Source organism: Ipomoea nil, unplaced genomic scaffold (assembly GCF_001879475.1).
Source record: "Ipomoea nil cultivar Tokyo-kokei standard unplaced genomic scaffold, Asagao_1.1 scaffold0642, whole genome shotgun sequence".
Taxonomy (NCBI): Eukaryota; Viridiplantae; Streptophyta; class Magnoliopsida; order Solanales; family Convolvulaceae; genus Ipomoea; species Ipomoea nil.
The window spans coordinates 902,910-969,461 of record NW_017617070.1 but is presented as its reverse complement, the minus strand read 5'-3'; the positions used below and the strand labels follow the sequence as shown (position 1 = coordinate 969,461).

At 37.3% G+C, this 66,552-nt stretch overlaps 2 protein-coding genes, 2 long non-coding RNA genes and 1 pseudogene across 10 annotated transcripts; 3 read left to right on the top strand and 2 right to left on the bottom strand.

The window, feature by feature from the left end:
• Positions 1-8,048: 8,048 nt before the first annotated feature.
• On the bottom strand, positions 8,049-9,500 carry LOC109174362. The gene is made up of 2 exons (XR_002053061.1): positions 8,788-9,500; positions 8,049-8,283 (listed from the first exon to the last, which is right to left on the bottom strand). It is a non-coding gene; the product is annotated as an uncharacterized LOC109174362 (long non-coding RNA).
• Positions 9,501-9,553: 53 nt separating this feature from the next.
• On the bottom strand, positions 9,554-12,817 carry LOC109174361 (annotated as a pseudogene).
• A 16,607-nt stretch (positions 12,818-29,424) lies between these two features.
• LOC109174607 (peptidyl-prolyl cis-trans isomerase CYP95-like) lies at positions 29,425-41,349 on the top strand. Of its 7 annotated transcripts, none has more exons than XM_019323850.1 (15): positions 29,425-29,530; positions 30,248-30,339; positions 30,457-30,511; positions 34,215-34,303; positions 34,621-34,645; positions 35,804-35,842; positions 36,524-36,641; positions 36,762-36,889; positions 37,083-37,455; positions 38,052-38,155; positions 39,319-39,502; positions 39,592-39,842; positions 39,873-40,452; positions 40,550-40,615; positions 40,792-41,349. In XM_019323850.1, exons 2-15 carry the CDS (start codon positions 30,265-30,267, stop codon positions 41,108-41,110), a joined length of 2,406 nt encoding a protein of 801 aa, XP_019179395.1. In that variant the 5' UTR covers positions 29,425-29,530; positions 30,248-30,264; the 3' UTR covers positions 41,111-41,349. The 7 variants fall into 7 exon arrangements, with proteins under 7 accessions (XP_019179395.1, XP_019179390.1, XP_019179392.1 ...); XM_019323849.1 differs by adding an exon at positions 29,794-29,856 and having other exon boundaries at positions 29,434-29,530; positions 30,263-30,339; positions 39,592-40,452; XM_019323845.1 differs by having other exon boundaries at positions 39,592-40,452.
• Positions 41,350-55,146: 13,797 nt separating this feature from the next.
• On the top strand, positions 55,147-57,566 carry LOC109174610. Its single transcript, XR_002053126.1, has 3 exons — positions 55,147-55,471; positions 55,571-55,636; positions 57,345-57,566. It is a non-coding gene; the product is annotated as an uncharacterized LOC109174610 (long non-coding RNA).
• Positions 57,567-62,530: 4,964 nt separating this feature from the next.
• On the top strand, positions 62,531-64,009 carry LOC109174393 (uncharacterized mitochondrial protein AtMg00810-like). The gene is made up of 4 exons (XM_019323631.1): positions 62,531-62,653; positions 62,960-63,070; positions 63,260-63,333; positions 63,469-64,009. The coding sequence occupies exons 1-4, from the start codon at positions 62,531-62,533 to the stop codon at positions 64,007-64,009; spliced, it is 849 nt and encodes a 282-aa protein (XP_019179176.1).
• The last annotated feature ends 2,543 nt before the right edge of the window (positions 64,010-66,552 follow it).

Genomic DNA, 66,552 nt, shown 5'->3' with positions numbered 1-66,552 from the left:
CTTCCCCAACGCCCGTTTTGTGTTGAGGAGTGTAAGCCTCAACGCCCATACATCTATGAATGTGTTAAAAATTTCACCGCTTCGGAGGGTGTGGAAATCTCCTCTTGTCATTGAGAAATCATCAAAGATAAACAGAGTTTCACTACATGAACAAAAAATTTTGATAAATAGGTAAATAAATTAATATATGGTTGTAAATGTGAAATATAAATGAAAATAAAAAGTTTTCTAAATGGTTAGAGTCAAACATACTCCACTGGATGATCTGTAGAAACATCCATGAAGGCGTAGTTTGATACGGCCCTCTCGGTCACACTGGCATTATGGACAAATGGCACATTCTTTGTCCAAAAAGGTGATCTCAAGTTTAACGGGATGTTTTTGTATTTCCGGACTGGTCTCTTTCGCCTGGTGACATCCTCGACATCAGATTCACTGTCCAGAAATGCACTGTAAACACACGAAGATAGTTAATATCATCATAGTTGCACAATTTCAGGTTAGAAAGTTCATAACTGCAGTACATAAAATTCATAAATACAGAACAGAAAATACATAACTGCATATCAGAAAGTTCATAATATCAAAAATGTAATTTAATACTCATAATAGAAAACTCATAATCTCATATGTGAAAATTAATAATATTTCAGAAGAAAAGTCATAATATAATATCAGAAAGTTCATAACACAATTTCATATTCTAATTAGTTTACCTATCAATATCGTCGAGGGTAGCAGGTAGTGTAGCAGCAGGCGTAGAAGTATTAGCAGCATCAGGGACATCTCTGGCGAATGGAACCTTGATCAATGGAGTTATTTCTCGTCTTTCAGAACTTGATGTAGCAGGGGTAGCAGCATATGCTTCAGAAGATGAAGCAGTAGGGGTAGCAGCAGTGGTAGGAACATGCGTAGGAGCAGGGAAAGCAGCAGGGGAAGAAACAGCCGTAGCACCAAGCGTATCAGCAGGGGTTGTAGCAGGGATAGCGGTAGGAGTAGTGGAGAGTGTAGCAGCATCAGCAGCACCGGGAGTGTCTTTCACAATGTTCTCAACAAGGGCATCCAATTCATCTTCATCCATTGCACTTTGCTCACGTGGTTCATCAACCAATGGTGCCGGGGTATAAGAGATCCCTAAATCAAATGAGGGAGGGTCAATCTCCATTTGCCGATTGGTCTTATGGAAGGCTTCAACCAAGGCATCAACAGCCTTTGTGAAAGACTCTTGGCCAAAGAAGATGTCGTCTAGTTGAGAGGAGGTTGGAGTTGGTGGTCTTTCTATTGTGCTTGCAACGCCAATCATGGTGGAAATTCCAGAAAATGCGGCCTTCATAACATCCACCGGTGCGTTTTGTCTGCCAACTTCAGCCATAGCCTCACCGAATTCCAAGACATCAGCAGCAAGGCGTTGTAGAACCCGCGTGACCCTATCAACACTAGACGGCGGCACAGAGATGGTTGGGACTGGTTGGGCGGAAGTAGAAGCGATACAATCAGCAGTAGGCTTTGCAATACGAGGGATAACTTTCCCTTTACCATATCCGCCTGACCTTTTCTCAGCGGAAACCCTTTGCCGTGCAAGTTTACTTGTCCATGCAGTAATGCTTGGATATGTTCTTTGAATGCTCATTCCTTTGAATTGGACCCGATCAAAGTAGAATAGCTACAATGTTGAACAAAAAGGTAAAATAAAAAAGTTATAATCACAGAATTCATAATTACACTACAGAAAATTCATAATATCATAATAGAAAATTCATAATCCATATGAACATTATATTCAACTATCATATTATGGATTTTATGTTATGCAATTATGAACTTTCTATTATGAGATTCATTATTGCATAATACTATAAGAACATTCATAATGATAACAAGGAAAATTCATAATTACATAAAGGAACATTCATAATCACATAAAGGAAGATTCATAATCGGATAAAGGAAGATTCATAATCTGAGACATAGAGGAAAATTCATAATCACATAGAGGAAAATTCATAAACTGGTAAAGGAAAGTTCATAAACTGGTAAATGAAAGTTCATAAACTGGCAAAGGAAAATTCATAATCTGACACATAATTCTCATAAAATCTGAATAGCATAAAATACATAAGCACATACTCTAAATTCATAATCACATATAGGAAAACTCATAATCACATAAAGGAAAATTCATAATCAGATAAAGGAAGATTCATAATCTGAGACATAGAGGAAAGTTCATAATCACATAGAGAAAAATTCATAATCACATAGAGGAAAATTCATAATCTAACACATATAATCTACAATCTGAATATCATAAGATTCATAAGTGGAGCTAGAGCTTACCAATATGAATGTCATTGGTCCAGTAAAGAAGCTATTACTTTTCTTCCTGTACTGCTCGATGGACTTGATCAGAGAGTTGTAGGTGTAGCCACACCAGTTGTACTCCTTTATCTCATCAACATTAATCAAGGAGTTGAGGATTCTGTTGTTGCAGTAGCGGTTCTGAAATCCCCTCATCATGCACGAAACAGTCAAGACCATGAAGTCTCTCTTAAAGTCATCTCCAGAATCTCCCCTCTGAACTATGACATCTCCCATCTGGGTAGTGACTGGGGAACCAAGCTTAATATTCCACCGTTCCCTCCAGCTTTTCAAGAGAGCCCTGTATTCTGGTGTCCCCTGTTCATCATATTTTGGGGCCTCAACAACCTTCTTTTCTCCTCTTGGAATGCCAAGAGTGTACTCAACGTCCTCTTCATCAACTGTGAGCTTGTCGTTCTCCAGCTTGAAATGTGTTTGGAAAACCTCAAAGTTGGCTATCAAATACTGAACTAATTGTGACTCATTTGCGCACAATTGAAGGTCCAACAGGGCTCCAAATCCAATATCACGGACAGCTTGTTTTTGTTCTGGCAGTAGTTGTTGTACAAGCCTAAACATGGTCTTTGGTCCCATCCGTGTGCTGAAGTAGGGAGTAGAACTCCCCTCTGCACAATCACCTCCAATGTCTGTGTTGCCCCTATGTCTGTCATTTATTTGCTTTGACCTCTTTTCTCTAATAACTTCTTGCTCGAGCAGGTCATCAGAGTGCTGCTGGGATGGTTGAGCAGCCTGTGAGTCAAGTACAGCCCGTGTTGTTCGTTTTCTCTTGCTTTTTGTTGTAGGGGTGACTGTAGTGTTGTGTTCAGCCGCCGTCTGTGAGGGTTGTGATGGTTCTGCAGCTTGAGAGCTCAAGACTGCCTTTGTTTGTGAGCGTGTTGTCCTTCGTTGAGCAGTGTCCATTGCTTTTATTAAAAACGTTAGAAAGCAAGTAACTCATATACAACATATAATATAGATTGATGGAAGGAAAATATATTCCTTATTTCAGTAGAGGGGGGATGGGGAGTGCCGAATAAATCCAGCCATGCTCTACCGAAAAGAATATAATGTCCTTCAATAACAGTTACACATAATTGGTAATATAGTAACATAAAATTCATAATTTCACAAAGAAAATTCATAATACCAGAACAGAAAATTCATAACCTTAGAACAGAAAGTTCATAACTGCAATATAGATCAGAATCCATAATCTCATATGAGAAAATCCATAATTCCATATTGTCCATCAATAACAGTCACATATAATTGATAGTATAGTAACATACAATTCATAATATCTCACAAAGAAAATTCATAACCTCAAGACAGAAAATTCATAACTCCAAAACAGAAAGTTCATAACTGCAACATAGAAAATTCATAACTACAGAACATAAAATTGACAACTCACAATACAGAATTCATACTCTCCTACGAGAAAATTCATAATCTCTAACAGAAAATACATAACCACATATAAGAAAGTTCATAACAGCAAAAATGTAATTTCATAGGCACAATAGAAAATTCATAATCTCACACAGAAAATACATATTTGCATGACATAAAATACATATTTGCATGACATAAAATACATAAGTGAATGGACGTTATGGACATTCAAAGCTTGCATAGAAAGTGAATAAACAGCAGTAAAAACCATATACGAATCAATTCATAATGGTTAATCTACACGTATATAATGCTACAGATATACATTCATAAGCTCATAACATTACATTCAAAACCCCATTTCAAAATTTCGAAATATGTACACAGAATACAAATACCCTAAATCATAAACACGAAAATACCTGTAATACAAGTGAAGGAACGTTGAGAATGAGCAATGGAGAGGCTGTATCCTTTGATAGCTACGTGAGAACGTCAAATTTTGTTTTACAAATGCGAGAACGAGGAATCCGAGAGCAGAGGTGAATGGCTGTGGAGCAGAGTGTTTGAGAGTGGTCGAAGGAAATGGCTGGGGAAGATGAAGCGATAGAAGAGAGCTCGAGAGTGGTGTTCCAGAGAGCAGAGCGATGGAGGTTGCATGGAGAGGAAGTGAAATGGCGTAGTGGAGAAGCTGAAACGCTATGGCGCGTTTAATTTAAAAAAAAAAAAAAATGTGAGTGGTGGGAGTTAACGGTGCCACTTACGGGCACCGTTAGTCCCACTCACTCTAAACGGTGTCGTATGGAACCGTGTTCACCAACCATGGTGAACACGGTTCCATGGCATAACAACTGTTCTCTGCCTGCATTATTTTTGCCTTCTGCTTCCTAAGTTTCTTTCTGCTTCAATATGCTTCCACTACTTAGCTCAACCTAGTTTAATTTCAAGGTTATTATATCAATTTTGTGTTTCTTTTAGCTGAGGTAATTTGTATTGAAGAACAAGGAAAATGTTCTTCGGTGTTGGTTTTACAAAACAAGAAAAAAAGAGTATGAGAGTGATGAGTTCAACGTAACTCTTTCACTTGGCCACCGAAAAATGTAATGTATCGACTGACAAATATATATATATATATATATATATATATATATATATATATATATATATATATATATATATATGCCACCATTTCGATGATGAACGCTGATTAGGGGTCCTGTAACTTCCATTTCCTAATCTTACCAAGAATAGGAAGTTTGTCTATCATTGTTATTGTTGTTGTTGTTATATTATTATAGGGAAATCACCATTTTAGTCCCTCAATTGTTCCCAACTGTCAATGTAGTCCGTAGTTTTCAATTTCAACTAATTTGATCATCAAATTGTTTAAAATTACGTCAATTAAATCATTCGATGATCAAATTGACGAAATTTTAAAAATAGAAAAATCACCATTTTGGTCCATTGAAAAGGTTTAATTGACAAAATTTTAAACAATTCGAGAATCAAATTAGTTGAAATTGAAAACCATAGACTACATTGACAATTGAGAAACAATTGAGGGACCAAAATAGTGATTATCCCTATTGTTGTTGTTGTTGTTGTTATCATCTGTAAAAGTAAAATCTTTTCAATCTTTTCAAATATAAGATGCCACATAAGTTGTGATTGTGAATTAAAACCTTCATTCTTCTAGTCGTGGTGTTAATTGTTATTTTTCTAACTAGTAAAAGGGTGTAATCAATTTGATTCTTATTTAAAAAATAAAAAAATAAAAAAAAAAATGATGCATCATTGATATATTGGTAGTTATATAATGACGTGAACCAGAATACACCATCTTATTAAAAGTAGGGAAAAGGATCAAATAGACCCTCAAACTTTAGCTTAAAAGTCAATTAGGCCCCTAAACTTTTTAAAGGTGCAATTACACACATCAACAATTCATTTAAGTGCAATAAAGCCCAAAAACAAATTAATGACCTGTGATTAGGGTTCAGGCCACCTTCCGGCGAATTTTTCAGCAAAAAAAAAAAAAAAAAAAAAAAAAAAAAAAAAAAAAAAAAAAAAAAAAAAAGTGACCGACGAAATTTTCAACAAAAGAAGTGATCAGCGAAATTTTTGGCAAATTTGGGTCGGTTCCTGGTCACCTTTTTTATGTCGGAAAATTCGTCGGAAGGTGGCCTGAACCCTAATGACCTGTGATAGCAGGTCATTAACTTGTTTTTGGGTTTCATTGCACCTAAATGAATTGTTGATGGATGTAATTGAACCTTTAAAAAGTTTAGGGGCCTAATTGACTTTTAAGCTAAAGTTCGAGGGCCTATTTGACCCTTTTCCCTTAAAAGTAAAATCATCATTGATCAAGTCCTTTTATAAAAAGTATAATAATTTCTAAATATATAATCATTATAAGTATTTTATTTTGCTTTCTCTCCAAACAAGTGCTTTCTCTCCAAACAACTGCTTCTCTTTCATCTGTAAAGGCTCTGCGACTCCATCCCCTGACTGCCGGCTGACGCTCTAATGGAGGGTTGAGCCAGCGGTGTCATTAGTAGACTCTATTTTCTGGCTGTTTTAGGAATAAACGTTAGATCTCAAATTATCTCCGATCGTTTTTTCAGAGAAGACGTCAGAGACTCTCTAGATCTTACAGGTTTTCTATCATCTTTTCCATTTATTTTGTTTTCTCTACATTTTCTCTCGTCTCTCTGACGAGTGTTTCCCTCTTGTTTCTTTGGCGAGTTTTCCTCTCGTTTCTTTTACGAGTTCTCCTCATAAGCGTGGAATGATAAGGGTAGTTAGGTCTTTACACAAATATTCCATTTCTATTCCTTAAACCAATCAAACACTGGAATAACATTCCTAAAGTCTATTCCTCCACCAAACCAAACAGTATAATACAATTTCTATTCTATTCATTACCTATTCTATTCCCTATAGAATAGTATTCTTATTCCTTCAAAATTCATTCCGCGAACCAAACGTGCTATTAGTTTATTGCTAGAAAATTCGCCATTTTCTTCTAACAAAAAATACTAGTCAATATTAAAAATAAAAAAAAATAAAAAAAAAATAAAAAATAAAAACCCCACAACTTTCAGTTGACAGAGTTGATTGGATGGTAAGTTGGTCCAAATTACCTTCCAACATATAGTGTTGGTCAGACTAACGCTATATGTTGAAAGGAAATTCCAATAAACATACTATATTAGATATGATGGTAAATTCCACTTGACTGGTAGGTAAAAAATTAAACTAGTAGGTGTAACCATTTACTGACTAATATTATTGGACGGAAATATTACTATATAAATCATTAAATACCCACATGTATATTTTAGCTCAATTTTTGCAACTTTTCTCCATTTTTACTATCCTCTATAGTTTAGGACTTGGTTATTTGTTCCAAGTCGAGTAACAACACTTAGTGTGATTTAAGACAAAGAATATTCTAACTTGAAGTATGAGTTGAAAGTAGTAGCTTTTAATTTTTGTGTATGTGTGTTTTTAGATGCATATATACTTGAAATGATATTATATATCTCTTAATGAGGTTCCATATATCTTTAATAGTTTAATAGTTCAATGATAATTTACATGTTTTGAGATTTTTTTTAATATTAGGTGTATATGGAATATATATCGTAACATCGAAAATGGATATACCGATGAGTTTTTAGTGGGTGTTGAGTAAGTTGTTAATTATGCATGTGCACTTCCAGTTAGGGGTGTGCATCGGATAGGTTCGGATGGCCGGGTGGCTAATTCGAACGGGTTTCGGATGGAAGTTTTAAATATCCAACCCTTTGTTTAATTTTTAGTTACCCAATTGGTTTTGCTATACATCGCACGGCTGGAAATCTACCAATTTCCGACCACCTAAAAATGGTCGGAAATGGCCTTAATTAGGTCGGAAACGCCTGTTCCGACCTCTTTTTCGACCAATTTGGGGGTCCGGAAAATTCCCTCTCGCTGCCAGAGAAAGTTATCGAAAATAGCGACCACTTATTTAAAGCCGTCGAAAAAATTGACCAAAAGAATAGTCAGGCTAGTTTAGATTTTCCGATCACCGGTGGTCGGAAATTTCGACCATTTTGGTGGTCGAAAAACTGGACGTAGTCAATAAAAAAATTCATTTCACTACAGAGGATCCCTCCGTAGTGAAATGAATATATATATATATATATATATATATATATATATATATATATATATATAGTTGCAAGCTGATGAGATATTTGCTGAAAAACATATAGACATTTCATTGGCTTTTACTACTGTGCTGAAAAACATATACAAAACATATAGATATTTCATTGGCTTTTAAATAATATAATCCAATGGTAGCAAAGGTGTGAGAGACTTCCAAACACATAAAGCTATCAACAGAAGTTGAATCAGAAAGATCTACATGATCGGGGGCATATCAAGATTCAAAGAGACCTGCATTAATTCCTTAGATTCAAGATGGAGATCCACAAGGAATTGTTCTAACTTTTCATATTGTTGCACCTTTAAATTCTCAACCTGATAATAAATAACTAAAACATTGATATCAGACAGACAGAAAGTTTAAAGAGTAAAGAGCTTTCTCAGCATACATATATAGAGGAGCAGCATATGGAGAGAAGAAAAAAAAAACATATTTCATTAACAACAGAAATATATAGTCTAAGACATTATATGCGATTATATTTGTATTGATCTTCATGTGCTTGAACTTACAGTAATTCCCTATTAATGCCTAGCAAGTAGCAATATCAGGAGTCATGTTATGATTAACATAAGCATAATATTAGTTTCTATATTATACAAGAGGTACTCCTTTTAGGCACATTCTATAAATTCATTAAAATGATACATATTAGAAGGGCATGATTCTGTTAAACACCTCTTTATGCACTGAAAATAAATTTTTATTGAGACAATATAGCACTGCAAAAGTGCAAATAACATTTTTACTACAACAGTGGTGAATGCTAAGAAAAAATTATTGCATCGTATTTTGCTTTACCATGGAGAAATACATACCGGATAATTTAACTGCTTAAGGAGCATCAAAGCCTAAGCCCTTGCTTGTATGGATTCATTATTGCATCGTATTTTGCTTTACCATGGAGAAATACATACCGGGTAATTTAACTGCTTAAGGAGCATCACAGCCTAAGCCCTTGCTTGTATGGATTCAGAATATGAGAATACCTTTCCCTGAAAGCAATGCATATATTAAGAACTCACCTAGTAAGTTATGGGAATTTCCTATAAAAAAAAAATTAAATTAAAAAAGGAGCAAGTCAGATCCTCTACCCCAAATGGGACAAAGAAAGTTACAAAAGGAGGGATAACGACAAAAACATGTTCATTCTCTAAGAACTTACATAATTCTATTATGCTTAAAGTATCTACCTAGATTTAAAAGCTGGAGACATGCTGAATGATCTTGTTTCTCTATACTAAACACACTATGACATGTAAGCAATACTCGTGGACACATGCCAACTAAAGGTGAAATAAATGATTTCAAATTTGAAGAAAATAATTTGAAACTAGATTTATGAAATTCTCTTCATCTATAAACAGCAAAACTAGATTAGATGCATCTACTTTTTGTTTTGGAAATTTTATCCTATCATGCATCTTTAATGGTCCTTGACTTTATATATGATTGAACATGCATAAGAACAACAAGAATTACAACTGTGAGGACAGGAAATATACAAAAAAAAAAAAGATAAAGTGCAAAAAATAAAATAATAAACCAGGATTCCAACAAGAAGCACAAGCAGAAAAGGAAGTGCCTGCAAGTTTTTCACAATGACAGCCACTGCTTCTTCTGATGCTCACTTGCAGTCCTGGAATGATGAATCCACATATGCCTAATGATAAAGAAGATGTCAATAGATAGTGAGAGATGACAGAAACAATGAACAAATAAATAAATACATAAACAGAGAGAATTAATAATTTCATGCACAAGTAGATGTAATATCATTAGTATGATAAACTGGAGTATATTCCAAAACAATAACTAACCTTAAAAATTGGCATAGCTCCAGTATAGTATTTCACTGCATCAGCATAAGCTTCTCCATGAACTCCAATGAAAAAGATCTGCAAAAGAAGAATGAATTAGAACCACATAGTGCAGAAGGTTGAACAAGCCAGACTATTTGTAAAAACAACTTTAATTGAGGATGTTTAGGTAATGAAAACATATATGGTTCACAAAGAGTTGTCATATAAATTACATACACTTCTATTAGAAACTCCCTATCTGTGCCAGCATAAAGTAATTAACATCTTGTACAATTATTGGAAACAAGAGAAAACAATGCTCAGGTGACAAAGGTATGTTCAGTTTGTACCTTATTTTTTTGAAGTAGTTAACATCTCGAATTTCTTAATGCTCAGTTAAGCTACGAGTACATAAGCTATTTAAGTACCATTTAAGTGCAATCTATGTCTAGAGAAAACTTCTTTTAGGGAAAATTTTATCACCAACAGAAGTTCACTATTTTGACTGGATTCATCTCAGCCTGAAAAAGATACTTTTGTCTCTGCTTCATCAATGTCACTCCTGAAATGCCTATCTTCACTTGGAGAGCCCTGGAAACTGCTAAGGAGCAATGTAAACAGTATATCAGTCTTTAGAAAGGTTTGGCTGTGAAAAGAGAACAGTGGCACACTGGAAATATAGAAAACTTGTAGACTTATGTAATCCGTAGAACTGTACTAAAAACTATTTAAGATATTAGATATCAATATATCATGAGGAAAGGCTTGGCTATTTCTAGGCAAAAGCACAGAGAACTCATTATTTCACTTTATGTGACATTGTAAATTGACCTGTTATATTTGATTACAATATATTTTCTTCCACCCCTCAATTTTCAAGTCCATAGGATATGGGTTCTTCTTCTGAGGCATAATACTGCTTCCAGTGGAAACTGCGTCACTAGGTGTGACAAAGCCAAATTCTTCTGAAGCCTACAATTTCCATTCTTCACCAAGTCGAGAGAGATGAATGGCCGTGATGGAATTTGCTGACAGAAGTTCAATAACAAAATCACGATCTGAAACAGCATCAATACTATTGCACAAAATGATGCGAACATCAGTACTAGATCCTTAAATAATAAATATTGGAGTTCAATGCAATCTTTTAGTTAGATGTCAACGAGTGAGCAAAGAGACACCAAACGGGAGCATACTGTAAGATAACCAAAATTAAGTTCCTTTTGCATTTTTTTTCCGACAACCATTCCATTACCTTTAAAATATGCCTAAATTATTCACAACAAAATAAAGGTACCTAGTTATCACTCAAAACGATTGCATGGCAAGTAAAAACTTCACGGAGAAATGCTCAACTTAAGAATGCATCAGAGTTCACTGTTGTCTAGGTGGAAAAGGAAAAATCTTTAGAAAGATAATGATATTGTTCTAAGAAGATACAGCACGATACCTGTTCCTCATGGGTGCAGTGAATCCCAATGCATCAGAAGTCGTAAATCGATCAATGAGAAGACCAGTACCAGCTAAAGCACATGCTCCTAGAGGACAGGAGTTCATACTCTCTCAACAATCTGCTAAGCGGCCAGCATCACGTTCAAGCTACAAGAAACCATTGATTCATTGATTTAAAAATGAGTTGAAGAACTTTAGCAGCCAAGTCCATTAGAGAAACATAGATGATGACAATACACTAACAGTAGTACAAAAGAAAGCAAAAATAATTGAAAGTAGTGAAAACATGCAAATAGGCCAACCTCAAGTATTAAAGTCTTCATATATAAGGCGCATGTCATTCAATAAAGGATAAAAACACTTTGTACACTGTATAAAAATGGTAAATTTCAAATTTCTAAATTAAAGATATGTTAAATATGGCATGAGCAAATAAATGCGAAACTTGTATAATAAACATGAGAATTAGATAAACCTCAGCAGAAATTCTTTATTATTCAGAAACAACTGACTACTGCCCCTACTAACCTATTAATAAATCTCGTTTCATACCTGCTAAACATATGCTAAGAGAAGATGTTGCAGTAGAACTGGTTGTGCTCTTTGCAAATGGGTATATCCAGGAACGATCAGACCCTCATTTTTTATAGCAAGTTTAATCAAAGCAACCTGTATATATAGCAAGTTTAATCAAAGCAACCTGTATATATAGCAAGTTTAATCATGAGTGAGGTCCATTTCACAACATTAGATTAGGCATCTTCAGTCTCACTAGGGCTATGCAAAATTCCAGCCTATTTGCTGACAAGATTACTCATTTCTCTGATATGAAATCCTATGAAATTTACATATGGTCAGTTGGTAGAAAATCTTTAGAATAACTATAACCTAACACCATATATAGTAGAAAAGCAAATGACCTGAAGATTTTTTATACGTGAAATAATTCTGTCAATAGCTTCACGACACCATAAACGGAAGTCAGTTGCAACTCGATCATTTCAACTCCTAGCAGTATGAAGCTTCTTTGCAGATTCACCCACTAAATCAGTAAGAGCTGCTTCAATGTTCATGTGCACATCCGCTCTGTCAGCCCTCCACAAGAACTTGCCTGCTTCAATCTGCCTTTCTATCTCCTCTAGACCTCGTAGAATTGTATCCTTACGATACACCAAAACAATTGTGCACATTTGAATACTACTCTTTCACATTTCACTTGTTAAGGAAATAGAAGTCATGAACTATAGATTATAAACCAAGAACCCTAACAATAGATTAAGAAATATAGAACCCTAACCATTACATCGTCGATCGAGGAAAAGAGCTAAGGAGGAGAAGGCGTCGTCGATGGAGGAGAAGAGCAAGGGAGGAGAAGAGCAAGGGAGGAGACGTCGTCCTTCGAGGAAAAGAACTGGAGAGGAGAAGGTTTAAATCTGTGATTGAGGAGAAGAGGTAAGGAGGGGAAGGATTGAGTTGAAATCTGCGTTTGAGGTGAAGAGGTAGGGAGGAAAAGGTTTTGCGTTTGAGGAGAAGGTTTAGATCTAGCTGCGAAGGCAATCCCGACGGCTTCATCAGCGTAGATGATTTAGGGCAGTTGCGCAAAAGAGTTAGGAAAAACCGAAAAATAGATATAATGGATATTTATATATTGGCCAGTTGCGCAAAGGGCTAAGTGTTTATTAGGTATGTTTGCGATTTTTTTTAAAAAAAATTCCGACCACCGGATTTTGTGGTCGGAAAATGAGATTAATTTAAATATTTAGCGAAATTTTTTCGGCCACAGTATAAAAAGTGAACGAACTACCGACAACTTCGTAAATATGGTCGAAAATTCTGATCAATTTCCGACTACGCTAACACACGGACGGAAAAACGAAAAAAAAATCAATTTTTGCGATCAAATTTTTAGGTGGTCGGAAAAGAGGTCGGAAAAATGATAATTTCCAGCAGTGTCGGTTTGGTCCGGACCTGTCGGATATCCGACCTTTAATCGGTTTAAAAGAAAACTGAAAATCAATTTAAAAATCAACCTAAAATGCTCAAAAGTAATAACAGTAACTGATTAACATATATTATACTATACTAAGTAAAACTGATACTAAATTAGCAATTAGTAATTTAGTATCTAACTCAATAACTGATAATCTAATACTAAGTACTAACACACACACAACTAACAGTCTAACAAAAGTTATTAACTTATTACAGATTTACAGACCAAAAGGATCAAAAGGATGGATTACAAATTTACAAAATACACAAGTGCCAAGCACTCAAGCAGATCAGGAGATGCTATCAAGGTGATCAAGCATTCAAGCTACATATTACCGAATACAGATTTACTCATTTACAGCAACTGAGCAATAAATGAATTTCTCCACTATATAGCTATACTCCTAAACTGAGTCCTAGTTTCCTAGACCTACTCTTCTTCCTGTGAATTGTGACAAGTTAGTGAAAAGAATTAGTACACAATCAAGCACAAAAATTAATCCCAAAAGGGATTATATATTTATATAGTTGACTCAGTAAGCATTTTTCCATATCAATTTTGGATTAAGGGAAAATTGCTACAATAAGTATAGAGTAACATACCAACTTAATCCTTTTCAGATTATAGGTGGAAGCTTCATCATTGCCACAGAAAAGGGACAACTGGACAAACGTAATAATAAAATAGAAACATTACCAACCAGACAAACAAGGACTATTTGGCATTCTAAGCCAATCCTGGGTACAAACTAAAGTTTCCACAATTTTTGGAGTTAATGAACTCCTAAAAGGATCCAATACTCTCCCAGATGTACTGAAGGCAGATTCAGATGCAACAGTTAAGATTGGTTTGGCTAGGACATCCCTAGCAAGCTTAGACAGTATAGGAAACCTTTCAGAGTTAATCTTCCACCATCTAAGTATATCAAAGGAGTTTTCCTCTTCAACTATTGCCTCATGCAAGTAGATATCCAACTCAATTTTTTCTTACCACCATATTCCGATCTTTGTTTTTTAATTTGGGACTTGAGTAAATGTTGTGGCCTCCCAACAGAGGCAGGTGCAGACAGAGAAGAATCACTACCAACAGAGGCAGATGAAGACTGAGTAGAAGCAGGAACAGAAGGGGCACCAGTATGGTTACAACTGACAGAATAATCATCAAATAACTCAGTCAAAGCAGCAAACACTTTATCATAGTATGGTTTACCTTTTTCCTCACAATACATATGATTAATTTGAGTAGGCATATACTCTAATTTGTCCCTGGGGTCTAGAATGTTTGCAAAGAAAATCATTAGATTCATTTTGTCTACATCACCCCAATACTTTTCAATTTTTTCCTTCATATTTTTTCCCATAACAGTCACTGCCCCATCTGCTTCCACCATGCCCTTCAATAGGTAGTACAAATCAGAAATCTCAGTGAAGAATGTGTTAGATGTGACATATAAAGAACCAGAAATTCTGACGGTCATATCGATGAGGAATAGTAATTCAATTCAATTCAGAATAATGATTTGTTTACAATACAATAGGAAAAGCTAACGTAAAGATCCATATCTCTTAGGATAATCACAGAAGGCTAAATCTCTACCACACAATTATTGACTATAGTATTACAATAATAATATGGCAAATAATAACATTACTAATACACCCCCTCAAGCACAAGGGTGATGCAAAACAACGTTGAGCTTGTCACGCAGCAAGGCGAACCGAGGTCCGGGTAGTGGTTTGGTGAAGATGTCCGCTACCTGATATTTTGTTGACACAAAGTTGACGACGAAGTCCCCTGAAGCTACCTTGTCCCGAACAAAGTGGAAATCAATTTCAACGTGCTTCGTCCTGGCATGGAAAACGGGATTGGCGCAGAGATAGGTAGCACCGAGGTTGTCACACCATAGAGTTGCTGGTTCACCGGAATGTAACCCTAGTTCACGCAGCAAGGAAACCACCCAAGTCACTTTAGCCGAAACATCAGCGAGGGCCTTATACTCTGCTTCAGTCGAGGAGCGTGCAACGGTGCGTTGTTTCCTGGATAACCACGAGATAAGATTGGAACCCAAATAAACAGCATACCCACTAGTACTCTTCCTATCAGTCGGACAACCCGCCCAATCTGAGTCCGAATAGGCGTGGATCGTAGTAGACAACGACGGTGAAAGGCGCAAACCATAGCCAAGAGTGCCTTTGATGTAGCGTAGTACCAGCTTCAGTAAGGTCCAGTGATCATCAGTAGGAGAGTGCATAAACTGACATAAGCGATTCACCGAAAAAGATAGGCCCGGACGAGTGATAGTGAGATACTGTAAAGCACCAACTAGTCGTCTGTACTACGTCAGATTCTCATATGGTTTTGCTGACGGTGTAACAGCTTGTGTGACTGCAGCTGGAGTGGCCAAAGACTTACAGTCAGTCATACCAGCCCTGTGTAAAAGATCCCCCATGTAACGACGTTGTGAGAGCATAAGTCCACCTTTTACCTGGATCGTTTCAATACCAAGGAAGAAACAGGGAGTACCAAGATCCCGGATTTTAAACGTTGCTGCTAGTCGGTGAAGTAAGGCATCAATACAATCAGGGCTGCATCACTGCCCATCATGATGATGTCGTCGACATAGACAAGTAAAAATACTCGGGACGAACCCGCCGTGTAGTGAAAGAGGGACACATCTGTTTTGGAGGGTGAAAAACCTGCTGAGACCAGATAATCATGAAGCCGTTTAAACCAAGCGCGGGGCGTTTGCTTCAGACCATATAAGGACCGTTGCAGATGACACACATGCCTTGGATGGGTTGGGTCTTCGTACCCAGGTGGCTGCTTCATAAAGACGGTCTCCGCTAAGTGCCCATTAAGGAAGGCATTATGGACATCCAGTTGACGGAGAGTCCAACCTTGCGAGACAGCCACGGAAAACAGCAAGCGAACCGTGGTAGGCTTGACAACGGGGCTATAAGTTTCAAAGAAATCTTTGCCCTCCTCCTGGTTGAACCCTTTGGCCACTAGACGCGCTTTATGGGGCTCTACCTTACCATCTGCAGTGCGCTTAGTGCGATAGACCCATTTGCACCCGACAATATTCATATGTGGTTCGGCGGGAATAAGCCGCCATGTGTTGTTATGTATAAGGGCATTGAACTCTTAATCCATGGCATCACGCCACTGAGGATGCCCTACAGCCTGCGAATAACACGTCGGGTCAGTAGTTGCATTTAAGGCATGAAAGGGTTCGTCTGTGCCTCGGGTCTGGTGTCGCAGACGCATGCCATAACCTCGCTCCTAAGGTTGAGCTCGAGCGCGGACCGGCTTCTGTGTGGCCACCGGGGCTTCTAGCGCAAGAGGCGGTGGTTCCTGCGCCAAGGGAGTGGGCTCCCGATAAATAGGGACAGGATCTGGAGTAGGGCTCGGTGGTAAAACATGAGGCACGATGGGTCCAGCCGCCCATGGTGGTGGTGCGGGTGCGGACTCAGGTGAAATCTGTGACTGCCGCTCTGTAAAGGGAAACACAGTTTCGTCAAATCTGACATGGCGACATATATAGATTTTCTCAGTTGTTAAATCCATGCACCTATATCCCCTAAAAGACGGGGGGTAACCTAGGAATACACATGGGGCCGAGCGGTACTCTATCTTGTGCCGATTGTAAGGCCAAAGATGAGGGTAACACCGGTACCTAAAGACACAGAGAAATGTGTAGGGGGCGGCTTTTTGTGTAACATAGTATATGGGCTTTAAAATTATAACACAGATGATGGTAGATAATTAATTAGACAAGTGGTTGTTTCGAAGGCATAGTCCCAGTACTATTGGGGTACTGAGGCCTCGGCCAATAGAGCTAACCCAGTTTCAACAATATGTCGATTACGTCGCTCTACTTTTCTATTTTGTTCATGCGTGTAAGCGCATGACTGCCTGTGGATAATTCCCAAGGAGTGGAACGTTTTATGTAGTTTTAGATATTCTCCTCCTAAATCTGATTGAATAGACTTGATAGAACGTGAAAATTGGCATTCTACCATGACACGGAAGGACTCAAAAATTTTATAGATGTCTGATTTCACCCATAAGGGATAAAACCAGCAGAATCGCGAGCGGTTGTTTACAAATAATACAAAGTAACGAAAACTGCAAGACGAAATAACGGGAGTTGGGCCCCAAATGTCTGTGTACAACAAATCTAATACATTTTGGCTAGAAGAAACTATTATATCTAGAGGAAAACGCGCAGATTTTCCAAGATGACGACAAACTGTGCACGACTTTGATTGCGTTGTTTTATTATCAATGACTGGACAGTCCCGTAGGACACGACTTTGAACTTGAAGATGCGGGTGACCCAACCTGCGGTACCACACCTCGGGAGTGGTCCGGGAGCTTATGAATGCAAAAAAAGGCTGTGACACCAGGAGCTTGTATAGACCACCAGTGACAGGTCCCCTAAGTATAGAGGTGACCACGGTTCCGGTTCAAACCGGAACCGTCACTGTGCTAACCGGAACCGAACCGGAACCGTCCGTACGGTTCCGGTTCCGGTTAAGGTTCCTATAATATTGGAACCGGAACCGCCGGTTTCGGTTCGGAACCGGACGGTTCCGGTTCCAAACCGTGAAATCCCAAAAAAAAAAAAAAAAAAAAAAAAAAAAAAAAAAAAAAAAAAAACATGCTAAAGTTACTGGGCCACTTTATTTTTTTGGTTTCATTTGAAACCAAAAAAATAAAGTGGCCCAGTAGGCCACTAGCGAGTGGCCTACTGGCCACTTCCGCCAGTTGGCCTGGCGCAAAGGCCAAGCCTTGGCCTTTGCGCCAGGCTTTGCTAGCGAGTAACAATTAACAAAAAAAAAAAAAAAAAAAAAAAAAAGAGAAATTCCGGTTAGAACCGCCGGTTCTAACCGGAACCGGAACCTTATATTAAGGTTCCGGTTCCGGTTCGACCATTTTCGGAACCGGAACCGGCGGTTCCGAACCGGAACCGAACCGGAACCGGAACCGTGGTCATGCCTACCTAAGTAGAGTCTCCTTGGTTATGGAATCCTTCACAAGAAAGAAACTTTTTTGAAATAAAAAAAAAAAAACATCGTTTTCATTAGTAAACCGATGTACCGATAACAAAGGAACTGACAATTTAGGGACGTGTAGAATATTAGATAATGACAAGGATTTAAACTTATATGGAATAGATGCATGGCCAACATTAGAGATCACCAAACCTGCCCTATTGCCAACTCTTAGCACATCATTGCCAGTATACTCCTCGGCTTGCTGGATCATGGATGCGTCCGGCGTAGCATGAGCCGTTGCGCCGGTGTTGGGGAAACAAGAACCACCGATCGATGATGTTGCTTCTCCACTGCCAACAACAATTTTAGCCTGGGAAGGGGGTTGTGTTGTGTACCGTTTAAAACAAAAAACTGCAGTATGGTCGTGGCTGCGACAAATTTGACAACGTGGCTGGCCACCACGTCCTCGACTAGAATTGCCACGACCACGCCCCTGCCGTCCGCGGCCACCTCGGTTCTGATTCCCGCTGGAGTCACTTTCTCCATGCGGCTGCCTGTTCTGTCCTTGCGCAACGTACATAGCAGCCGGCGAACCTGGATCATTACCTGCCGGGTAGTCATTTGAAAAGATGAACTCCTGCGTTTGCAGGTAATCCGCAAGCCGCGGAATTGAAATCGGTGTTCCGGTCACAGTCAGTGATGCTGCCATCGCGCGAAACTCTAGACCTAGCCCTCTGAACACATACATGTTCTGCTCATCAAGGGAAAGAGGTCGACCGGCCAACGTCAGAGCTTCCACAATAAGCTGTGCTTGCACGAGGTATTCGGCCGTAGACTAATTACCTTGCCACAGAGAGTGAAACTGTCCGATGAGGTTCAAGCAGCGAGCACGAGTCGATGATCCAAGGGCGGCAGTAATGGAGTCCCACACCGCCTTCTAAGTAGTCCGGCCAACAGTCAGATGCATAACCTCGTCCGAGAGCGAGGAGATGATGAGCGACAAGATCGACTGATCCTGTTGCATCCAAGCTTGGTGCGCCGGGTTTGGGCCGGAGACAGATGGCGTGACTGATGTATCACCGGACGCGGGTGCTACGTTAATGGTCGCCGGTGGGCACGGAGTTCGGCCATCAACATAGCCAAGAAGCCCTTGGCCTCGGAGAAATGGAACCAATTGGGTTCGCCAAAAAAAGGAAGTTACGGGCGTTGAGCTTAATTGAAACGAAGTGGTATTCACTGGACAGGGTGTTTTGGGTGGCCGGAGCGGAGACGGCGGCGGCAGTCACCGTACGCTCAGAGGAGTTGGTAGACATGTCGATCGGAAGATGGGGGAAGGTGATCGACAGTGAGGAGAGAGTTGATCGGAAGATTTTGAGGAAAAGTAGGAAGAGTGAATCGCTCGCTAACTGATACCAGATGAGGAATAGTAATTCAATTCAATTCAGAATAATGATCTGTTTACAATACAATAGGAAAAGCTAACGTAAAGATCCCTATCTCTTAGGATAATCACAGAAGACTAAATCTCTACCACACAATTATTGACTATAGTATTACAGTAATAATATGGCAAATAATAACATTACTAATAATATCATAAAAACATTTCAATAACGGGACCAAACTGCCAACTGATTCCTAGTCCGTAAAATCAGGAATAGAATTACCCAAGTCAGACTTCAAAGAACAATCAGATTCCAAAGATTCAAACACTTTGTAGTAAGCCAATGCAGATTGTAACATCAAATATGTAGAGTTCCATCTTGTTGGAACATCTAAACACAAAGAAGACCTTTATTTAATTCCCAACAAATCAGCCAACTCCCTGAACTTCTTAAGCCTAGCATGTGAATTTCTAACATATCTTACCACTTCCCTGACCTTCTTGACAGAACTATCACAGTATTTCAAACCATCTTGCACTACTAAGTTCAAGATATGGGTATTGCATCTCATGTGAATATACTTAGCCCTCACATTAGATGTTCCCCAAGCCACAAATTTTTTCTTTAGAAACCCCATAGCAGTGTCATTAGATGGGGCATTATCAACAGTTACACTAAAAGAATTCCTAAGCCCCACTTTAGCAAACAAGTTTCTAGGGCTTTAGCAAGATATTCACCTTTGTGAGATGTAACATGGACAAATGCTATGATTTTTTTTTTATGAAGCTTCCACTCAGAATCAATGAAATGGGCAGTGACTACCATATAGTTAATCCTTTGGATGGATGTCCAAGAGTCAGTTGTGATACTAACCCTATGACTGCAATCCCTTAAAAATGCCTTCAATTTCGGTCTCTCCTCTTCATAGACCACTAGGATGTCCCTACTTATAGTCCATCTAGATGGAACTATAAACCTAGGGCAAGAAACAACAATGAACCTCATGAAACTTATTCCCTCCACAAATCTAAAGGGCAGTTCATATTTCAACCATTGCCCTCCTAATTGACTCCTGATTAAATACGTAGGTCCCAGTTTCCCCCACAGTAGATTGAGATGAATCAGATGTTGTAACAGCTTGAAATGTTAAAAGGGACTGCCTAGTATCCTTGGAGTGAGGATTTTTCAAACAACTCAGCATGTGGTTTCTTAAGGAAGATGTACCGTGCTTATTCGACTCACACTGATATATTTTTGCATAATAAATACACTTCCCTTTTATAGTAACACCATTACTGTCATTTATTCTCTCAGAATGATCCAATACTTTAGATCTGGCAGCAACCTGCTTCCTTTTTTTCTTAGGAACTACAACAGGAGGTTGCACATTCTATTGATCATTAGGCTCAACAATTTGGGCTTCCACCACTGTAGGTCCCCCAGTTGAAGAATTGGGAGGTTGACTACCAGGCGTACAGATATTATCCTTCGAAAAAATGGTTAACTATCAGTACACATAGTGGGATTCACATTCCAGAATAATAGACAGTCTCACAGAGTCACAGTCAGCCACACAAATACATAGAGCATGAAAGCCTTCCAGAATCAGACACATTTGTGTCATCATTTTACAAGAATACATAATTATTTTATTTTGTGTCATCATTTTCAATACAATTAAGGGCATACATCCATAAACTATACATTTTTAATGAAATCCAAATTCAGGGTTTTTATTTCACTTTCCAGAGACTGTTATAATTATTATACATGTAACATCCCACTTTTCTTAAACCTTATTAACAGACTTAACCTTGAAAGATAAGCTAAGGCAGCGGAATAAACTTACTAAACAACTTAATAGAGGTGTCACAGCCATAATCACCCTTCACGGTGATTGCACAGGCTAAGAAAGGATCTAAACTTCAACAAACTTGCTACTTAAAATAAACTTGGGGAATGAAACCCCGGTGTCTAGCACCATCAAAATAGCTGGATAGGTCTACAACCCAAGTTTCAAACTAACAAAACTGATAAGAGTTTAGACTATAACTAGCATGCTAAGCTAATCTAATCTAACTCGATCGCTCTCAAGAACTGGGCTCACCTGAAAGGTGTTAACAAACAACAAGTAGAAAATAACCCGTTAGCACGAAACTAAGTATAACGCCACTCAACCCTGTAAAATACTACAGTATATACTTTTGGAAAACATTTGTTTCACACACTTAGATCAAGTATTCTCAATCACTTAAGCAACAATTAAACATGCTCAACATGATTTCCATATGCTTGCAACCTAATTATCAAATAGGCATGCTTTCTCAATTATTTAGCTTATCAACCATCTCATGCTTGCACATACAAGTCTTATCATGGCGATATACTCTAATCATGCTCATTTGAGGGTTAATAATATACTTAACCTTTAACAAGCAATCTCATGCTAACATATATCTCAACAAACAATTTCGTATCATCATATAACTCAATAGACAATCTCATGCTATCACATAACTTAATAGGCAATCTCATGCTACCATATAACTCAATAGGCAATCACATGCTATCACATAACTCATTAAGCAATCTTATGCTAACATATACTCGATAAGCAACCTCATGCAAACATATACTCGATAAGTAATCTCATGCTATCATATACTCAATAAGAGACAATATAATGTCATGCTTCTTATCCTACTTTCATGCAACACGTGTAAATCATTTAATCATGCAATAAGATGAACATGATGCTTTAGTATAAGTATATACAGATATATATACACTCACTCTTAAAAGAAATACTTTTTCTGTGGAGGTTTCTTAGAGTCACAATGACTCGCTTTTCTCTTCTTTCACTTGAGTCTCTTGACTCGCTTTCTTCTTTCTTTTTGTTGAGTCTCATTGACTCGCTTTCTTTGTTTCTTTCTGTTGAGTCACATTGACTAGCTTTTCTCTTCTTTCTTAATCTTTCTCATACTTCTCGTTTCTCTTTTTGTGCAAGGCAAGTACTCCGCCGTAGCGAAGCCCTAGCGTACGATGCAATCTTGTGCATCCGCCACATCCGTATCTACGGAACCTCTAACTCGTGGGGGAGGTAGGACCTTCATGACTCATGAATGGACCTATACATGCTCGGCAATCTAGCCGGTTTAATACTCAACTCGCCCACAGAACCACTCTCTTGGTTCTTAATCTTTCTTGCTTTCTCTGTGGAATCAGGTATCGTACTTTTAGTGTGCACACCCACTAACCAGGATTCCAAGCCGAACGGGTAGTATCCAACCTAGTAATGTGGGAATACGCCTCGTTACATGGTAAATCTGTCGGCTCGCAATGTCTGTTTCTTTTCTCAAACTTTCTTGCTTTCTCTTTTCTTCTGAAAGGACATAGTCCTAACGGTCCTCCAAAACACTATTTTCCTCACAATAGATAGTTAACCTATATATCTCATGCAACTTCTTTCTCATGCAATTTCTTTTCTTATGCAAGAATCTTTACTTATGCAAGCTCATGCACATAAATCTCAAACAACTTCTCTTTCTCACAAATTGGATATCAAATTATCATGCAACTTCTCAATGCAACTAGATAATGATTTTCCAAAATAGATATAAGGTTTTGAAAGAATACTTAGGCTTACATTAACCCACTTATGCACTTCAAAACAAATTATGCTCAAATATGCACTTTACCGTAAAATATGCTACAAATCTTCTCTCACTGTGAACTCTCAACAATTGTCTAATCATGCTTATAAATCATAACTTAGCAAATCTTCTTGGCAAACACTTAGCAAGTATTTAACATGTACTTGAACTCAAAATACTCAACATAAACTCATTCACTGTAAATTAGCATTCAAGAAATCATACTCTGCATACTTCAATATTTCTAACACTTTAGCAGACAATCTCAACAAGTTTCAATAGGCATTTAGGCATGCTTATCTAGCAAAAACTTATCAAATAATAGGCATGCTTCTTAGTTTAATACTCAAATATTTTGTCATGCTCTTCAAGTAAAAGCTAAGTCTGGTACTTCATAACTTCAGCCATTGCAAACATACTCAGAACAAGTCATAGCATTCTACTTCACAAATTCAACTGTAATATACTCAATTCTACTCCAAAATCAACCAAATCAAATTCTACTTGTGCGTCGTGACGATCTCGAGTGTCCGAGCCTCAAGGGTCCGCGAGTCCCGGTTCGAACGACACGTAGCTGAGCTACAAAGGGCCCAGCCACTACACAGTTTCAGCCTGGTAGAGTTTTCGGCGGGCCTCGAGGAGGCCCGCCTCTTGGCTCCGCCAAGCCACGGCTCAGGGTCATGGCCCTTGCCATAGGTCGTGCCTTGAGGCCGCCTCTTCACGGGGCTGGCCAACGGATCTTGCCTAGGGCCGTTGGCTAGGCCCGTGAGCTTGTCTGGTGCACACTGTTTATGCACTAGATGAGCCTCTTATCATCTGTAAAAGCAAGTTCAAGCATTTCAACACTCCCAAATCATCAAAAACACATCATAAATCAACAATAGATCACTTATTAGCTCAAACACAACAAAATCTAGCATTTCTAAGCATTTTAATCACTAAAATAGACTTCACAGAGTCTAAAATAAGCTTATGGGAGTCCATGGGGTTATACCTTGTGTGTTGCCTCCTCTTGTGTGTACTTCCATTTCCTCTCAACTCAGACAACTCTTCCTTCAACATCTAAACTCCCCAAACAAACCACACAAACCAAACTTAAGGGAGCAACTCAGAGATCGGAAGCAATGAAGATGAAGCCTTAAGGAAAATAAAGGGAATGGATGTTTGAGAATGAATACTAGAACACTTACTGTGAGTCTGATTTTTCTTTTAACAGAGCTTGGAGAGGCAAGATTGAGATCAGGAGAAACAAAGGGATAGTGAAGCTTATATAGGGTTCAAAACCCTGGGTAGAATGCCAATGATTGGTTGAGGGAAAATGGGTACTTTTGCCTGCTTCTAAAATATCAGACAAAGCCTTGTGGTTCACCTTGTATCATGAACCATAGACTAAAAATGAATTTTGGCTAACTTTGGGGTCAACAATAGATTTTTCCAAAAATACTTTCTAGACAACCACTTAGTTTAGGCTTCTCGGATTTCTCCCAATTTCACTCAGATTGACTTTTGGTTTAAAAACTTGGTACGCAATGTACCCGAGAATTTAGGATTTTAGATTTAAAATAAGTCTCGGTGTTGAATTTATTTAAAAGTGGTTCAAAATATTTTATTCAAACACCGATTTTATCGCAAAAATTTTATAGAGTGAAAATTACTGTTTTGGAATTTCTTAAAACCGAATTTATAAAATTAAATTTTGGGTTGTCACAATACAGCTCATGTTCATCAACCATCATTATTATGATTTCACACTTAGGGGCTTCCACCAATATATTGAAATTTCAACATGGGAAATTTCAGAGAACATATCACAAAGTCTCAGAGTATGAGAAAAACATTTCAGAAATCATTTTTATAAAACTAGGGTTTGCAATAAACAGTCACTCAGTCTGTGCTTCCACCATAAATTCACATAACATATCACAAATACTCAGAGTATGAGAAAAACATTTCAGAAATCATTTTTATAAAACTAGGGTTTGCAATAAAACGTCACTCAGTCAGTGCTTCTACCATAAATTCACATAACATATCACTAATTCTCAGAGTATGAGAAAAACAATTCAGAAATCATTTTTATAAAACTAGGATTTGCAATAAAAAACAGTCACTCAGTTAGTACTTCCACTAGAAATTCACATAACATATCACAAATTCGCATAATATCATAATAACTTTAGGAAATCAAATTTAAAAAACTAGGGTTTGCCGATTTACTTTGTTTCTCACAGATACCCCAGAGAACAAAGGCTTCTTTGTACAGATATCACTAGTCGAAGTCGACGACAGCACCACTACACCAGTGACCAGTACGACTTCCACCAGACATGAGACCGAATACCAGACTACACAATGGGTGGTTGTGTGGAAGTGTGGAACTCAGAGAAGACAGAGAAGTAAAGACTCTAGAATATAGAGAACTCATAGTCTTAGAACCTTAGAGATTGAGAGTTGAGAGTTGAGTGAACTCATAATCGCGAAGGGAGAAGGGAGAAGGGAGAAGGAACCCTAGCAAATTAGCAATCAACTGCACAATTTGCAAATGAGGAGAGACCTGACGTTTTCAACCTTATCAACACACACACACACACACACACACACACACACACACACACACACACACACACACACACACACATATATATATATATATAGACCAAACGACGCCGTATAGAACTAAGTTATATGTAACCCTAGCTCTGTTCGGATATTCGGGCGGGTCGGATGCAATTTTATCCCCCCTTACCCGAACCCTATAAACCGATGTCATTTCAAATGGCGGTTCGGTTTTAAAAACTCGGGTTCGACTCGGATCGAGTGGATTGCTGCGGATTTCGGTTCGGCTGGGTTTTTCAGTGTTCTCGGTTTTTGCTCAGCCCTACTTCCAGTATACGAGTTGACAAATAGAATGAGGTGTCATTATAGTAAATGTAAGAATAGAGTACACATGTATGCTGATGATGTATGTGTTTGCTTGTATAAAAAGGAATTTGAATTGTATTATTGGATATGGATGTCTCGCAGTGAACCTATTCCCATAGTAAATGAACAATTTTTGGAGACACTCAACGATAACAATCAATATGAAATAATGGTGTTTGATGTAGGTGGTTCATTATTTATTTTATTTAATGTGGATAATAACCCAGAAAAAGAACCAATACAAGTGCACAAAACTTTTATGATTTATTAAACATTGCTAGTCAACCTTTGTCCCCTAATTGTGTTGACAAAAAAAAGTTGTCATAGGCGTTGAAGATGATAAATATAAAGATCAAACAACCTTTAACATTATGTAGCTAGCAATGGATCAAATATTTGAGTACAATAAGTATATAATGGGGTATAGATAATCGATTACCATCTAGGTATTACGATTAAGAGAAATTGATTTCAAAGTTCTCATGAAATGATTGATTGTTGTATTAATAGTTGAATGCTATACTATAAGTCTAATATCATTGAGAGGCATTGTAACTTGTATGGTGACCATTAGTTTAAACCATGATCACCTAAGTGGCATTATGAAAATCGTCACCAACTAGGTCTTATGTGTCATCCTTCTGATAGTGAAGCGTTGAAACACTTTTATAACTAGTATCTTGACTTTGTAGCAGATCCTTGAAATATCAAACTAGCTTTGTGTGTTGACGACTTTTTTCCATTTGGTTTAACTAACGCTAAATCATATTTTTGTTGGGTTGTTATGGTTGTTACATATAATCTTCCACATTCAATGTTTATAGCTCCCCCATATACATTCTTAACTTGTATTATTCCTGGAGAACACAACCCAAATGCTAATATTGATGTGCATCTACAACCTTTAATCGATGAGCTTAAGTTGTTATGGGAGATTGAGTTTTTTTTAGAGAAAAAATAATATCATATATTAGGCACTATCAACCAACAATACATCAAAAAGAGCAGGAAAAGGAACACCTAATCAGTACGACCAATGACATCTCTAGCAAGAAGATAAACTACAATGTTCACATGTAATTCTAGATCTTCTCTGTAGGCATTTTGAACATTGTTAGCCTCAATCCAAGCCTGTAAATAATAGTCAGCTTCATCCACACATTGAGTATAACTAACTACCCTTCTATTTTAGAGTTTCTCATTCCAATCAAACCAAATTTTCCAGCAAGTCATAATCAATCTACAGCAGCTAAGATCATAATGAACATTCACCCATTCGATAAAGGAGTTAAACCCCTGCATTCGATAAGGGAAATATATTGCTTTGAACAACCTAGAAACTAGAGAATTTGGAAACTGGATTAACCGCCAACCTTGTTTTCCCAACATGGATATATTAAATTCTCTAAGCCTTCTAAGTCCCATTCCACCCATTTTATTAGGAACACACAACTTTTCCACCTTATCCCTCTTCCCTCCCTACTCTCACAACCCCACCAGAAGGAGTTCATAGTCACCTCAATCTCGTTACACATCTCAATAGGTAGAAAGAAAACACTCATTGCATAAATGGGGATATCTTGCACTACATTCTTAAGTAGAACCTCCCTTCCCGCCATTAATAAAAACTTATTGTTCCAACTCCTAACTCTGCCCACCACTTTGTCCTTTATAAATCCCAAAATATCTTCTTTTTTTTTTTTTTTTTTTTTTTTTTTTTCTGCCAATGAGAGAAAGAAGCCCTAGATATTTCCCAATAGAAATCCCACATTGTACCCCAAATAAGTTACTCACATCCATATACATTCTTAAGTAGAAATCCCACAATTATCTTCATCACTTGCATTTTGACAGAACACATGGTATTGATGAAGCAATGTTAGCGATGATGGACTAGTGAGCAACTACTGCATTGGGAGCAGTGGTAGCGATGATGGCTAGTAAGTGGCTACTATGTTAGAGCAGTGGTATAATGATTTCAATGAATAACGTACAAAAGCATATTGTAGCTGGCTCAAATTGTGAAGGTAAATAAAAGGAGAATAAGTCAAAGTTATCATTAATAGATGTCATTATAAATGTATATGTGTGTATGTATATATGATATCTTATTTGGGCATTGCACAATGACTAAACTACTATATAAATACGGATACAGAGTTGCTAGTAATATATAAGTTTCTACTTATCTATTTACAATATAATTATATTTATTGATTACTCTATCTTATGTGAGCAGGTCCACGCTAAATTTCTTTGGCCATAACCCCCCTATGAGGGTTGGCATGCCACATGAGTTAACTTCAAAAACTTTTTTTTTTTAAAGAAACTTTTTTAAAATAAAAAATATTTATATTAAATTATATACTATATTTTAATATATAATTAGAAAAAACATTTAAATTTTAATTTATATATACTATGATTTGATAAAAAATGATGTTTTAATCACAATCACAACTTGTATTAATTTTTTTATATTAAAATATTAAGTTATATTTATATTATATACATTACAATGAACAACAATGTGTAATATGATTTTTAAAAGTATAAATCCTTTAGAAATATTTGAATGTAGTAATGAGTTACATTTTTTTTTTTGATTTTTAAAAGAATTTTAAAATTATAATTTTTTAAAAAATATTAGCTAACTTATAGGTTGACCTGCGGCCTAACTTGCGAAACATACAAGCTCGCGCAAGTTGAGGTCTCTTGTTTGCAGGCCAACGGAGGTTGAAACCTGCGGCGAAGGATACACAGTAAATCCAAGCTTGGAATTCTTGTCGTAATCCACCAACAAGCGTTCAAGCAAAAGGGAACCCAGAACCGACCTAATGCCGACACCCACCGCATCTGACCATCAACGTGCACTTTAAATCAGGAAGAAGAAAACAATATGTGGAAATGACCCTTTTACCCCTTTCACTAACGCCTATTTAACGGTTGGTTCACAGAAGGACCAATTGTGGAACAAATGTGATAGTCAATGGCCTATTTCGTCCAAATTAAAAGACAAGGACCAATTTTGAAAAATTACAATAGTCGGAAGACTATGACTGAAATTAACTCGTTACCAATACATCACACCAATAAATGAAAGCTACATCATAGAGAGAAAATTTAAGAGGGGAATAAAGTATTTTCCTATCAAAAATTTCAAGTAGTAATTTGATATAACACAAAAATAAATAAAAAGCAGAATTTATTCGAAACTTTTTGGTGCAGAAGAATAACATTCGTAGTAGGAAATTACTAGATTTTATAGACAGGAAAGAAACCCTAACATATATTCCTTATCTCTGCTCTAACTTCCACATCCTCACTTCTTTCTCCTGCTCTAGACATTCTCAGGTAACCCCTCTCTCTCTCTACAGATGGATGCATTTCTTATCTTCATCTCACAATCTTTCCGTCTTATTTTTCCTCTGGCAAGCAAATACTTTACGCCGATGTAATGCATTGATTTTGCCGTATTTTCTTTTTTGAAGCTTGGGGTTTCTTCTGATGGTTTTATTCCATATGCTTTTACAGTAAAATCTACTTGTTAGAGTGTATGCTGATTCTTCTATTTATTTATTTATTTTTATTTTTTGGAATTTGTTTTTGCAAAACAGATTTAATTGTATTAGACATGGTTGGTTGTTGGGAGAGAACCCTTAAGCGATTTTGAATTAAGGGTAATTTTCTTATTAGTTGAAAATTCATTAGTCTCTCTAGTTATGACTTTGGCATATTGAAACCTATACACAGGATAGGGCTGTAATGCTCATGATTGACCTTGGGATTTGTGGTATTGGTTTGTGATTTTTTAAAAGAGTTTTTTTTTTTTTCTTTTTTCTTTTTTAATAAATTTTGGGCTGCCATTTAAAGTCAATTGATTGATGTAGTAACTGGCATGTTTAAATATTGTGTGCAAATTATGCGGATGTTTGTTTCAGGCATAGTAGTTTCCCTTGACTAAATGTTAATTTTACTGTTCAAATTTTTATTATTATTGCAATAAAAAAAATTACTGAATAGGTTTTATCGGTCTAATTGTAAGTTTGTAACTGTTGCCTATACTGGTAGTGCTTGCAGATACAGAAATGGGAAGGACGAAGCCACTGGTGTTCTTGGATGTATGTATTGATGGTTATCCACAGAGAAGAATGATTTTTGAGGTATTTCAGATTTTCAGTAATCAGTACTGAATGGCAAAGTTTTTTATCTCTTGTATTATATCCAAACTTCATACCAGTAAGACAAGTGTACATCTGACATACTGTTCATTGTTGCAGCTTTTCACTGATGTTGCTCCAAAAACTGCAGAAAATTTTCGTGCACTTTGTACAGGTCTCATATCTCTGCATATATTGATAGTGCTAGTTGTTTCTATCTTTTCACATGGATTTGTTTTATGCAGTTGTACCTAATAACTTCTGCATTCTTTGTTATCTAATTCTCTATATCTTCCCATTCTATCTGTACATTTGCATGTACCCTTCTGGCAAGGCTTATGATTATGGTTTGTGAATAATTTGTAATCCTCCCCATGTTATTTTTGGATTATTGGATTAGATAAGCTAAGTGCTTTATCATCTATGATAATTAGCTTGTAAACACATAAAAAGTTGATTATTTAATCTATAATTTCACTAACCTAATTAAATTAGCTTTGCCAAACCCCTATTTGTGCTGAATCTGCTGATTTATTACTCCATATAAATTTACTTTTCTCTATTATTTGTTTTTGGTTAGTATGCATATTTAGGCCATAGATGATATTAATTAAATCTTTATAGGGTGAATCAACGATTTGGTCCCTCACTTATTCGCGACTTGTCAATGTTGCCCCTGAATCACGTATTCATCGATTTAGTCCCCGAAAATAATTGTTTTTCGTCAAATCAGTCCCTATGGCCGTATTCCGTCAAGTCTCAGGCGAGAGCTCCGATTTGCCCTGGGCATTTTGGTCTTTTCACGCCTTCTTCTTCATTCCATCGTCGCCGAAGTCAGCTTCACCTCCGATGATGAGTTGTTGACCCCAAACGTCACTCTCCGGCGAGTCATCCAGTCGTGGTGCCGGTTTGCTGCTTCGCCGGGAGGGATCAACTGCCAGGGACCTACCACTGCCGTCTCTGCCTCGCCGGGAAAAGGGGAGGTCGCCGCCGCCATCTCTTGAGCAAGGGTCGCCGGAAAAACAAAGCTAAGCTTGCCACGCCGCCGCCGATCTATTTGCTTCGCTGGAAAAGAAAGAGGGGCGGAGGTCGCTGCTCCGATCTGCTGCCTCCGCCTCTTCGTGATTTCACCAGAGAGAGGGAGGGGAGATGTAGGTCCATGGACCTTGTCTCGCCGTCGGATGTTGTTGAAGCCGTACGTGAGTTAGCCGAGAGAAGAAGGGAGAGACGAGAGGTAGATAGGGATTTGTTTGGTTGTTGCTCAGCTTTTACCGAGAGAGAAGAGAGACGGAGCTAGCCGCCGCCTGTCGCCGCGATCTGCCGGGGGATCGCCGGCGCTCGTCGTCGGAGGAGAGGAACGAGAGAGAGAGCTAAGATGGAGAGATACGGCAAAAAAGGGTTGTTTGCTGAGATTCTCAAATTGCATGCTAAGGAATGGAAGAATTCTCCTTGTTTACCATTGGATTTGATTCATAACACCATGGGTGTTAATTAGGCAAGCCATCGGAGGTGCAGCTGACGTCGGCGGAAGAGATGGAGCTCCCTCCGGCGAGCTTGAGCTTCTCCAGCGAAGTTTGGTCAGAGTTAATGAAGAAGAAGGCCTGAAAAGACCAAAATGCCCAGGGCAAATCGGAGCTCTCGCCTGAGACTTGACGGAATACGGCCATAGGGACTGATTTGACGAAAAACAATTATTTTCGGGGACTAAATCGATGAATACGTGATTCAGGGGCAACATTGACAAGTCGCGAATAAGTGGGGGACCAAATCGTTGATTCACCCATCTTTATATCTTGTATACTTAATCTACTCTTTATTTACCTTCACTGTGGATTTGCTCCTGTTCTCCCACAATTAGAAGTCCACTTCTGATCTATGAAGATGTTTATGATACGCACCCAAAATAAGAGATGGTTTACTCAGAAAAAAAAGGAAGGATGCAAATCAGGCAAATCAGAATATACAAGGAAGGCTTAACTCAAGGGATTTGACTAAAATAAATAGAGGCATAATCATCTCAACAATCATCTCCTTTCTATAATTATTTATTTCCTAGCACTCTAAATTAGAATCTCTAGATGAGAGTAAATCATCCAATAATCTTCCTTAGTCTTTAAGCTTTAGTAGCTAGGCAAGAGCCTAAAACTCTTGTGGGGCAAGAGCCTAAAACTCTTGTTGGGGAAAGTCTTGTGACTTCCTGTTTCTTTTCTTTATTTTCTAGTCAATAAAAATACCTCCTGGTTCTTTTCTCTAACAAATTGGTCCGACCTGCCGTTGGATGGCGAACACACGAGATTCCCGCATAGAGACGTTAGAGAAGAACCAAGATGCAATTCGTACTGAATTGACCACATTGAACGATCGATTTGCAGCTTTGGAAGCTTCTGTGGCTAGGATGTCTGATCTCCTCCCTCTCTCCTTCCAAGGCGGAGGGCACAACAATGCCAGTGCTTCATCAACTTCCATCCCAACACCGAATTCAACCTCTCTCCCAGAACATGTTCAGCCGGACAACACCTCGCTCTACCCATTGGAAAAACAGAACTCCCTACATTTGAAGGCACCGATCCAATTGGGTGGTTAGCTAGAGTGGAGCAGTACTTTGCCATTCATCACACTCGAGAGGATTTGAAGGTCCCAACAGCTTTCGTTAGTATGGAGGGGGCAGCTCTACATTGGTTCCGATGGTTACAACAACAACCCACTCTTACTTGGACTCAATTCACACATGACCTTTTGGAAGAATTTGGCGACGAATTGCCTGGGCCACCGTTTGAACAGCTTGCCGCTCTTCGTCAAACAGGCTTGGTGGATGAATTCATCGCTGCGTTTCGAGCTCGCATTGCCCAAATTCCTGGACTTGCTCCTCACATTCAATTAGGGCTTTTTCTCAATGGCTTGAAACCTGCAATTCGGGTGCGGCTCCGACCGAATGATGTGACAGATCTCCGAACAGCGATGCGTGTCGCTCGGGCGGCAGAACGAGAAATTGAATTTCTCTCCACAGGCCGGCTCCTTGGACGCAATCTGCAAGAAGAAAATGCAGCACTCCAGATAATTCCTTCACATAGTGGGTCTACTTGGTCTAATGGGCATGGGAAGAATTACCAAACCAATTCTTTTTTGAATTATTCACAGCCCAAACCCATTCCAACCCAGTCTCAATTCTCTGGCAGCAATCACACATCTTCCTTCTCCTCCCAAACACAACCTGCGTTTCCTGCTATGCAGTCTTCAGTACGCAATTCCAGCACATCAACATCACGAGCTCCGGCACGACATTATTCTAACAAAGAGTATCTGGACATGCGCGCCAAAGGACTTTGTTTCCGTTGTCAGCAACCGTACAGTCCGCTTCATGTATGCCCGAATAAATCCTTGCAAACTCTAATTGCAGCAGAGGATGACGAGGACGAAACGAGCGACGAGCCTGGTGTAACTGACCAAATCGACACCGGACAATATAGGGCAGTCTTTCCAATCTAGCCTTGGGGACAAGGCTGTTTCTTTGGTGGGTGGCAATGATACGCACCCAAAATAAGAGATGGTTTACTCAGAAAAAAAAGGAAGGATGCAAATCAGGCAAATCAGAATATACAAGGAAGGCTTAACTCAAGGGATTTGACTAAAATAAATAGAGGCATAATCATCTCAACAATCATCTCCTTTCTATAATTATTTATTTCCTAGCACTCTAAATTAGAATCTCTAGATGAGAGTAAATCATCCAATAATCTTCCTTAGTATTTAAGCTTTAGTAGCTAGGCAAGAGCCTAAAACTCTTGTTGGGGAAAGTCTTGTGACTTCCTGTTTCTTTTCTTTATTTTCTAGTCAATAAAAATACCTCCTGGTTCTTTTCTCTAACAGTTTATTTACAGGGGAAAAAGGAATCAGTGATAGAACTGGCAAACCTTTACACTACAAAGGAACCCTTTTCCACCGAATTGTCAAGGGGTCCATGGCTCAGGTATGTATTTTGCTCAGTCGTGCATCAGCTCTTATCTATAAGAATTTGAATGCATTCCAGTTGGATGAGTCTTGGTTTCTAGTTTAACATCACTTAGAAATGGCCATTTCCTTTTAGTCAGCTATCCTTGTTTATGCTGTAGGATGCAGGGCTGATGGTCACAACTGCTTTTCTTGTGATATAGTTTTTAAGGTTGTACTTACTGCATTGTACATCCTCAAAATTGATGAATTATGGCATACACAAAGCTTGTTTTATATGTAGGTTTTGCTTTATGTTGCTGCTAACACACTCTTTCTCCCTTTTCTTCCCTACAGGCTGGAGACTTTCTCAGGCAAGATGGTAAGTCTTCTTTGTCAATCAAGTTGTGTTAATGTTGCTAGTGTAAGGACAGAAGCAAGTCTTGTTTAGGTAGAAATGGGATGCTTGATTGTGAAATAACATATTGTCTTCAATTTTTATGGGGTTAGTCCCCGATTTAGTTCTTGACTATGATGGTGTTTTTCAATTTAATCCTTAGCCATTTAGTAACAGGAAATCTATTGAGAGATACTAATTTACCTTTTAGCCATCATATTGTATGGAAATGAGGGGGAATTAGTAATGAAAGACTAAAATGGGCACAACCAAGGTTTGAAAAGGCGGTTTTGAGGCATGCCTCAGACTGAGATGGTGCCATTATTCTCAGGGGCGTAATCCGTTGTCTCAAAAGTATGGGCGTACACCCTGTGCAGTAAGGGCGCATGCCCTGTGTGCACCTTACAGCTTTTTTGAGGTGTTTCCTAGGTTTTGGGTTGAAAATAGCAGGCCTTTTTTTTTTTTTTTTTTTTTTTTTTTTAATATATATAAATTCAATAGATTTGACCCATAAAATCTAAACCCTAATAATGGTAAAAGAAGGAAAAAGAAATCAGAAAGAAGAAAATCAACCTAGAACGTTTTTGCAACCTTAGACCTTTGCTTGGAACTTTGCAACCCAGACCTATTGCAAACGTCTGGCGATATTTTAAACTTTGTGTTGGCTTGAAGGGAAAATATTGGAGGGGAAGAAAGCATTTTCCTCTATATATATTATATATATACACTATTTAATTTAGTAATATTACCTCTCCAATAGAAAATGACTCGAAACCCATTTAAGCCTTTTGATGGCAAAATTAGGTCAAATTATTATTTGAGGACTAAATTAGGAAATGCCACCATAGTCTAATACTAAATTGAGAATTAACTCATTTTTATGCTATTTATGAGTTTTGATTTTTATTTTAATTGGTGAGTCTCTTTGTGGTCACTTGTCTTGTTGAGCAATGCAATAAGCTATTTCATGGTAAAATGAAAGTGTCTTTCTTGACAAGTGTCACCTCAAGAGGTCTTGTATTAATAAATGAAAATTTCTAGCTATAGTCTATTTGAAACTTAAGAATGCCTTTTGATTGATTTGTTTATTTATTTGCTTGATTGAGCATTTTAGTAAATTAAATTTGCTTTACTGATTTACAGGGAATCATGGAGAAAGTATATATGGCACAAAGTTCCCAGGTGAGAATTGTTTTTCATCTTTGTTGTCAGTTATGCTGTAATTGTTGCATTCTACATGATAATCATCTGATACACACATTCTGTAGAGGTGCCATTAGAATATTACTGCTTATCTTGAACTTGGCAAAAAATGAATGATTTATTAATGCTACTAGCTGTGTTTATTTGATTAATAAATAGTTATATGCTTATTTTAGCTAGAAATCAATTCCTTTTGAAAGCAAATGGATTTCCTTTTTGCATTGACTATGAAGGTTGTGGCTGATTTGATCTTATTCTCAAGCATGGGAGCTTCAATACAATGGTATTTGGTGTTTTTTTCCTGTTTTATAATGATAGGTTATATAATTTGTGTATATATCGCTTTTATTATTTTATTACTCCATATTATATATTATTTTCGAATAGAAACTCATGAGTTCCATGTATGGTTACAGTTTCCTCCTGTTTCTTTTGAGTTTTATTCTTGTTTGTCAAATGCTCCATGTGGTGTTTGTGCTTATAATTGTTACATTTACTATTCTGTTGCAGGAAGAAACTGGCAGTTGTCTCTTGATTAATTGCCCTCCCATTCTCTTTGTTTTGAAAGTTATTTCTAGATTCTTCTCAAAGCACCCTATTACAAATCAACCATTTGAATTTCCAAATAATTAACAGGTGAAAGTTGTAACACTTTTTCAGATGAGCCACCAAAGCTGAAACATGATGCCCCTGGTCTCCTGTCTATGGCAATTGCTGACCGTGATACACGTGGTTCTCTATTCACACTCACCTTCGGTGCTAATCATAATCTTGACAGGTTTGCCGTTTGCCTGTGAAGTGGCAGTATTCCTGAGTGCTATTTGAATTTTGAAGACCCTCATTGTTACGTAATGCCTTACAAATTTAATGGCTTGTCTTATGCCATGTTACACTGCAGGAAATATGTTGTATTTGGCAAGCTTCTAAAAGGCCATGATGTGCTTAAGAAGATTGAAAATGTTGGAAATGAAGAAGGGAAACCTGATGTGATGGTCAAGATAATAGATTCTGGTGAATTCCCCAAGGGTGAGTTTGTGTCAGTAATTATATTTGCTTGCCTATCATTCTGTTCTGAACTGAGAAACTATAAATCCAAATATCCAATTGTTCATTTGTACTTGCAATTCCATTTGGTCAATGTTTCATTAGTTTTTTTGTGTTTCGCTATGTAGCATTAATTTTTTATTTTGTTTATTTTTTTTTCCTCATGTGCATGCAGATGTAAGGAACCTAAATAAATTGAAGTTGGGGAAGGTTGCTTCTACCCTCAACAATCATGAAACCTACCGTAAAAGAAAACAGAAAAAATCTTACCAGGATCGAAGAAAAAAAAAGGTGCGGTATACATCAGAATCGGATAGTTCTACTGATAGTGAGACGGAGTCTTCAGAATCAGATAGCTCTACAGATGCTGGTGATCTCTCTTACACATCTACTTCCACTTCAACCGAAACCAGCTCATCAGGTGATGACAGGCGAAGGAAAAGGAAGAGATCTAAGAGAGATAAGCATAAACATGGAAAAAGAAGGGATCATCGCAGTGAAAAAAGCCGCAGGAGGCGCGATAAGAAACAAAGGCGGAGATCAAGAAGGTATTATTTAATGATTTAGTTTCCTATGTCTATTATGTATGTTATATTATTGCGTTAGTGGCTGCTCTCTCCAGTAACCTAATAATCTGCTGCACCCATTTTCAGTTATGTCCTTCAGTTTTGAAAACTGCATTTTGCTCAAGATCCCTTTTATTGGGGTATCTTCAACATGAATAAGCTATAATCCATTGCCATCATTGAAAATATTATTGCCTTTCCTATGCCTCTTATTTAGGCACCAAATCTGTTTTTAGTCTTGGTGTTTTTATATGTAGTGTACATTTCAATACATCATTAGTTAACAGTCTCTTCCTGCCCAAATTTGATGTTGATGCTGGCTTTGGTCAATATGTGTTGGCTTTCAAAACTTTCTGCTTAATGCATACCTTCTGGGGACATATTGTGATGCCAATGTTTTTTATGTTATTTTATTTTATTATTTTTGTTTTTTAATATAACTATATAAATTCTAAAATGCTGTATATATTGCATAACTTAAGCTGATTGTTTCTGGTTCTCTTTTCATGTTGTGGTTTGGTATTATCCAAGAAGTTTAACTTTTATATGCTTGTGTTTCTTTCTCTTGTTTATTTCAGATCATCAGAAAGCCTTTCTGATAGTGAGACTGAAAATAGTTCTGAAAACGATGATGGAGTTAAAGGATTGGATGGGAGGAATAAAATCCCAGGAAAGAAATTGGGTATTTAACATTTTCTCCTTAAACTTTAACACGTTTACATTTTTGGCTGACAATTATATATTTTCCATAAAATGTCTGCGCCAGTTAATGATATTTAGAATCTACTGGATCTGTGAATTGGCTTATTTGGTTTTGGATCAATCTTGGCATCTTGCACACTAGATTACATCAAGGTGTCAAACAAGACTAAAATAAACCAAATTAAATCTGAAGGTCACTGTAGAAATTATATTAGAAGGATGGAAGCATATTTTTGTGATTCCAATGAGATCTCCATTCTTCTTTGTTTTGGTAAAATAAATGAAATGAGACATTTTTTTTTTTTTTTTTTAAAGAACCAAGAACTTCATTCCACATCACAAGGGCAAAAAGCCTTACAAGAGACGCCATAGGTCCAAAGACCTATGGTTAAAGATTACAAGAGGCAAAAGCCTTACAAAACAAGGATCAAAGATGGCCTAAATGATAAAGGGCCAAATGGCCTACAAAACCACAAGGCTAAAGAGCCTAAATCTACAAAGGTCCACCCTTCTAGGTGAACCCTCCTTCAGCATGGTTCAGCATTCAAATCTGCCACCTTCTTCTTTGTTCCAGATCAGACTCCCACCAATTCAACTTGCATTCAAATGAGACTGATTTAATACTTAATATTAGTGATTTAGGTATGATAACTAGAATCTGAAAGAATAGTTTTAGACTTTTAGAAGTACTTGTAAAACAGAACAAATTTGAATAGTGGCGCTAATTATTTCGGCAGAAATTAGAATATCAGAAACTTCAATGCAAATGCATATTTGATTGGGTAAAACACCTATGGTATTTAAACAGAGGTACACATCCTATTTCACAAAAAAATTCCATCAACTGAATCATTGGACACAGTTATTGGATGTTGTTTTAAATTCCAAATTTCCAATAACGTGGTCTTCATTGATGTTATTGACTGTAAATTAACATTGATCATGCTAAAGATAAATGTCTTATACTTCTAATTTTCTGTTATTCCTTCCAATTTTTTATTACCTGATTTCTAGGACTATTTTGCATATATAATAATATACCTTGGATATGAATGTTGCTCTTTAGTTTTCACAACTTTTGCTCGTTTAGTTACCTATTCTTGGATATCTTGATGATGTAATTGCATTGCTAATCTTCTGCAGATGGAAATCAATCTCTTGTTGAGGATCGGGAAGCTGTTTCTGTTCATAAGAAGGGAGATTCCAGTGACATCTTTGAGAGGGAAGAAGGTGATATCCTCAAGGAAAACGGTGGGCATAAAAATAATGATCAGAGTCATCAGGATAGACAACCTGATGTGGTGGATGATCATCCAGCGAAATCTAGGTTTGCTTCCATTTCTTCTTGCACACATTCTTTTTCTTTTGGTTACAAATCCTCCCAGAATGGCCATTATATTGGAAGTTGATAAACAGGAGTCGAAGCCCTAGTCCTAGAAGATCTATGAGTAAAAGCATGAGCATAAGTCCCAGGAGTTTAAACAGAGACCCAAGTGTTGGCCCAAAACACAGTGTGAGGAGTACGAGTGCTGGCCCAAAACGGAGTCCAAGCAGGAGTGCAAGTATCAACGAAAGCCCACATCGCGTCCCCGAGAAGAGTACTGGCCGAGTGAGAAGTGGAAGCAGCAAGAGTCCAGCTAGAAGTATTAGTCAAAGTCCAGTTAGAGGCAGAAGTGTAAGTGGGAGTCCAGTCAGAGCCAACTCTCGAAGAGGCAGAACCAGAAGTCCTTCAGCCTCGCCTCCTAGAAGTATCCGCAGCCCACCTAGAATCTCTTCAAGGAAATCTTGGAAGTCGGCAAGTCGAAGTCCAGTTAGGTCTTCTCAGAGGAGCGTGAGCAGAAGCCCTGTTAGGCCTTCTCGGAGGAGTGCTAGCAGAAGCCCTGTTAGGCCATCTCGGAAAAGTGTGAGCAGAAGTCCTGTTAGATCTGATCGGAGGAGTTTTAGCAGAAGTCCTGTTAGGTCTGCTCGAAGGAGTATTAGTAGAAGCTCAGGTAGGGCTCCTTCTAGAAGTCCTCATCCAAGTCTAGGTAGGGGTCCTAGTAGGAATAATCGCCGAAGCTACTCAAGGAGTCCTGTAAGTGCCGGTCGCAGGGGAAGGTCACCAATCTCTGATCATGGTAGGAGCTCTTCTAGAAGTCCTGTTGGTGGATCTCCCAAACGCATAAGAAGGGGGAGAGGCTTCAGTGAGCGGTACTCTTATGCACGTAGATACAGGAGTCGTTCTCCTGATCGATCTCCAGTGAGGTCATACCGCTATAATCGCAGTGACCGTGATAGGTAAAAATGAGGCTTTTAATTACGAACTTCTTGACTAGAAGATGAATTTGTTAATGTTCTGATTATATTTTTCCTACCTCCAATTCTGCCTTCATAGATATTCAAGTTACAGACGGTCCCCCAGGCGCTACAGGAGTCCACCAAGAGGAAGAACTCCTCCTAGGTTTGTATGATATTTTGGATTTCATATTTTTGTCTACACATTTCTATTATTGCCAACCTTTTTATACAAATCATCAGTCACATCATATATATATATATATATATATATATATATATATATATATATATATATATATATATATATATAATATTCATCGTATCAAGGAACACTTGCAGATACAGAAGCAGAAGAAGCAGGTCTCACAGTGTATCACGCAGTCCAATACGCTACCGGTCTCGCCGTGATAGCAGGAATCCTATTCGTAGTCCATCTCCTGTGGAAAGGTATCGTGCATCGCCACGAGCCGAGAGGCAGAGGTTGCCCTCTCAAAGCAGGAGCAGGAGCAGGAGCAGGAGCCCATCAGAGTCAAGGTCACCTAATGGATCACAATCTCCAAGGTTGAGGAACAAGGAGAAGTCAATATCGCCATCCCGGAGCCCCCCTGCAAAGGGCGGCTTGGTTTCTTATGGAGACGTGTCTGCTGATTCAGATTGATATGAACGAAAATTGAGGGTTGGCACCTCATCAAATGTGTAGACAGTCTAGTCGTGTTTCTCGGTTGGTTCATATTACCTGGTATCTTCTGTGAGTTGGGATTTTATTCAACATTTTGTTCACTGGCCTTTCTTGGAGATTTCTGTCTGCGTGGTGTTAGATTATTGTAGTAAAATGCTATGGCATTGAGACACTTGCATTGGTGATATGAGAAATCTTAACCTCTGTTTTATTTTTTATTTTTATTTTTATTAAAAATTATTCTGAGAATTATAGCAAAAGTTGAGTTCTGATGTTTAATCGTGCCTGTGCTATTGCAATATGTGCTTTGTTTTTGCAGAACTGCTAATAAAACATCATAACAAAATTTAATATTACCTCTTGATTATGGTTATTGTATCATAACAAAATTTGACAAGGCTTACTAGCTATTGGAGTTGAGTATTAACTATTAAGAAGTTGACATTTTGCTCAACGCATTATTTGGGCAAATTATGCCCTGGACCCGTGTCCACATTGAATTGTGGACACGGGCCCAAAACGACGTCGTTTTTTAAAAAAAACGCGTCATTTAGTTAAAAAAAAAAAATTCGCGCGCGTTTTGCCGTTAACGGCGTTATTTTTTTTTGATTATGAATGTACAGTTATGCCGTTATGAATGTACAGTTATGCCGTTATGAATATACAGTTATACAATTATGAAATTATGAACACAGAGCTCTAACATTATGAACTTATAATTATGAACATATATAGTGATAAAATTATGACCATGGAGCTTTAAAATTGTGAATATAGAGCTTCGAAGATTATGAATGTACAGTTATGGAGTTATGAATGTACAGTTATAGAGTTATGAATCTACAGTTATGGAGTTATGAATCTACAGTTATGAGATTATGAATCTACAGTATGGAATTATGAATGTACAGTTATTGATCGAATTATGAACAAAGAGCTCTAACATTATGAACTTACAATTATGAACATATAGTGATAAAATTATGAACATAGAGCTCTAAAATTGTGAACATAGAGCTTCGAAAATTATGAATGTACAATTATGGAGTTATTAATATACAGTTATGGAGTTACGAATGTACAGTTATGGAGTTATGAATGTACAGTTATAGAGTTATGAACGTACAGTTATGAAGTTATGAATGTATAGTTATTAACATATAGTAATAAAATTATGAACATATACTATTACAATGAAACGATCTGAAATTTAAAAAAAAAAAAAAAAAAAAAAAAAAAAAGATAACAGTGCCTAACGGCACTGTTACCCGTGTCCAGCAAGCATGCTGGACACGGGCTTGCTGGACACGGGTCCAACGCATAACGATTGCATTATTTGAACTTGGGCTCGGTTTGATGATAATCAAATTGATTTAAATATTTATTTAATTAAACTTGAGTAATACATCAGGGTAATTTTTTTTTTTTAATTTATTATAAGGGAAAGGGCTACTCACATATACAAGTTATTACATAAAATGCCACTATAATCGCCTCCACCGAGGCGACGAACTCACCACCTTTCATATAAGGGAGCAATTTGGTACCAGTGGACCATAATAACAACACCGAGTAGCTTGCATCTCAATAACATCTATGTGGCTCTCCCAAATAGGAGGTCATATGTTTGAACTTCAATGTGTGTATTGACTCTTTTGTGCTTCAATAGGCTGAAAAAATATGTATGCATAGATACTACATTGTAAGCAGTACTCAAAATGACCGGTGGGTCGATTGTTTGACTTGCGGTTCTAGGGGTAGGGTGACAAATTATTGTATGGACCGTGGTCCTGTACGCCGTCGTTTAGAATAATGTACTTTATATGTGTTAGAATAACGACGTCGTTTAGAATAATGTACTTTATATGCGTTAGAATAACGAAATTTCTAGGGTAAGATAATGTATTTTATGAGTTAGAATAATGTACTTTATGTGTTAGAATAATGTATTTTATGAGTTATAATAATGTATAATGTATAATGTACTTTGTGTTAAGAATAATGAAATTTCTGGGGTAAGATAATGTATTTTATGAGTTAGAATAATGTACTTTATGTGTTTTTGAACCGTGGTCTGTGTGAACCACGGCTCACACAATAATGATTGGGGTCAGGGTTATGTGGGCTTAGGATTAATCTAATGAAACTGGTATTATTAGGACTCTATGTATTTGAGTTAGATTATGACTCCCTATCCTAGTCTCACTGTGATTCTCTCTTGTATATATTCCTATAGTTTGTACCTATTATAATCAACTCATTCAATACAATTGATACAGTTCTCATCTGGTATTAGCTAGCTAGGGTTTCTTTCTCATGGCTGACAGTTCTGTTGATTCCTCTGAACGGACCGTCTCTAATGTTGCTATCTCTTCGGTCTCCTCGACCGTAAATTCTTTGTCCACTGCCCACCACTTCATCAGTATTAAACTGACTCACAAGAATTTCTTCTCTTGGAAAACTCAAGTTGTTCTCTTTCTTCATGGGCATGATCTAATGGTTTTCATTGATGGTACAAACCCTTGCCCGTCGGCTTTGCTTCCCTTCGGCGACGACAGCACACCACTGCATCCAACCCTACTCAGGCCATCTAGGTTTGGCAAGACCAAGCTCTCCTTTCCATGCTTGTGTCTCCTCTCTCCGACTAAGTCATGCTGTTGGCAGTTGGACGTCGGACAAGCCTGTAACACTCCCCAAATTCACTCTTCCGAGCCTAGGTTATTTCAATACTTAATAAAAGGGATAAAAGTAAAGATAGATAAAAGGATCATTCATTTCTAACTGATTGGGGATGCTATTGCCGCAACCATCCATACTTAGATAGCTGCCCAGCTAAACTACTAAGATACCCACTTCCACAAACTAATCAATAAAGATAAGGCAGACCCAAACATCTACTCATTAGACAACCCACAACTCAACAAAATGTTAACTTAGAATTCCATAGCCATTCTACTACACAAAGCAATTTAAAAAGTTAACTTCAATAATATCTATTCAAGTCTACAATCAAAAGACTTAAAGATCATATCATTAATAAAATACTTCCAAACTCAAAGGTCACTAACTTGGGTTAAATTAAAGAAAGAAAACTAATAAGTCGAAAACCTGTAATCGTACTCTCGTCATGCATTAAGCTAGACTTGAAAGGGATTATCAAGAAAACAAGGAAAAATAATCCTTTAGCATAAAATGCTAAGTATAACTCACTCAACCTTGTAAAATAATACTACGTATAAGTTTGAAAAATAGTAGTTTTGACATTTACACATATCAACACACGTAGGATCAAAGATGATCACGCAAGTATAGATATAGATAGGGTCACATATTTACATATCTAAATATATATAGCAAAGATATAACTCAACTCACACTCATCTTAGACACATGGGCGGATTTTAGGTTGTGCAAGCTGGGCTACCGCACATGGCCCCCAATTTTAGAGGGGCCCCAAATTTTAGAGGCCCAATATATAATTTTTACCTAACTAGTTTAGAAATAAAAACTAAAAGTTTTCAATTAAATTTAAAAGGTTTCATGAATAGATGGTAGAAATTTGTATTTATTGTATTTTAACTTGGAGGTTAAAGGTTTGAAACTTACATAGTATTAGTTTTAAAAATTGTGATTTTGGTGAGGCCTCATTAATTCACTAGAACAGGGCCACAAAAAGTTAAAATTCGGCCCTGCTTAGACAGATAATAAATACTCACTAAACACAACTTATGCAAAGATGCAATTATAAGAGGATGAGTAAATAAGGGTATGTATACTTGAAAAGAAGTGATAGTGTAAATAGATGAAGTACTGACTTTAACTCTCCAACGTGAGTAAGACTGAGAGGTTAGATAATAAAGGCAATCAATGATAATCTCGAGTAAAGGATTTATCAAGATAAAATAGCTTTTGAAATATAGGTAGAAATCATTTCATATAGATAATCTCACACTCAAGAAAATAACATTTCCTTTAATAATACTACGGGAGGTAACTGAACCGATCTCATGGATCATAACTGTATCAACAAACATATCTGAATCATCATCATAATGGTGGGGAGGTAGGGACTTCACCATACGTGAACGAACTTATCCGGGCACGGTTATACATAACTGGCCTAATCTCAATCTCGCCCAGAAAACATGTATAATGGAATCAGGACCGTACCTTAAGTGTGCACACCCCCTAACTTGGATTCCAAGTTCAGCGAGTAGTATCTAAGCCCTAGCAGCCAAGGGTTTTTCGACCAAGCTACTTCACATTGTCCGGAATTTTTCGACCGGACCAACTTCTTTTTTCTTCCGAGGGAGCAAGGTTCCAACGGGACCTCCAAAATATACATTTCCTCACCCATTTGAAAATACAAATAGTGTAGCCAGAGGCGGACCTGCCATGGGGGCAGCTGCCCCCACTGCCCAAAATTATTCAGCCCCAAAACGACGTCGTTTTGGGGCTGTTATATATATAATTTTTTTTTAATTTCATTTGTTTCATTGCCTGCTGCGATGCGAGAAGAGCTGAAGCCTGAAGCCCGACGCCACCGCAAGTCTCCTCTTCTCTTCCAGTCTTCCGAGTTCCGTCTGACCGTCTCTCCTCTTCTCTTCCGTGAGTTCCGTCTGCTCTCAGCCTCCGTGAGTTCCCTGAGTTCCGACGCCACCACTAGCGCCACCACCCGACGACTCCGCTGCCTCGCAACTCACAAGTCGCAATTGCCAGGTTCAACTCCGATCCCTTCTCAGTTCAATACCCTTTGTTCAAATGTTTAATGCTTCAATTTGTTTGCTTAATTCTCATCTGCTCACTGCCCATGTTCACTTAATTTTGCCCTCATTTGATTTTGCCCTAAATCCTAATTTGCCCTAATTATTGAATTGGTTTTTGAATTGCTAAATCCTAATTGACATCTTAATTTGTTAAATTTGTTAAATCCTAAATTCCTAATCTGTACATGTTTAATTTGTTAAATCATAATTTGCCCTAAATTCTAATTTGGTTTAATATATGTTTGCCCTAAATTAATCCGTTAATGATTAAGCAATAATGTTATAATGATTCTGTAATTATGTAAATATATGTAATATGCTTATTGCTTAATTTAAGACTTTGAACCAATCCATTTGATGGGGCTTCTCATCTAAATAATTTTGGGCATTTTGTTTTTGTTTTTGGCACTTCGAACTATTCCCAAGTGATTTAGTGACACTGTGTTGCCAATTTGGGTTTTGCCATTCAGAGGTTAGGGATTGAAAAACAAAACCAACCAAGCAGTATGGTTAGTTAAGATGGATGACTGATTTAAGCATATATTAATCTGTTAATTATTGATTATGTTATTTCTGAAAATTAATGCTTAATGATTCTGTAAATATATGCTTAATCTGATTAAGCAATAAGCATTAAGCAGCCCCAATTCTGTAGATATATGCTTAATCAAGACATGTTTACGCAATCGGATGAGCGATGATTTATTAAATGATTGCTTAGTGCCGTATGTTGAAAAAGATATTTTTTTTATCAAATTTCGAATGAAGCAGTTCTGCAACGATTTCAAAATATGAAAGAGCGTAGAGGAATATCATTCCGTAGTTTATCATAAACTTTGTATTGTAATTTATAATATATTTTGTATTTTAACTATCTTATTTGTATTTTAACCTTGTATTTGAATATTTTTGAATTTATTTTCCCTTTGCTTCTTTGCCCCCACTGAAGAAAAATCCTGGGTCCGCCACTGAGTGTAACACTTTAAAACGTTATTTCTTAAAATGAGTTCCATACTTAATGTTTAATCATAAATAGGGTATAGATATATCATTTGAAAATATGGAAAGGGATAGGTGATGGAAAGATAAGTTGCATTTGATAAAAGATGGGAAATCATGTATGCATGCAATACTATAGCTAAATATTTATATATACATATTTGAAAAGGGAATAATTGTATAAGAGTAAGTTTTCAAAACAATAGGTATTTATTGGCATAAAAATCAAAGGTTTTGAAATAGGGAAACAATAAATCAAGAATGGCTTATTACAATGCATGGATGCTCATATACTTTAAATACATGTCACACTTGCAATTTATGATCATAACTTTTGTAAGCCAAACTAAGCCATAGCATGTCATCAATGGACTCCTCAAATAAAGACTTACACCCATGCCTCAAACTCAAACCATTTTAATGAGCCTACTTTGAACAACTGGTGAAATAATAAATCAAACTTTGTTTTGGAAAATAGTTTTATCAATAATCATGCTTAATATTTTTTGCCCGAACACATCAAGTCCCGAGTCGCACGAATCACCCGAACTTGTGAAAATAAACCATGGCTGGACCCAAAGTGATAAAAATTCCATTCCACCAGAGCCCTATACCTCGCAGGACTAGGCGGCAAGGCTTGCAAGCCCCACCGCGTGCCCTGCACGGTATTGGGCGTGACTGGCTGGGCACAATGCCCTACCACAATATTCGTGGGACTTCCCCGCATTCCTCCCAGGTATGCGGGCTAGTCTCGCTAGAACAAAAGGGAGGATGAGGCAATAGCCTATCCTCATCTGTTCCACGCCAAGCAGCAACGACAACACACCAGATCAACAACAAAACATTCTAATCACACAAATATCATAATCCTACAAATAAAACACTATCAAAGCATCAATATACACCACAATCATTACCTACAATCACATTATCCACCAACATCATCACACAAAACACATAATATAGGTAAAAATGAGAGTTTGAGTTTCTATGGGTTATACCTCAAGCTATTTTATCTTCTAGCTTGTGTTCCCCTCTCCTTCAACCTAGACCACTTCCTCCTTCACCTCCTAATATCCCAACAAGATCATACAACACATATATATCATACACAAGCACAACATTTATCATACAAACATAGGAAATATGGAAGAAATGAAAAGGGAAAGATGAGAAGCTAAAGATTGAGCTAGAAAGGGGAAGATGTGCTCACACCTGGTGTTCTTCCTTGGAGATTTCTTCTTCTGATTTGTAGAAGTGAAATGAAGAGAAAGGTAAATGGGGGAACAAGTCTTGCAATGGAATAGTGGCCTTTAAATAGGCACAAAACCCTAGGCTAGAGTGTTACATGGTTAGGAGGGGGCATTTGGGTCATTTCGTGAATTAAAATTTCGGGTTATAATTTTGGGTTAAAAGTTGGATCAAGTTCGGGATAAATATAATATAAAAATCATAGAATTAGGCTAGGTACATTTTAAAATCATTTTTGGGTTGAAAATAATTCAATCAGATTCACAGGTTCCTCTTATGTTTCTCTCAAATAGAAATTTAGGTCAAAGTTTTGGAGAATAAATATATACTTTAAATAGGACTTTTGAAACCATAAATAAATATATAAAGATTTTATATTAAATCATTTTGAAAGGGAGAGTTTAAAATATAATATTTTATTTATACACTCATTTTGTATACCCATTGTAGGAGTAAAAATAATTTTATTATAAAAATTGATAAAATAAGAATTTTGGAGGAAAATATTTTGGGGTCTCACAAAGCCAGACACTTTGGGATGCCGTGGTGCAGTCTCTCGCATCGTCCTCCCGAACACGTGGCTTGAATCTTCTTGGTCAGCTTCAAGCACTCCGACAAGGCGACTCCTCCGTCGCGGATTACATCGGCCGAGCTCATGTCATCGTCGAAGAGCTCATTTTTGCCGACTGGACGATAACCCTCGATGAACAAAACCTTTATGTTTTTTTGAGGGTTACGACCGGAGTTCCGTGCTATAACCGTCTCTCTCGCCGTTCGTGGTCAGCCGGTCACGCTGCAAGAATTGGCGGACTTCATGGGAGCGCAAGAATTCATTGCCGGCGGTGATTATGGTGGAGCAGTCAGTCGCTGGCGACCTTTAATGCAAAACGCGGTAGCGAAGGACGATCTAGACGAGGAGGGCAGAATCGGGAAATCGCAGCCGTGGTGGTCGTGGATGAGGTAGTACCGGTGGTGGCGGTCAGTCGAAGTGTCAGATCTGTGGGCGTAATGGTAACATTGCAGTCACCTTGTTACAATCGTTACGATCCTGCTCCTCAAGCCAATTTAACATATAAAGATAATGATTCAGATATTAATGGCTCTCAAATATGGATCCATGACACTGGGGCAACTGATTGCAGTATACTTTCAAACAAATAAACTCTAAGTTTCCTTCAAAAAATAAACTCTGAGTAACAAGTTATCGATCCACAGGGAAGTGGGGTATTAAGCACTAGCTACTAAATTATTCTTTTGAAGATTATCCTAATGAATATGATGGAAGAGAAATAAATAAATAAAGCAAAGCAATGAATAAGGGTTTTGAATTGAAAACAATAGAGAGAGAATGAGATTCCTGGGATTCAAGTGTTTAATCCCCTAGTGTCTAACCTAATGCAATATTAAATCTGGGTTTAAACTAGTATGAGAATGCAAAGATGGTATAGAGTTACTCCCGTAATCTCTAACCCTAGTGAATATCCACTCCCGTGATATAAACACCCAATAAGAACAAGAACAAGCATTCATAATTAATTCCTAACTACTACCATCTCCCGATGTGCAAAAATCAAGAATTAAACTCCCTAACATATATGCCCTCTCCCAAGTTGCAAAAGTTAAGTGCAATTGTGTGAACTCTCAATTATGCATAACTCCCGTTATGACATAAACAAAGTAATGAAACAAGTAATCCGAGCCCTGAACTACTAGCAATAAAAATAATAAACACAATTGCAACACAAGTTTAAAACCAAAATAATAATCTACTAAAGAATTTGAGAGCACAGGCACATAGATTCATAAACACTTTTTACCCAAGAATCTCTAATGAAATTTAGCCTAGCATGGCTAAATTATACAGAGCAAAGTATAATAAAGAGATTACAAATTAACAAAAGAGTACAAGATTGAATCAGACGATTTTCCCAAATCTCCCTAGCTTTCTTCTTGCTTCCCGAGAAAACTTGTGGCTCTTGATTTCTCTCTTTCTTGTCTCCAAAGATCTCTGAATCCCCATTAAGGTTGAGGAAGGTGGGATTTTATAGCTAAAACAAAACAGGGGACAAAATTGGAATTCCTCCTTTTTATTTTGGAATTGCCGCCCCTCTTAGATAATTGCCGTACGCCACATTTTATTTTATTCCAATGCACCGCCTTTTGCTTTAAATTGGAACTTCAGCTGCCCACTTGTAATTCAGCGCCAATGGCGCTGTGCCTCTTGACTTCGACGTGCCATAGTAAATGTTGCAATTTTTAATTGGCATACTGCCAAATCTCGACGCGTCCAATCTTCTGGGCTCAATTTGTCCATTTTTGGCTCTAAACTCGCCCTAGAACTTTCTTTACTCTCGTACTTGACCTATAATAATTCCAAAACACTAACAAACACCGTAAAACATTCAAAACAAGTGCGAACCATGCCTAAATAATAAAACAAAGGATTATGCAATTAAATTACTAAAATCATGAACTCAAGCCTAACAAATAATATCAAACCAATACTAGAAATATGTATAATTAGATTCACATCAACTCCCCCACACTTAAGCCTTTGCTTGTCCTCAAGCAAAACCAAGAAATAAATCACAAGTCTAGCATACAAGTTACTCCTACTCTCTCATGCACAACCTTTCAAACCACCAAACAACTTGCAAGAAAACAACAAGCTTCAAGAATCAAATTAGCTTGGCACATAAGACCCATTCTCAAGCCAATAACCAAGCACAAAGAGTTTATTAAAGTGTGTGAGGATCAAGTGTGCACAAATACTCAGTTGAGATTATGCAAAACACGGCTCATGAATGAGATCCCATAGGCTTGCCCTTCATACTCCCCTAGCTCAAATCTAAGAATGCATGCTAAGATCAAATATGATTTTATTTAGCTTTTAATGGGGCTACGGGTGATGGCTAACAAAGAAGTGGTATGGAAAATTAATCAAAAAGAGAGAATGTCACAATTATCAATTCTTTCAAAACTTTGGAAGAGATGAGATAATCACAATTTCAAGGAGAAAATTTCTTTTAAGAACATAGCAACTTCTTCGGTGAAGTGGGGGTCCAAAATCAACAACTTTCAATCATTCTCTTATTCTTTTCTTTTCTTTTTCTCATCTTTTCTTTGATTCTTTTCTTTGGATTTATTTTGAATACATCAAGACAATTTTAATCCAATCAATCAAACTCCCCCACACTTGAACATTTGTACAACAACTGCTTTTTGGCACAACTCTATAAAACTCTTCTACAAGAATATTAAAGATAAAAGTTCCATTCTCTCAAGGGTGGAAGGATAAACATTTGGCTAAGGGCTAAAGGTTAAATAACGAGGGTAACACAAATAAAAATAATCACAATGAGGGGATAAGTGCTTAGCACTTATTTAAACAAACGAGAGGCACAATGGGGACACAAAGGATAAAAACATATGTAAGGACATGTTTAAAGGCTATGACTAAACAAAAATGGCCTAAATCACTTCAAAACATGCAATACCTAGACTTCACTTAGGGAGTAATGAGGCAAGTTCTAGCAAAACACCCATGACCGGAATCTCACATAAGCTTCACTAGCAATGCATAACACACAAGATCAAGAATTAATCCAATTATTAAGTGGTTAATAAAGCTATTGGCAAGGAAATAGATCAATTATGTATTACATCTCAAATCATCAATCACAAATTGCACCACTAAAACAAACCACAAACCAACAAGAGAGAGTAATTGCAATTGCATGCTGAGACAAATAACTTATTCACCAAAAGTAACATAAGAGTCATCCAAGCAAAAGTAAAAATTTTAAAAATATCCCCAAATTAATGACTCTTCCCCCACACTTAAAAATTTGCATCATCCTTGATGCAAAAACAAAGGAAAAGAGAACAAGAGAAAAGAGAAAGCAAAAATAAACGAACTAGAAAGCAATAAAACTAAATAAGAATGAAACTAGAAAGCAATAAAACTAAATAAAACCAAAACTAAAAAGCAATAATTAATGCAAAATAAAAGATAACATGGGGTGCCTCCCATGAAGCGCTAAGTTTAATGTCGCTTGCTCGATGTAACCTCATTATTGAATGCTCATCTTGGTTGTTTCGCAAGGTTGTCCTCATCCTACCTCATTAGATGAAGCATGTTGCATGAACTTTTCTCCTTGAAAGCATTAAATTCCACTTTTTCTTTCCCAAAGTATAAAGTCATTGATCCCTTCCTTGCATCAATTAATGCTCCGGTTGTGGCCAAAAAAGGTCTCCCCAAGATGAGTGGAATGTCTGGATTCTCTTGAGCATCTATTACAATGAAATCACAAGGGACAAAATATTTGTTCACACAAACTGGAACATCTTCAAGTATACCAACAACGCTTGTAGTAGACTGATCCGCCATGAACAATGTGAGTTGGATTGGTTTAGGATCTCCCAAATTTAGCTTCTTACAAAGCGAAAGAGGCATGGCACTGACACTAGCTCCAAGATCACAAAGAGATCCCTTTAAAGGACGGCCTCCAATAATACAAGGAATTGTGAATTTCCCTGGATCTTTATATTTAGTTAATCTCCTCCGAATTCATGGTGTCAAAGCCCTATACTTTTGTGCCATCGCAATCATCTCATGTTCCCCATATTTTCTCTTTTAGCAAGTATATCTTACAAGAATTTTCCATAAGAGGGGTCTTGGGAAAGCAAATCAAGTAAAGGGATAGAAATTTTCAAATTCTCAACTATTTCTAAAAATTTTTTCCATCTACTTTCTTTTGCTTGCTGCTGAAATTTTTGAGGAAATGGCAAGGGTGGTTCATACCTTCTCACAAGCTTCTTTCCTTCATCAATGACTTGTGGATTATTTTTCATAACAGTTGGCTCAACTTCTACTTCATCAAGTTTCTCTTCAATCTCCTCTTCAATAGTTATATTTGGAGCTGGCGTTTTGGTTGGAAGAGATGGCTCTTCAAGTACCTTTCCACTCCTAGTAACGATTGCATTCACATGTTCCCTTGGATTTTCAGTACTAGCTGGCAACTTTCCCTTGACTCTTGTATTAGATGTAGAAGCTTGATTTGCAAACATCTTGTTGTGGGCACTCAATTGGTCCAACCTCTCAGTCATTTGTTTTATTCTCTCCTCACTTTGCATTTGGGATTTCAAAAACATACTCATCATGACCTCCAAATTAGGTTGTGAGGAGCTTTCAAAGTAGGTAATGGGGGTCTAGGTTGAGATTGTATACCTTGGAAACCTGGTGGACCTCTATTGCCATACTGTTGAGTATTCGCAGCCCCCATTTGATTACTCTATGAAAATCCTGGGTGGTTCCTTGCATTGTTTGGATTATAGGCCCCTTGATATTGGAAAGATTGCTATAGTGGTCTATTATATCCAACTAAATTAACTTGTTCCATGGGATATTGAGAATTTGAATTATTGAGATATTCTCCCAAATTATGCACACCACCACAAAGATCACACATTAAAACTTGAGTAGAAGGAATAAGGGGAGTAAAAACATAACTTACAGCTTGATTTTTCAAAGTGACTTGAGCAAGTTTTTGGACTAAAGAAGCAACATTATCCACCTTAGCTGATAAAACAGAAATTTGCTCCACTTCATGCATTTCTCTTACATGTTTTTGGGAGGATCTCTCCGAGTACCAAGTGGATCCATTCATTGCTATTTTCTCTAATAGTTCTTGGGCATGTGTTGGTTCTAAAACTATGAAAGAACCCCCCGAAGAAGCATCAACCAAAATTCTTGAATTATCAAGTAACCCTTCATAAAATGCCATCATTAAATCCCAGCTCTGTATCCCATGATGTGGACATTGCCTTTGCAGCTCCTTAAATCTTTCCCAAGACTCAGTTAAAGACTACTTGCCAACAGCTTGAAATTTTGAATTGCTCTTCTCATCTTGGAAATTGGATAAAACTTTTTCAAAATCTCCCTGCGTAATTGATCCAAGTGTCAAAGTCGTTGTCTGGGAGTGATATGAGCCAACTATGAGCTTTATTCCTTAGTGACAAGGGAAAAACCTGAGCTTGATTGCTTCTTGAGGCACACCATTGATTTTGAAGGTGCCACAAATATGGAGGAACTTTGTGATATGAGAATTGGGATCCTTCGTGGGTGACCCTCCAAATTGATCTTAAGTCACCATGTGCGAGATGGCTGGCTTGATTTCAAAATTGTTAGCATCCAATACACTTGGAACATTGATGCTATCATGTTCCTCAACATCCGGAGAGATGTAATCTGACATGGATCTTGCTGCGGGTGGGGGTTGATTATTTCCAACGTTTCCCCCAACATTGACCTGATTTTGTTCCTGAGCCATCCTTCTCTGTTTTCTAAGTAACTTGGCTTGCTTTTCAGTCTCAGGGTTTAAAGGCAATAATCCTTCACTTCCCGAAGATCGTGTGCACATAAAAACCAAGTTCTTAGATTCAAAGCAAAACCACACTCAACAAAAGCAACTCGTTAACGGTTAGCAAAAAAATAAAAAATAAAAATAAAAATGAACTAGACTCCTAGAATAACACTTTTGCCAATGTTAATATTAAACGTCACTTCCCCGGCAACGGCGCCAATTTGATTGCAGTATATTTTCAAACAAATAAACTCTGAGTAACGAGTTATTGATCCACGGGGAAGTGGGGTATTAAGCACTAGCTACTAAATTATTCTTTTGAAGCAAATCCTAATGAATATGATCGAAGGGTGCAAATAAATAAATAAAGCAAAGTAATGAATCAGGGTTTTGAAAACAATAGAGAGAGAATGAGATTCCTGGGACTCAAGTGTTTAATCCCCTAGTGCCTAACCTAATGCAATATTAAATTTGAGTTTAAACTAGTGTGAGAATGCAAAGATGTTATGGAGTTACTCCCGTTGTGACACCCCAGAAATTCATCCCTCAAACCCAAATTAATTATTTAATTAATTCCTAATTACCCTTATAATCCTTTTTATAATTTAGCCTTGAATTTAGTTAGGGGATTTAGTTTGACCTAAATCCCTTAGCCTTTTCATTATGGTCAATGGGTTGGACCTTATGTTATAACTTTGGACCCTAACTTTTATTTAAAGGAAGCCTTTCTAGCCTTTTGTGATATTAATGAAGGGGCTCACTTATAACCTTTTAGATTTTACCTTAGCATTGAAACCCTACCATAACCAAAGACTCTCCAAACATTTAAACTTTACTACATCTCTCTATCTCTCTCTTGCCATTCTCTTCTCTCCCTCACTACCCAAAGAGTTCTTCACCTTCCTCTACCTAGAAGACCATCAAGTTGGCACCTTTCTTCATCACCAAGTTTAGGAGGGGTAAGTAATAGGAGTTTGAAGTCTTATTCCTTGGTTTTGCATATTCTTTATCTAAGTTTACTCTTATGTTTGTTGGGTTTTTGGGTTCTTGTGTTGAAGACCACTTGGAAGGAAACTCACAAGAGTAGGCTAGGGAGTTGAAGGATTTTTGGATAAGCTAAGAAGGTAACCCATGTCCTACAAAACCTATTTCTCCTTGCTATTTTGATTTCTTGATGCTCTTGAGTGATGAAATGCATATTCTTGTGTTTATGCTTTTGTAGAGCTTGTATCTAGGGTTCTTGATACTATTTGTTGAGCTATTTCTTGTATTCAAGTCCCTCTTGTTGTTCATGTGAGTATTGAAGTGTTTGGACTTGAATTTGAACATTCTTGGAATTTTTCTCGAAGTGGGAATTTCTTCTACAGGTTCGTACCAGCGGGGGCCTGGCGGGCACTTCACCACCCGCCAGTACCGCCCGTGGGTACAGGTTGGGATGCAACGGGGGTTCGGCGGGTAGTTCACCACCTGCCGAAACCACCCGCTGGTACGGGTGGGAATTTTGGCGGGTAGTTTGCCACCCGCCGAAACCACACACTAGTACGTTGATTCTTGGCTTCCGTTTTGTTGACCTATTGTGTACTTGTGTGTATTTATTGTTATCTCGTAAGTCTAGAGCGATGTCTTAAGTATCTTTTGGTAGGATTTGGAGTCTTGAATTGTGGTTGTAATCTAATATTGTGATTCGTTGGATTCTAATGAAGTTTATGTTGTTCGTATGAGCTTTTGTGGCTACCTTGTTGGCTTGCATACTAGTTACGTTGCTTATTGGTACTAGTATGTCATTTCCTTGTGATAACATCTTGATTCTTGATTGAATTGGTACTTGAGCCTATCTATTCGTTGTAAACCTTTGATTGGAATCTTTGATATCGTTGTGTAGCCTTTGGAATATCTTATTCGTATCTCTTTGGTGAATTCCTTTCATTGAGATCTTTCGTTGTGAACTTGTATATTCGTTGTACCTTATCCTTGTTGATTCTTCGATTGAGCTATTGTTTAAGCTTATCCATTGTGATACACAATTCATGTGGAATCTATGCTTTGCTTTGTATCTCTAGATTCCTTATGTATTGACTTTTGTTGTGTTGATTGAGTTGTTGTAATAGATAGTGGGGCTTTACTTTTACCGGGATTCGAGATAATGGTATATTTGAATCGGGACTAGATCCCCACGGATGTTACTGAATCAGGACTTCGAGTCCCCGCGGAAAGAATGAATCGGGTCCTCTGACCCCCTGGAAACCATAATTGGGACTTAGTGTCCCCGCGGAAATCTCTAATCGGGTCTATAACCCCGCGTAATCCATACTAGGGTCATTTGACCCTGTGGTACATATTAGTTCTAGGCCCTCACCCTGTCCTCTTGATTCGAGACGTTTGGTGACTCCGTGGTGAATGACTTGGTTTGGCTATGTCCTTTGTGGATTTTGAACCTTGTCGGTGATTGATTGATTGTGTTATTTGTGTTGAGAACCATCTTGTTGATGATTATGCTTATCTTAGCTTATTCGTTATCTCTTGATTCGTTATCTCTACTTCTTGAATTGATCTATATCATTGGTTATCTCTTGATTGTTATCTCTATCCTTTGAGTTGATTCGTATCGTTGATTCGTAGTTTTGAGTGGTATTGTGGAGTACATTCTTTGTATGGTCGGTGTATTGCTTCTACTCCTTGTGATTTGTAAAGCTAGAGTTGCTAAGGCTATACTTGTGTATTCCCAAGTCTCAAAAGAGTTTTCATCTATAAAGTATATATTATGTATTTTAACGCGTTGAAGTGGGTTACTTAGCAATTTTCGCTAACGGTTGTTATACTTTATGTTTTCAGGTTCTTAGTTGGTCCGTGAGTGCGGTTAGTTGGAGCCGGCTTAGATTTGATTCCCTTTTCCTTAGTTTAGTTGTTTCGGCCTGCGTGCCCTTGAACTATGATATTTTGGTTAGTGTTTTGGTAAAGCTTGTGCAACTAGGTTTGGAGAATCTAGTTGTGGCTTAACATCCCTTAACTATGTTTAGCTTCCATCGAATTTTAATATGATTATGGTTAGATGTTGCTCTTTTCTCTAAGTTGAATGCCTTATTTTATGATTAAGTTTTGGGGGTGTTACACCCGTAATTTCTAACCCCAGCGAATATCCACTCCCGTGATATAAATACCCAAGAAGAACAAGATCAAGCATTCATAATTAATTCCTAACTACTACCATCTCTCGATGTGCAATAATCAAGAATTAAACTCCGTAACATATATGCCTCTCCCAAGGTGCAAAAGTTAAGTGCAATTATGTGAACTCTCAATTATGCCTAACTCCTGTTATGACATAAACAAAGTAATGAAACAAGTAATTCGGGCCCTGAACTACTAGTAATAACAATAATAAACACAATTGCAACACAAGTTTAAAACCCAAATAATAATATGTTAAAGAATCTAATAGCACAGGCACATAGGTTCATAAACACTTTTTACCCAAGAATCTCTAGTGGAATTTAGCCAAGCATGACTAAAATATACATAGCAAAGTATAATAAAGAAATTACAAATTATCAAAAGAGTACAAGATTGGACCAAACGATTTTTCCAAATCTCCCTAGCTTTCTTCTTGCTTCCCAAGACAACTTGTGGCTCTTAATTTCTCTCTTTCTTGTCTCCAAAGATCTTTGAATCCACATTAGGGTTGAAGAAGGTGGGATTTTATAGCTAAAACAAAACAGAGGACAAAATTGGAATTTTTTTCCTTTTTATTTTGAAATTGCCGCCCCTCTTAGATAATTGCTGTATGCCACCTTTTATTTTATTCCAATGCAGCGCCTTTTGCTTTAAATTAGAAATTCAGTGCCCACTTGTAATTCAACGCCAATGGCGTTGCGCCTCTTGATTTCGACGCGTCGAAGTAAATGTTGTGATTTTTAATTGGAATACTGTCAAATCTCGACGCGTCGAGTCTTTTGGGCTCTAATTTGTCTATTTTTTGCTCCAAACTCGCCCTAGAACTTTCCTTGCTCTCGTACCTGACCTATAATGGTTCCAAAACACTAACAAACATCGTAAAATATTCAAAACAAGTGCGAATGATGCCTAAATAATAAAACAAATGATTGTGCAATTAAATTAATAAAATCATGAACTCAAGCCTAACAAATAATATCAAACCAATACTAGATATATGCACAATTAGACTCACATCAGCAACCAATCTTGTGACTCCAGATATTGCTGCCCTATCTACGCTTGAGCAGTATTTTGGTAATGACATGCTACGTGTCAGTGACAGTATGTGTTTATCTATTAGTCGTGTTGTTCATGCTTCCTTTAATACCCCCGTCTAGGTCTTTTTAATGATCAAATATCCTTCATGTTCCTAATTTGTCTACATCTTTATTGTCTGTTTATAAATTTGCATTAGATAATAAGATGTTTTTTTGAGTTACACCCGTCTTTTTTTTTTTTTTTTGTTTTTTTTTTTTTTTTGTTTTTTTTTTTTTTTTTTTTGTTTTTGTTTTGTTGTGAAGGATATCAATACCAATAAAATTCTTCTACGGGGCAATAACTCTAGGGGTCTATGCACGTTGCCTATCTCCAGTTTGTCTCCTACCGTGTTCCTCTCTGCTCATGCATCTGCGTTAGTTTGACATGATCGTCTGGGCCGTCCACACCATCGTGTCCTTCATCGTATTCTTCACTCTTGTTCGGTTAGTGGGTCTAGTGATATTATTTGTTGTAATTCTAGTTTATGTAGTGCATGTCAATTGGGTAAATCTGCGCGTTTCCCATTGCCACGCGTTGAGTCGTCTAGTTCCAATATTCTCGACTTAATATAACAAGATATTTGGGGTCTAGCTCTTTTGTTGTCTAATGATGACTATCGTTATTTAGTTATTTTTGTGGATGATTATTCTCGCTATACTTGGTATTTTCCCATGAAATCAAAATATGATCTCTACCTTTGATAGGTTTCATACTATGGTTGAACGTTGTAGCACCCCTAATTTTCAAAACTTTCAAAACTTTCAAAACTTATGGAATAAAGGCAATTCTATTATTAATTCTCAAATAGAGCATAAACTAGACGTAGTGGTTGGGGTGCTATGCCACATCTGAGCTGGAGAACTCAGATACACAGGCTAAACTAACTAACAAAGCATAAACCATAACTAATACCCAAATACAAATCAAGGCACGCAGGCCATCTCATCCAGGCTAGAACTACCTAAACTAAGTCCACGAATCCAACTAGAGCGCTCCGAAGCTATCCGTCTATACCTGAAAGCCAAATAATATATGTTCAACGAATAATGCTGGTAACCCACTCCCACGCGTTAAGTACAATATAGGTAGATATATGGAAAACCATTTTGAAACCGGAATACATATATAATCCTGAGGAACTCTAATTTAAAACCGAGAACAGACTCAACAAGCAATAGCAGATACATTCAATATAACCAAACATAAAGATTCTAACATGCATCCTAAGGTCGCAAGACTACTCAGTACCAATCATATCATTATTCAGTCATCATCACACAATAAACAACAAGACACGTAATGGTGTACACACATATGGTGGTGCCGCAGGACCAATCACATGCCCATACATGAGGGTCAGCGCATATAGCTCTGACACGGCCCCGCAACACTTTACTTGTACCGCAGCACAAGGAGATTGATCGCAACCAATCAATGAACCACAACTCATTTGTAACATAAACGTTTGATCGCAACCAAACGGTGGACCGCAGCCCTATTATCATATATGTCTGATCGCAACAAGATTATGGACCCCAGCCCTATATATATATATATATATATATATATATATATATATATATATATATATATATATATATATATATATATATATATATAAAACAGCCGATTGTTCTCAACCAATCCAATTGTCTGTATAGTCGACTGATCGCAATCGGCCGGGTTAATACCTAGTGGTTCTCAACCCACCAGATAGTCATTATAGCCAATTGATCGCAACCAATTGGGTTATCATGCACAACAACATAGAAGCCAAACAACATGCAACCCACATTAACACATAACGAGGGGAAACACTCGGGGAACACGTAACCCATCATAACTCATATGTAATAAACTACATTAACCCACCCATGACACTCCTACGGGATCATACACCTTCCTCATAGGCCAACGGGATACCAATTCATCTAGCATGTAATACCCAAGACTCTTTTGTCCTAAGAACGGTACCGATACATCAAACTTGATTCACACACGACAAACGGGGTACAATGGGATACAACGGGACACGGGGAAACAACAAACGGGGGAAAACATCACGTCCTACACCATCTTTCACCCGCCGGCGGCGGACTACAAACCAGCGGGTGCCCGGTGGGCAGTCGCTTGCCTGCCGGCTGTCCGCTGGGGGTTGGGCAAGGGGCAGTAGGACCGTGGCGGGCACCCCTGCCCCCACCTACCCCCCACTGATTCACATGTAATATTTTGGTCCCGGGATCCTTCGTGGAACCCGAAACCATGTCCAGACACATTCAAACACAAACGACAACACCACGTATTCAAGTAACGAAATTAAACCAAGAATCACACAAAATACACCCTAACACGATTCCTAAACATGCCAATACTCAACACCCGATCATGCAAAATTCCACCCAAACATACCAAGAATAACATAATACGAAATCCACGTTATTACCTTAGGGCTCTAGACATAATCAAAATACCAGATCATCCATATAATTTATCATAGTATCAGGAACATCAAGATTATCACATAAGCATCAAGATTAACACGTAAGCATCAAGATTATCGTATAAACACAATATAAACCCTAGGCAAAGCTCTATCAAGACTCAAGCACAGAATCATATATCAAAGGAGCCAATGAATAAGATATAGCAAGGAAAATAGGTTTTGTTGAGACATGGGTTACCTCTTAGCCTTAATTAATCCTCCATTGGCTATTAAGGTTCTTCTCTAAGATTTTCATCCGTTTGATCTCCCTAGGCTTGGTGGTAGGGAAATCTCCTGGGAATAATTTCGTGTAATATAACTATGGGTGGTAAGGGTTCTAATTCCTTTCTAATCCCCTATTTATAGAGTTAGGAATCCTAATCAGAGTCTGAATTGTAAAGACCTATATTCTATTCCTAACAGGTATATAGCCCTAGGATCCCTAATTAGAATATGAGTAGTAAAGACCTAGTATCTTTATTCCTAATAGGTCTGTGATTCCTAATTAGAATCTGAATAGTGGAAGGTCCACTCTCTTTATTCCTAATAGGCTTAAGACTCTAGTTTAGGTAAGGGTACACGATCCATGGGGACCACATTAATTAATTAAAGGGAATCATAACCAAATTAAATCCCTTTTTAATTATTACTAACGGAATTAATTAAATAATTAATTCGGGATTGAAGGCCGTAACACGGGGTGTTACAAACGTTCTTTCAATAGAAAAATTAAATCTATTCAATTTGATCTAGGGACTGAATACAAAAAATTGCACTCTATCTTTGATCAGCTAGGAATTGTTCTTAGACTATCTTGTGCCTATACTCATGAACAAAATGGCCGTGTTGAACGGAAACATAGGCATATAGTTGAAACATGCCTAACTTTTTTGGCTCGCGCTTCTTTTCCATCTAAATTCTGGGATTTTGCTTTTGAGACTACTGTGTATTTGATCAATAGAATGCCATCTAATGAATTAAATAACTCCAGTCCTCATCTTATGCTGCATAAATCCCCTCCGTCCTATTCCTTTCTTTGTGTCTTCGGGTGACTACGTTATCCTTATTTGCGACCATATAATCGTCACAAAATATCCTATAGGCCTTCTCCGTATGTCTTTCTGTGTTATCCTGACTCGTTCCGGGGTATAGGTGCATGGAATTACAGACTAATAAGATTTATGTGTGCATGCATGTGCGTTTTGATGATGCGGTTTTCCCTTTTGCTATTAAAAACATTTTGCATGCATAACAAACTCCGCGAAGCATTCCATGGGTTGAGTCTATGCTTCAGCACGCTGCCACTGTGCTGGTTGCGCCAGAACAGCCTATTGGCAAAGCCGTTGCGCCAAAGCAGTCCACTGCCGTGACAGTCGAGCCTGAGCAGTCTGAACACCAGCCAGACAAGGTACCGCCAGTAGCCGCCACTGCACGACCTCGTAGCTGATTGCGAGGAAAATCTTTGAAACCCACCACCCGGACTCACGCGATGGATACTCGCAGTCGGTCTCGGGCCCCTCCCACAACTTTGACTGCTTTGGTTTGTCCTACAGATCCCACTTGCTACACGCAGGCAATTAAATATCCAGAGTGGTGTGAGGCCGTGGATCAAGAATTTAACGCCCTACTGTAGAATCAGATGTGGTGTCTTGTGCCTTCTTGGGCAGATATGAATGTTATTCGGTGTAAATGGATCTTTTGCACAAAACGAAAGGCTGATGGATCAATTGAAAGACACAAGGCGAGGTTAGTAGCAAAAGGGTTTAATCAGGTTCCTGATCAAGATTTTTTTGACACATTCAGTCCCGTGCTTAAGCTTACTATGGTTAGATTGCTTTTATCTTTTGTTTTATCTTCTGGTTGGGTTATTAGGCAACTTGATGTCCACAATGCCTTTCAGAATTGAAATCTGTCTGAAACTGTGTATATGAAGCAACCACCTAGTTATATTGATGCTCAGTCTCCTAACCATGTTTTTTGTATGTTAAAACGTTCCTTGTATGGTCTAAAACAGGCTCCTAGAGTGTGGTTTAACCGCCTACATTCGTTTTTACTATCTGTTGGGTTTCAGGCTTCAAAGACATATGTGTCTTTATTTTATTACTCACAGGATTCCGCTTATGTGTGTCTTTTGGTCTATGTTGATGACATACTTGTGATGTGCAGTGATTAGAATCTAGTAACTCATTTACTGTCAAAATTATCTTCTACTTTCAAAATTAGGGACCTTGGTGAACCAGGTTTTTTCCTTGGCATTGAAACTGTTAAATGTGATGATGGGATCTTACTGTCTCAACAAAGATATATGAATGATACTTTGAAACTTGCTGGGATGGCGGAATGCAAGCCTCTATCTACTCTTATTCCTGTTTCAAAATTTGTCCCATTTAGTGCAGATTTTTATGATGATCCTACGCAGTACAGGAGCCTGGCTGGAGCATTGCAATACCTCACCATCACGCGACCTGACCCGTGTTTTGCGGTTAATCAGCTCTGTCAGCATATGCATGCTCTTACAGAATCACATTGGGAGCAACTAAAACGTGTGTTGAGGTATGTTAAAGGAACAATTACTTTTGGATTGCATATAAGGAAGTCAGTGTCAAAAGAACTTCATGTTTTTTCTGATTCTGACTGGGTTGGTTGTCTTGAAGATCGTAAGTTTACTAGTGGTTATGCTGTGTTTCTTGGGTTCAATCTTGTGTCTTGGGTTTGCAAGAAACAAAGAACTGTTGCTAGATCTTCCACTGCTACAAAGTTCTAGCAAATGTTTGTGCCGGGGTAATATGGATTCTTTCGCTGCTCCGTGAGATCAACGTGCCGGGTATCCCTATTCCCAAATTATGGTGTGATAATATTGGTGCTACATATATGTGCGCAAATCCCATATTTCATGCACACACCAAGCACGTGGAGATTGACTATCATTTGCTTCTAGAGACATTCAAGTCAATTTTATTTCAACCAAGGATCAACTTGCAGACATCCTGGTCTTAGATTTTCTTAGAAAAAGCTACATTTCTAGGGGGTATTAGGACGCTCTGTATTTGATTTAGATTATGACTCCCTATCCTAGTCTTCATGTGATTCTCTTATATATATATATATATATATATATATATATATATATATATATATATATATATATATATATATATATATATATATATATATATATATATATATATAGAGGGACGCACTCAGGTGCGAATAAGTGCCCAGGAAGGAAATGCGAACGAATCAGCGCGTGACACGTGTCCAGATCTAATAACTTAAAAAAAAAACGCGGTGGCATTTTCATAAATAATTGAACATCGAAGTGCAAGTAAAATCTCTTATAAGTGCACCTATTTTCACCTATAAGTGCATGTAATTTTGCCTTATTAGCATTCACTTTCCGCAACCCTTCATGCACCTGGGTGTGCTTATAACTATATGTGCAACTATTTATAACTATAGGTGCAATTACTTATAACTATATGTGCACCTACTTTCACCTATAAGTGCATGTAATTTTGTCTTGTTAACATTCATTGATCTGAGTTCAGCGGGTAGTAATACTCCTGAAAACCACTCGCAAACATTCATACACCTAGATGCAACTACTTATACCTATGTGTGCAACAACTTAGAATTATAGGTGCAACTACTTAGAACTATAAGTGCAACTAAGTATTGATGCTCAGTGTAAATTTTTACTTGCACCTATAATACATTTTACATGCACTTGTAATACATTTTACTTGCACTTCGATGTTCAATTATTTACGAAAATGCCACCGCGTTTTTTTAAAAAATCAGTGTTTCTCATCCATTATATCTGGACACGTGGACGAACAGAATCCATTCCTATTTCGCGCCTGGGCGAGCCGTTCGCACCCGAGTGCAACTCTCTCTCTCTCTCTCTCTCTATATATATATATATATATATATCTACTATACTAATAAGAGCCTAAGAGAGTTAGGCCTATAATGGGTAGAAAAAATGGCGGTCAAGTTTTTTAATCAAATGAATGGCTCAGATTGATCAGATTTTAATTTTTCCTTAAGATTTCCTAATTTATCCTTAATGAATGTGATTTTCCGTTAACTTTTCCGTTAAATATTATCTTTTCCGTTAATTTCTGTTAGTTCACCGTTAACTTACTCATTGATTTTAATAAGAATTTAAAGGTCTTAGGTTCGAACCTCATCCCAATCAAAGTTGGCATAATTAAAACTCTATTTTACTCTTATTAAATTAATTAAAAATAATAATTTAGTAGCTACAACAAAAAACAATACATATCATTTTTTAATTTAGAATTATGCGTCTACAATGCCTTTATTCAAAAAAAATTATTCATTATCAATAAATTAAATATGAGAAATAATTTCATTAGTTATATTGTATTTATTTTTCTCCAATATAAAAATTCTTTATATTCAAATTTATCAATTGATTATATTTGCTACATTGTCCCTACAATGTCTTTATTAAAAAAAATAATTCATTATTAATAAATTAATTAAGAGAAATAATTTTATTAGTTATATTGTCTTTATATTTCTCCAATGTAAAAATTCTTTACATTCAAATTCATCAATTGATTATATTCACACATTGTCTATTTTTTGTGCACTATTTTTTTAATTAAATATCAAAGTTATAATACAAAATAATGCTATATATTTATTTACCAAGTATTTTATTAATACCATGAAAAAATTAAAAATATAATTAATAAAGCTAATCATATTAATTACTTGAAGGATTTGTTGACAAAGAGACTATTCAAATCACACAACAAATTGAAGTGAAAACAACTTCGCAATATCCTTGTTTGACAATCAGCAGTTAGCGGTTAGCTTTAGCGGATTATATTAGCGAATTTGACCAGCGAATTATATCAATGGTTGGTAAAAAGATATTTGAAAAAATTAATTGTTTATATTAACATGTAAAATGACCTAAGGGTATGATGATATAATAATAATAATAATAATAATAATAATAATAATAATAATAATAATAATAATAATAATAATAATAATAATAATAATAATAATTGTTTTAAAAAAATAAAAAAATAAAAAATATAATTAAGTCAATCATATTAACTACTTGGGAGATTTATTGACAAAAAGAGTATTCAAATCACACAACAAATTGAAGTGGGAAACTATCTCGCAATGTCCTTGTTTGGCAATTAGTAGTTAGCTCTTCAATATTAGTATCTACGGAGTATTTAATAATTTATGCCCTAATTTTTATTTTCTCTCTCTTATGTCCTGTATTTGGTTTCAACCATACCTATACAATTATTT

Coding starts and splice junctions, on each gene's coding strand:
- LOC109174607 (XM_019323845.1), top strand. CDS start 30,265: ATGGGAAGGACGAAGCCACTGGTGTTCTTGGATGTATGTATTGATGGT. Junction 30,512..34,214: donor TTTTCGTGCACTTTGTACAG/GTCTCATATCTC, acceptor GTTTATTTACAG/GGGAAAAAGGAATCAGTGAT. Junction 39,503..39,591: donor GATCATCCAGCGAAATCTAG/GTTTGCTTCCAT, acceptor GTTGATAAACAG/GAGTCGAAGCCCTAGTCCTA.
- LOC109174393 (XM_019323631.1), top strand. CDS start 62,531: ATGCTTCAGCACGCTGCCACTGTGCTGGTTGCGCCAGAACAGCCTATT. Junction 62,654..62,959: donor CTGAACACCAGCCAGACAAG/GTACCGCCAGTA, acceptor ACAAAACGAAAG/GCTGATGGATCAATTGAAAG. Junction 63,334..63,468: donor CAGGCTTCAAAGACATATGT/GTCTTTATTTTA, acceptor TTTCAAAATTAG/GGACCTTGGTGAACCAGGTT.